General features: G+C 39.7%; 1 gene segment (V, D, J or C); it reads right to left on the bottom strand.

Annotated features, from left to right (window-relative positions):
* Positions 1 to 14,491: 14,491 nt before the first annotated feature.
* On the bottom strand, positions 14,492 to 68,132 carry LOC122904686. The segment is given in 7 exon segments: positions 14,492 to 14,870; positions 16,563 to 16,607; positions 21,674 to 21,799; positions 28,928 to 29,257; positions 36,004 to 36,054; positions 67,693 to 68,001; positions 68,090 to 68,132. Coding segments are annotated over 7 exon segments (1,047 nt in total).
* Positions 68,133 to 72,089: the final 3,957 nt, after the last annotated feature.

Genomic DNA, 72,089 nt, shown 5'->3' with positions numbered 1-72,089 from the left:
AGGACACAATGAACACGTATGTGCGTGCGCGTGCACACACACACACACACTGTTCCTAACAGTACCCAGGCCTCTCCCCAAAACCATAGCTCATGAGGGACAAGAGGAGGCAAAAAGGCAAACAGCCTCTCCCTCCGCATCCAGGTCAATAAGCTACCTCCCACTGGTGGCCAGTGTAATGTATGGATAGCACAGGGATTCCCAGAAAGTCCTTTGGCCTTCCTCTAAGCCTAGAAATCAGTGAGCCCTAACTAAGAGCTCTGGGACCATGAGTTAAAGAGGAAGAGAATGGCAGGTATCTCAGTTGGCATGAACATCCTCGGTCACTGCAGAAGAGCAACAAGCTAAGTCCAGAAGTCTTTTACATAAGCTACTGTGGTCAGGTGGCCCCCAAGTTCGATTCTCTTTGCACAACTAAATAAAGATAAAAGACCCATCAGTACAGTTCGCAACTCAGAGGCAGAATTCTCAGCTATAAAGGAGGAGCAATCACAGGCTCAAGGTGATATCCACGGGGGATTCTGGGAAAGCCAGTTTTGCCTGGCTTGCAGAGTGAACCAATGGTTCACTCTGATCCTATTTTACCTCCCAACTGGTCCCCTGCACATGTGGGCCTATCAATGACTGCAGCCCAGCGTTCAGTCTGACATGGACTCAGAACCAGGCCTAGCGACGTCGAGCACTCAAAGAGATGTCAAGGAACCTCACTTCTAATTTCGGCTCTCCACGAATGGCTGACAGCCAGTCAGCTGGTCAGAGCATCTCGATGTACCAACCTGGGCTCTGGGCCTAGGAAACAACAGTGCACTTAACGGAGTCTCTGCTTCAGGGAGCTCACATCCTGATGAGGGAGACAGAGAATAGATGAACAAATACATAAGTAATATGATTCCAATAGAGACCAGTCCTAGGCAGAGCTGTACTGGGTAATGTGATAGCATGAGGAGGGAGTGCAGCTGCCCGTTTGGCTGAGGTAGAGCGGAAGCCTCCGAGCAGATGATACCTGAAAGATAAAGAGCGCAACAAGGGTGCTGGGCAGGGGTGGGGTGGTGAGCCCTGTGAGTCCACATCACTCTTCCCAGTGTATACAGAGCCTGATATCCTGGATATTGCATGCAAACTGGAGTCTAGTGTGTCAGACTTCACTCCTAGGGCCTAAACAGTTTTTAAAATATTTTACCTAAATTTTTAGCCATGCTAAAATTCCTCATTCATAAAAACATACATAAGTAATTAGGGATCTAAAAGTTCTTTTCCCTTAGACTGTGATCTTTTAAAAGCAGCTACTTTGGCTTTGTTCACAATAGCAAAAAGAAACTTAACAGAGATGGATGATACTGCCCCTCAAAGTGGTAAAAACTGGGGTGAGGCTGTGGAATCCCTTTCTCTCTTTACACACAAAGCCCAGGTATGTATGTATGTATACAGCCCAGAACCTCCCAGTACATCTGTAGTATGAAACTTTCATGGGTTGGGGGTCAGATACAATAGTTTCTGGGCATGGGTTAGGGGACAGATAGGAAACGACGTATATAATAGTCCCTGGGGAGGGGCTTAATGAAAAAGGGTTGAGAAACACTAATTTCCATAAGTATCTCATCTAAAACATAATAGAGACTAAACCCCCTCACTGTCATTCTGTATCCCCTCATATTTTTTTTCATATTTTTTTTTAAGATTTTATTTATCTATTTGACAGAAAGACAAAGGCGGCACAAGTAGGCAGAGTGGCAGGCAGAGGGAGAGGGAGAAGTAAGCTCCCTGCTGAGCAGAGACCACAGCAGGGCTCAATCCCAGGACCCTGGGATCATGACCTGATCAGAAGGCAGATGCCTAACCAACTGAGCCACCCAGATGTCCCACTATGCCCTCATTCTGCTTTACTGCCCTTTCCAGCACTTACCACTACCTAACATGACATGTTCTGTTGCTGCTGCTTATCTGGGCCTCCATCTAGAATGTAGGTTTCTGGAGAGTCAAGGCTTTGTTCCCCACTCTGTCTGCAGCACTCTGAACAATGCAGGCACAGGGCAGTGCGGGTGCATTTGTTGGGTGAAAGTAGGCTGTTGGTTTATATGTCCTCAAAGGCTCCTCCTGCTGTCAAGTTCTGCGATTCTAAGATGCCCTTAATAGTATCATTTTTTATCCTACCTCTCTGCCTACTTGTGATCCCTGTTTGTCAAATAAATAAATAAAATATTTTTAAAAAATAATTCTCATTTATTAGATTAGCAACCCCTTTTGTTAAAACAGGTCATCGGTAATATCCTGGCCATTCACAGGCTATAGGATTACAGAGGCTTAGACATTTAAGATGAAAAGGAAAGTCCCCATTCCAGAAGCCTCATCAGTCCTCATCGTTAAAGATGAGCTTCTTAGTTCCCATGACTCATTCAACATGACAGGGCCTTGAGCAGCTGAGGCGGGATTAGAACCCCACGCCTTCCTCTCTACTCTGTGCACCTCTCACTGAGTGGACCTGGCATTTCAAATTCAGTCACTACATGCAGAGCACCACCACGTCTTGGCACAGGGCCAGGCGCCTTTCCAAACATAAACTTCATTTGTGTAATCCTTGAAAATGGTACTCTCAGTCAACAGATGATGACAGGCTCCTTGAAAATTCTTCACATCGGAATTTCCAAACAGTTTAACAAATCTGATAATCCCTGAATAGGGTTTATTAGAAGAAATGAACATCAATTATGTTGGTATACATTGGATTCTCCTCAAAGGATATATGGAAATGTGTGTGAGGGAGTGTGTGTGAATGTATTTGTGTATGTGCATATAAAATTAATTTGCTAGATAATTTCTTTTATTCCTCAAGGGAAAAGGCAGGCTCACATAGGGTTGTCAGATTTAATGGGGAAAAAAGTTGCAAAGTGCTATGCGATATTTGGACACAAACTGCAAAAGTATTTGTTTTTTATTCGAAATTCAGGGAAATGTATCAAATCCACAATGAGATGTCATCTCACTCACACCTGTTATAATGGCTATTATCAAAAAGCATACAAATGACAGGTTTCATCACAGAAGAAGGGAAGGAGGAAGAAAAGAGACTCTGGCTGACCGTCCTTTCCTCAGGGACCCCATGTGTCAGGGACAGGAGGCTGCCCCAGGAGCAGCTCTGAGAGCAGACTCATCCAGGCAAGCTCAATGTCTTATAGCCCTGGAAGTCCTTCCAACTTGTGGTTTCAAAATTAGGAAAATATAAAATTGTCATCACACTAAAGCAGAGAGAGTATTCTTAAAACAAAATGGTTGTAAGAGGAATAGACTTCAGAACCTCAGCCAAAGCTTTCCGTCTGCCTGCTTTTCCCTCAGGATCTGAGGCTGCCAGTGCTCGAGGTTCGCAGGGAACAGCAGGTTCAGACTGACTCCATGTGCCTGGCAACCTTCCAGACCTGCTGACCTCGGAAATGTCCAGCCATGGCGCTCAGCCTGGGAGCCCGGCTCCCTCCACAGCCAACGAAGTCATCTGATCAATGACATCAATCATTGACATTGATCTGATGACATTGATCTGATGTCATCTGATCAATGATGTGCTGAGGGGGGATGTCCATCATAGTTCAGAGCTATCAAATGAATGATACCTCGTAACTGTGGGAGGATTTATAGCACTGACAAGGATAGAATGACAGCTCCAGTCCAAGCCCTGCCACCTGAGGATGTGTGTCCCTGGTCAAATCCCTGTAAATGGGAGTAATAATGCTCACTCTCCAGACACCATCCACCATGGGCCATAGATTGGGCCAAGTTAATTGCTTTGTAAATCAATATTATCAGCCAGTCTGAAGTACAATGTGATTCTTATAACCACTTGCTTCTTATAATAACATGCCAACATAGTTATAACAACCATATTTGGCAGAGCAGCACATTGAAATCTTAAAATACTTCATCTGTGCAGTCACATAAGTAATGGAGCCTTGATTTAAACACAAGACTAACAAATGCAAACCTGTCACAGCATCCATTCTATACATGTAGAATTCTCTCTCTATATATATATACTCATACACAGAGACAGAGAGAGTTATGTTTAAGCTCTAAAGATTAAGAGTAAGTAAGGTTATGAGAAAGATTTCAGAGAGGTTGCAGAACTTAGCAATATCTCTCACATGTCAAGGGAGCAAAGAGCAGAAGCTGTTCTTGAAGAGCAGTCATTCCGGTAACAGTGCAGGACCACATAACACAATAGAAATTCTTCTAGCCCTGGTGAATTAATAGTTGCTTGTCTTTTAGAGAGACTAATTTTTTTTTTACGTTCATAACAGTAATCATTGATCCATTAAATAATGTCAAATACAATTTATTGAATGCCATACATGGCACATATGGATTCCTTTTTTGCAAGTGTAAAGTAGGTGTAATTCATCCCATTCTGAAGATGACAGAGTCTTCAGGAGGTTGAATAGCCCCACTAAGAAGAGCTCACCAAGAACTTCAAGTCAGCCAGGTTAATAGGTTAATGAAGCATGTGCGCTGTGTAATCTCCTTGGATGTTTTTCACTAAGATATTAATTTATGTTCTCTCTGAGTTGTTGCTTTGAATGTGAATTGTGATATAACCTAATAGGTTAGATAGGTTTCTTATTTGTTTTAAATAATGTGCTTCCCTCTTAAGAACTGCATTGTTTTACTTATTACTTACACTGACTTCTACCACCCCCTCCTGGCCATTGCAGGTACGTCCTGCACCTGATCATCTTCTTTATTGCTCACCCGGTCAGTGAAGTCTCTTACAGCAAACAGTCACTTAGTGAGTTGAAGGGCCCAGAAATCCAAAGCAGAAAACCTGTTTTTTCCAACTCTGTACTTAGTGTGAGTGGTAGTTTTCGGTGAGTGGCTCGTCCTTGCAATGCCCCCATTTCCCCAGCCTCAAATGAGAAAATAGACTGATAGGCTTGGTGTCATACATACCTGTAAAAACTACAGATATTTGCTTGTGAATATGCATATTTACATTCACATACATGGAAGAGCTTTCCTATAATCCATGTCTGTCCATCTGTCTGTCCCCCCAGTTCATTGCTCCTCGGTGCTGCTCTTGGTACCCCTGGTTGCAGCCACTGCATTAATTCATCCACTGACAGTGATAGACACTCGTGCTGCTGCCTAGACTGGCTGTCAGCAGCAAGGCTGTCCCTGACAGCTCAGGGACTCTGTACACATACAAGATTTGCTCTTCTTTTCTTAAATTGATTCCTGACCCCCATGCTGTTAGTCAGTCTACTGTTGACATGACTCTGGCCAGGTGTCATGTTATTGGGAATCTTAGCTAGGGGATGGAGGGTCAAAGTCCTGTGGGATGATTTCTGGGCTCCCCAACAAATAGGGGAGCCTGACCTCTGCATTTCAGTGGTCCCTTCTGTGGGGAGACTGCCTTTCCAAGCTGGACCTTGTGGGGGACAAAGTTAGCTTGCCAACATACTAACCTGCTGGACCCTGGGAGGAGGGAGAGCACCAGCAGCCAGGTAGGGATGGGGCACCACGGAGAAGCCCACATTGGCCTGGTGCATGTTCAAGGGCTGGAGACAGAGTGATATGGGCAGGATCTGGTCCTGGCAGAGCTTTTCCAGGCATTAGGAACTTCTGGCTCAGACAGGTGTCTTTTGGGAGCAGCTGCCTTCCGAAAGTCAAGTGTCTAATTTGAATTGTTTGTCAGCTAGATTATGGGTCTGTCAGCTGATGACAGCAGTGACCAGTGCCTTACTCCCAAAATGATCCTGTCACAGGTCCAGCCTCACATATGTTCTGTACCATCACCGTCTATAATGGAGCCTTGTTTTCCAGTGTGAGCTCCTGGAGACTGCAGTTCTCTCTCCTGGTCACGACTGTCCTTCCAGCTTTTTCCTCAGGGGCTTTCGGCTGGTAGTTCCGTACCAACCCATTCCCTTCTTGCCTGGATGCTGATGTGGTTACTTGATTTCCAAATGTCACCTCAACAGGCAGAAGAACCAGTTAGTGTCTCCCCAGGTTAGGCTCCTGAGAGCAGCTGGGACTGAGCTAGAAGGAAGACCCTGGAAGGGCTGATTTGAAAGGAATTTCATTCAAGGGGGGGTAGGGGTGTAGGGGTGTGTGTGCAGTGGGTCTCGGGTCTCCATTCTTCAGTGAGCCCAGAAGAAATCCAGAGCAGCTGGAGGACAAGGTGGGGAAATAACGTGGCTCCTCTCTCCAGCTGTCAGGCCAGGCTTCCCTAGAAGACAGTGTGAGCCCTGGGGGAAAGGACATTCCAACACCTGAAACAGCCAGTGTCTCTTTGTTCCTGGTGATCCCAGTCCTAGTACGCTAAGCACTGTGCGCATCTGAACGGCCCTGTCCCTCAGGGAAAGAGAGATGGGAAAGCAGTCAGGCTGAGCTGAGACAGCAGCTCTAAGAGTCCGCGACCCTCCAGAGTCTCCTGTGGCTTTATAGGTGCTGTAAGCCTGTGCTTAAAAGGCCCGCCTGCAGCCCCTCAGACTTGTTGTGCCAGGGACAAAGCTTTCCACACCCTCTGTGTGTGCAGCATCATCAGTTGCATCTTCCAAACCTAATTTTGGGTGAGCCCCATCCCCCCACTGCTTCTAAAGGTTGAACATTATCATTCCTTTAACTTTCTTCTCCTTCAAGGTGTTTTGGGTATTAATGTTAATTTTAGTGTATGCTTGATAACTTGATAACTTGATAACCCCAAAAGCCTGCTTCACTGAATCTTTAATGAATTTGGTAAGAACTACCATCATGACAATATTGAGTCTCCTAATCCATAACATGGATCCTCTCTGGACTTATTTAGATATTCTTTTATTTTTTTCTCTGCAGCATTTGTACTTTTCCACATACAAGATTTGCTCTTCTTTTCTTAAATTGATTCCTAAATATTTTATTTCTTTTGGTTCTAGTGTAAATGGAATTGTTTCCTAAATTTCATTTTCAAGTGGTCAAGCCAGTATGTAGAAATCCAACTGATATTTTGTACGTTGAATGTGTACCTTGTGACGATGCTGACCTTGTTCACGAGTTCTACTTTTGGCTTTTTGTGTGCGTGTAGATTCTATGGAATTACCTACAAACAAGACCATGTCATCTGTGGTTGAAGACATTTTGGCATTTCCTTTTCCATCTGCTAGAGATCTTCGTATTTTTTCTAGTTGCACTGTCTAGAATCTGTATTACCATGTTGAATAGAAGTGTCAAGAGCAAACATCCCAGTCTGATTCCTGTTCTTTGGGGAAAAGCATTCAGTCCTTCAGCGTTAAGTATGATGTCAGCTGTGGTTTTCATAGATGTCCTTTATCAGGTTGAAGGTGTTCCTCTGTGTTGAGATTGTTTCTTCTGCCAATGGAACTATTCTCTTAAGCTCACTAGCGAATATTTCATTTCGGGTTACAAGTTTTCTATTCTAGATTTTATTTCTAGAATACATGTTTGTGTTGTAACTTTGGTATACTTGTAATAATATGCATTTTTGGCTTTTTATATTTATTTCATATTTTTATTTATTTTTGGCTCCCGTCCACCACGAGCAGGTCCAGGAAGTCGCAGTCACCACGTTCCAGGTAGAGCAGCAGCGTGCACGTGGGGCTGTTGCCCAGTCTGAAGCTGAGCTCGCCCCTGCTCGCCGTGTACGCCCAGCGCGCATAGGGAGCCCAGGACCCAGTGCCGCTGCCCAGCTGCAGGCTGCCAGCACCCGCCTCCAACACCAATGCCCGCAGCAGTAATGGCGGCAAAGGGAACTAATGTCCTTATAGGCTCCCCGCCCTGAGGCTGCTCAGGCTTCATAGCTAAGGGCACACGGGGTGGGGGGGGGCAGGCATCCCCCGCACCAAGCGAGGCTCCCTAGCCGACTCACAGTGCCATGGGCCCGGCTGCGGGGCGGGCGCAGAGGCCCAGGTACTGGCTTCCCAGGGCAGCGAAAGAGGTGACGAAGGCGCCCCTCCCCCCACTGCAGACTCCAATGAAGGATGCAGGAGGGATGCCTTAGCAGCCACCAAGAACAAAGCTGTGATCAACTTGAGTATTTAAACATGTTTTTGAACATGAACTTGTTATAGGTACTTCGCAGTATTTGTCTGCTAAAGAGAGTAACTACACACCTCAAAGAGTTTGTATTGAGTGGTAGGGATTATTACCCCCTAACAACTGTCACACTTTTGTGATTCTTTGACGGTCTTATTATTTTTTATTTAAAAATATTTTGTTGAAAATATATTGTGGCAACTTGAGATTGTGACTTTTCTCCAGAAGGTTGCTTTTGTTGGTGTTTGCATGCTGAGAAAGCTGCTTGGAGTTCATCTGTGATAGTCTATCTCCCATCGTATGTGACTGCTCACGCCTCTCCTGTTTACTTTCTTAGTTATTTTAGTTTTCAGCTTAGCTTCCTGCCAATCACCCTGGGTCTACACAGCTTCATGGTTGTCAAGATTTCTTAGGGATGTGTCCCAGCAACTTGATTAAGACTTCGCTTCTGCCAAATGGTTTTGTTGTAGGTCTTGGGTAGCACATTCCTATTTTTCACAATTAGCACATAGATTGTATGTCCTAAAGTGTACGTCTTCTCAGCTATACTTTTTCTGAGTCTTTTCATGGGTCCTCTGCATAAGACAGTCACCTCACTGCCAACCAGCCGTGTGTGGCTGGGTTGGGCTTTTTTGAGTCTCTGCTAAGCACGCACACAGCTTCAGCCGAGCACATGCTTGCTGCAGTCATGACCCCAACCGCAGACCAGCAGAGCCCCTGGCCTTCCTGCTTGCACACCACACAGCTTGTCAGCTCACCTTCACATTGCTGCCATCCCACATTAACCCAGCTCCTTACACTGTGTGACTTTGGATCCCATTCACAAGGCCTCTCCTAATTGGGAGGAAACTTCCAACTCACTATGCTCGCTGTGGGAGCTGGGGGAAGAACAGGATCAACGCAGATGAGTGCACTTCTGTCATTCCTGAATTCTGTAGGTTTTCAGATATAAACCATTCTCAGACAATATGCAAATCAGACATTTCCCAACCACCGAAATAATCACTTTTGCTGCTCTAGTCTGGTTTTATTTCTAGCATTCACGGGAAGATTTGTTGACCATAAAGAGGACCTTGCTACCGTTCACTTTTAAATTATGTAAACTATATGCATTACTATGTTTTAATCCAATCTTTGGCTTTATTTAGAACTCCCAAATAATCCCAAGACATGTCAGCCCCATGAGGCTCAAACACCATTATCTTGACAGGTGGGCAGTGAGCCTAGAAACAGGAAGATGTGGTGTGACCATCTCCTCAGACTTGTTTCCAGGTGAGAAGGCATGTAATCTGCCCCAGTGTCTCTACAGCAGTTTAATAGGCTGGAAAGTGAAGCCTCCCAACAGCGATGCCTTGTCTGTGTATTTTACCACAAACTTCTCCTAATAAATTTGTGACATTATGAGTTTAAGATGTGGAACACAATTTTCTTAAGTTTCTCTGGTACTTACTCGCCTATACCAGACAAGTTTTTGGCTATAATGCAGCAGACATTCTCAGGAAAAGAAAATATCCTCTTTGAGGTATATTATCTGAGAAGATTAAAGCAACTGTGAGGCAGGCTGTTTCCTTCGTGTGAGTCGGATCTATCCCTCACCTACTACCCTGTTCTTCCCGTGGCTACTTTTTTTAGGTCCCTTCCCTGATTGTGACAGTAACACAGGCTTTTTGAAAAAAATATTTGCAGAGAAGAAGAATCATAGAACCTGTGAACTCTGTGACACATCACTGTGGACAGTTTGTCTCTCATTTTGTGTTTGCACGTTCATATAATTCTGGTCATATCGCTGATATTATTCATATCTTGTTTTAAATTCTAATGTGAAAGTAATACAGTCATTTTGTTGTAGAGATTTTGGAAGATCCAGAAATGATTGAAATCACCTGGTTATTTTCTTTTTCTGACTTGCAAACACACACATATATATGTATCGGTTTTTATTTTTATAAATATGGTCTTATGGAATATACAGGTTTTTCTTTACATTTTTGCTTTTGCTTGATAGCATGAATATTTACAGAATAATTGCCTATTACATAAATATAAATTTTAGTGCAAAATATTTCATGGAAATATAATAATTATTTAACTTTTCTTCTATTCTTAGAATTTTTTACTTTTTCTGGTTTTAGAGAAAAATATGCCTGATGGAAAATGAGTATTATTTTGTCAGAGCTATTTCATGAATAAAAAATTGCTGGATGTAATGACAAAAATGTGTGCATTTGTGCAGGTCAGGTAAGCTCCATCTGTGCTGTTCTGAGAACAGACCAAATGACAGAAGTGCCACCAGGAGGGGTGTGGGAGTCTGAGGATTAACCAGAAAGAGTTTTGTAAGGTGGAGAAGGGGGCGAGAAAGGTATGTACATTCTGGCATTGGGACCTAAGTCTGCAGAATTCGGTGGTGTGGTCACATAATATCCTGTGTCAGGTGGAGAGCCACATATACACCAGGTCCACTGATGATGTCTAAGCAAGAGATGAATTTACAATGTACCCTGAGAAAGAGCTCTCTCCCACACATGCTGGGCTGAAGGAGTAACATGGGCCCATGCTCATGGAAGCCAAAGTTCACACAGATGTTGGTTCTCTGTAGAGAACAAGAGGAGTGAATCTTTGGTGAGAATATGCTTTGTGAAGTCAGACTGTAAAATCCAAAGCAGTGATGTCTGCAGTAGAGTTTTGTTTCCCCAAGGTCTGAACAGAATGGATCCCGGGATTGGGCACAATCTCTGTTCCATGTTTGGGTGGGGTGTGGGTGTGGACACTTACTTTTTATGCTCACATCACTGAACATCCCTCCTCTGCTCCACACCCCCCCCTCAAACACACTTATCTGTTGTGCAAGTCTTCTACTGAGCATTGCTCAGCCTGGCTCTGAAGTCACTTGTCCCTGTAGGAACTGGCATGACTCAGTCTGTGAAATTCAGTGACACAGTTGAACTCAGAGCCTCCATATGTCCATGTGTTCTTGTGAGGAAAGAAGCACCTGCTGTTGTGTCGTCTACAGTCACCCTGTGCTAGTAACCTCGTGGGCATGGGTCTCATGTCACTCTGCCTACACGGACAAAATGAGACCAAAGTCTGAGCCTCAGTAAATCACATGCCACGGAAAAGCACAGACCCCAGTGGAATGTCGGGGATCACCTAGTGCTACAAGAAATCTCTGCTGTTTCCTTCAGAACAGTGTCATCGGAGTGGACTGAGTGTGCAGCAACTCAACAGCCCTGGGCATACAATCCTAACTCACACAGCAGCTACAAGAATGAACTTGGTATAAAAAGAGGGACCCTCAGCCACAGCCAAAGAGTATATTTGAGAGCATGTGTGCAGATGGATATGTTCTTTACATTAGCTGTGGCCTTTTGGAAAGGAGCAAAGTTGGCTGTGGTTTAACTGTTCTTATTTCATCTTTCAGCACCAGAGTTAGTGGTTGTAGAGCCCCAACCAGCAGGGGCCAGTCTGACTTCAAGCACTTCCAGGAATCAACCACATTTGAAGGAGTACATAGCACCCTCCTTCCACCCACACTGCTTCCAGGACCACCACCCTCCCCCTTTTTGCACCTCCCTGTCCAGGGCAGCCCAGGTCCAGTTGGGGAAGGAACGTGCTAGAGAGCTGAGCCACAGGACACAGCGCCTAGGTCCCCCAGCAGTTATATTAGCCCACATGGCTTAAGTAATTTGCTAGTTTCCTCTCTGTGCCACCATGCTTTCCACATGCAGAAATAGTTCTACAGGTCTGAGTAAGGGCCCAGACATTTGTCTTAAGGGGTCTGAAGAAATTTTTGAAAAGGAGGAAATCAAAATTAAATTTCCTCTTTTTTGTATCTTATGGATTTTATGTTGTTTCAATATGGTAACCTCAGCTGGGAAAATTGGATAGCCACATGCAGAAAAATGAAATTGGACCATTTCCTTACACCACACACAAAAATAGATTCAAAATGGATTAAGGACCTCAATGTGAGAAAGGAATCCATCAAAATCCTTGAGGAGAACACAGGCAGCAACCTCTTCGACCTCAGCCACAGCAACATCTTCCTAGGAACATCGCCAAAGGCAAGGGAAGCAAAGGCAAAAATGAACTTTTGGGATTTCATCAAAATCAAAAGCTTTTGCACAGCAAAGGAAACAGTTAACAAAACCAAAAGACAACTGACAGAATGGGAGAAGATATTTGCAAACGACATATCAGATAAAGGACTAGTGTCCAAAATCTATAAAGAACTTAACAAACTCAACACCCAAAGAACAAATAATCCAATCAAGAAATGGGCAGAGGACATGAACAGACGTTTCTGCAAAGAAGACATCCAGATGGCCAACAGACACATGAAAAAGTGCTCCATATCACTCAACATCAGGGAAATACAAATCAAAACCACAATGAGATATCACCTCACACCAGTCAGAATGGCTAAAATCAACAAGTCAGGAAATGACAGATGCTGGCGAGGATGCAGAGAAAGGGGAACCCTCCTACACTGTTGGTGGGAATGCAAGCTGGTGCAACCACTCTGGAAAACAGCATGGAGGTTCCTCAAAATGTTGAAAATAGAACTTCCCTATGACCCAGCAATTGCACTACTGGGAATTTACCCTAAAGGTACAAACGTAGTGATCCAAAGGGGCACGTGCACCCGAATGTTTATAGCAGCAATGTCCACAATAGCCAAACTATGGAAAGAACCTAGATGTCCATCAACAGATGAATGGATCAAGAAGATGTGGTATATATACACAATGGAATACTATGCAGCCATCAAAAGAAACGAAATCTTGCCATTTGCGACAACATGGATGGAACTAGAGCGTATCATGCTTAGCGAAATAAGTCAAGCGGAGAAAGACAATTATCATATGATCTCCCTGATATGAGGAAGTGGTGATGCAACATGGGGGCTTAAGTGGGTAGGAGAAGAATCCATGAAACAAGATGGGATAGGGAGGGAGACAAACCATAAGTGACTCTTAATCTCACGAAACAAACTGTGGGTTGCTGGGGGGAGGGGGGTTGGGAGAAGGGGGGTAGGGTTATGGACATTGGGGAGGGTATGTGCTTTTGGGTAAATTGGAAGGGGAGATGAACCATGAGAGACTATGGACTCTGAGGGGTTTGAAGTGGTGGGGGGTGGGAGGTTGGGGTACCAGGTGGTGGGTATTATAGAGGGCACAGCTTGCATGGAGCACTGGGTGTGGTGAAAAAAATAATGAATACTGTTTTTCTGAAAATAAATAAATTGGAAAAAAAAAAAGAAACCTAACTTAATTTCAAGATCAGTCTTTCCCCCCAACAAAAAAATAAATAAATAAAATAAAAAAGTAATAATAAAAAGATCAGTCCTCTAAAAAAAAAAAAAAATATGGGAACCTCAAATTTGTTTCCAAAAGCACCTGTTTCACAAGAACCGAACCTGATTGTAAATAAAGAAAAACAGTTCCCAATTTTAAATGAGATATTGTTTAAATTCTAATATATTAAAGTTACTACATTAAATGGATTTGTAAAAAAATAGAAAAATAAACAATCACTACCTTTTTCGCAATTACCACACACTGAATATTTTATTTTACATCCATGTGTGTAGAAATATACACACACATATTAGTTAGTGCCCTAATTGTTAGTGTGTGTGCATGTGTACATGTGTGTTTGTCTTATTTCTAATGTAGAGCTGCCAACAGTAGAGGCTAATGTTGTTGAGCACTCACAGGTACCCAGGAAAGTTAACTCATTTTATCCACACAACTCCAAGAGATGGGTCACTTAAAGTGCACTTGACAAATAAAAAACTATGTCACAGAGAGTTCAAGTAGGCAAAGAACCAAGATTTAAGCCCAAGCATATGGAGTTCAGATATCCAGCACTTAACATCTCTGCCATTTTACCTTTTCAGTGTTAGTGCAGCTCTCTTGGGTTTCTTGTGACATCAGGAAACATGGTGCCTGTGACACACTGGAACAGGTCTGAGCACAGCCACCAGTATTGCGACATGTTATAGTGTCACCACTAGAGTGTATTTAACCAAATGAGTCTGAATCTGCTAAACTTTGCAGGAGAAATAACCTGGAAAACCTCACTGTCTGTGGCTCACCTAGGATCAGTGCCCCAAAGAAAGCATTATAAGGACTATCTCAGAGAAAGAATTAGAAATGTGGAATTGACCATTATTATAAGTGATGCTGAATTGGAAGACTCAGTTGTCATGCTGTCCTTTATTTTGGACTCTCAGCACTAAATAAATTACACAGAGGCCAGAGAAGGCTTTTGATTGCTTTTATTGTGCCTATTATGAAAAACACACAAATGTGAGGTAACAAGCATGGTGGCTCCTAGGTTTATAAAATAAAGTCTTCAAGGCAGTTATCTGGTTAAAGAGTTCAAGGAATGCAGTTGTAAGGTGTATGGTGGCTGTACCCAGAGGCATGGGGACTAGGTGACTGCCAGCTGGTGGACAACGAGGGGGTGGTGCAGAAGACTCTGTGGATGCCCCCTGACCCCAACCCGGAGTCATGGCGGAATCTGTTCTAGCTGCAGAGTGAAAGCTTCTGTTTGCCTAGGGGTTTGTAAGCCTGTTCTCAGATAATGACACAAGAAGAAGATACATGTGAACTGAAATAACCCAATCTCAGAAAGAAGGCTCACTAGATCCTCAGCAGATACTTTTAGGAACACTAGCCAATGGCAAGAAGTGACACCTTGTGCCACCATGTATTAGGAACTCTTCCCAATGCCACTGAGTGCTGGTCTCCCAAGCAGACAGATGACGATGAAGATGGAGTAGAACAGGCTCTTCAGGAGGAGGAGGAGGTAGGTATAGTAGGCAGATGTGTTCTCAAGTTGCAGCTGCAGGGTGTCTAAAAGAAGCATTTCATTAATTTCACGTGTTGTTTTGAAAGGCTAGGACTTGTTAATGGGCGAGGGGTGACTGTATACACTTCTGATGACTTAGGTTAAAGTGACACACTCATACCAGCCCAACTGGAGAATAAACACCTACATCACCATTTCCACCACCACCGTCCCCAAGACAACTCAGACAGAGTTTGCTGGTCAAGTCACTCAAACACCTGAAATTCACCTAGAACATTCCCAAGTAATAAAAAGTAAGGTTGTGTTTATAATGAATGACTCCAATGGGAAAAAGTCATTGGTGATAAATAGCTTTTAACATTCCTTCTTCCCTACCATGTTTCGAGGTGAGAATAAGAGGCAATATAAGTTCTGTAGAAATTTCAGGGATAGCAATTAGCTTAAAACAGTTACAACTTTGTTGGACTTTGTAACACTTCAGAATTGTGTTGGATCTTATAAATCTGACTCATGAAAAAAGAAAGAGTAAGAGGCAATATTCACTAAGTACAAACTAGCTGTTACTTATTTTGGCAACTTTGTATGCAAAGCTTAACCTTATTTAATTTTTCAATAAACTATGAGATTATTATTATTATTTTCACTTCCTTTTTTACAAATTAAGTGAGGACAGAGAGAGAAGGGCTGATTTCATGCAACTAGTAAGTACCAGAAGCCAGATTTCAATCCCAGCAACACATCATTTAAGAATACTTTCTCAGCTGCTCTATATAATTCTGCATATTCACATGCAAAAAATAACAAAGACATCAAAATGATTAAGCAAAACTATAAATTAAGATGATGATAATGAAGGTGGTGATGATGACGGTTACAGTCCATAAGTCCCTTGATACTGGACACGGAGGTTGGATCAGCAGGGCTAGAACCAAAGTTATTCATCATTACCTTTGTTCACATATGAGGAGAAAATGCCAGGAGCTAGTACTTACGGTTTAACAGCTAAGTGAGATACCTATGCTAGACATTTCACATATGTCACGTTATATCTTCTATGACTGAGTTAGTTGTTATTTGTATCATTTTTGGTGTGTTCAGAAAATGTAAATGAAGGGTCCATGGACAAAAGGATGAGACTGATACAAAGTGAAAGTTAAGCAGGGTTTTATTTGGTGCCAGCACTGAGAACCAAAACCCACCCGTGGGCGTCGCCTTTCACAAAGGGAAGGCAACCCCCTCCTAGGCCAGTTAATGAGTAAAAGCCATATAGTTGAGCCTGGCCAATGAGAATGTAGCGCACAGAGAACGTCATACAATCAAGCTAGGTTACACACGTCGGCCAATCGGATTACACCCAACCTTATGATAGTCGTTTAATTCAGCCTATCACCTTGGCTAGAATTGGCACCTTAGTTTGGCGCCTGAAAGGTGGGGCTCACATTCCTTAGCCTGTAGAGAGGTAATACGTGTGCTTTTACTGATTGGACGTCTCCACCTGGCCAAACACATCCTGGTATCTGGGCCCATTATCTCCACCAAGATTGACATGTCCTGGTATTTGCGCTCCATTATGGGGGGGGGCGCTATTCGGCCATATTTTACCAGCTGGCCATATTTCACCAGCTGACTGTATTTCACTGGTTCTGTTTCTAAGCGCCTTTCTCTTGGGGAAAGGGGCAGGGTCAATCTAAGTTCACTACCTATATATCAGGATGGCTATTCCATGGGGATGAGGCCAGTACTGATCAAGTAAGATTTTGTGGAGTTAATAGCAGCAAACTCTGAAAGAAATGAGTGCAAGTATTATTCAATTGTTCAAATCCATTATTTGATGTGTGTCTGTGTTATAGATAGATAGGTAGATGATAGATAACAATTAGTAGAGAGGAGAGCCTTTACTAATATGAGCCCCACAATTCCAGAATTGATTGTTCTGAGTCTGTGTAATTCAGTAAATCAATTTAAAATTGTATTTCTGTATATGAAGATGTTGAACTTCATGAATTATTCATTTCTTTCTTTTTTTCCCCCACAGCTGGAGGGTAAGTGCCTAAGACTATCTTGTTTTCCTTCTGTGCTCATAGCTCCTAGCACGCTGCCTGCTGCAAAGTAGGTGTTGTATACAAACTTGTTGAATGGAAAAATAACCAGAAACTGGCTGCTGTACAGTCCTCAGCACCCACTGTTGACTTGTAGTGCTGTTACCAAGATGAATCCATCCAACCTTAGAGTCACAGCAGAATCTTACATGTTGGAAGGGGTCTGGTTTAGGTCAATTTCCCATCTAAGCAAAAGAAAGCAGTCCTACCTTTCAAATCACACAAGTTTCAGTATCCCCAGATACCACACATGATTTTCTGGAGTGGTGGTATTTGCAGACATGACAACAGTATGAATGAAAGCTAATACCTATTAAATGATTATTACTGTGCCAGACACTGTGTTAAAAGTTCACATATATTATGTCATCTGATCCCCTAGTTACACTGATATAAGCTGAATTTGGAGGACTCCATCTTACCCGGAAGGAAATAAGATTTAAGGAGTCTATCTACCTTGTAAAATCATAGCAGTGATTGTTAGAGCCAGCCCTCAAAGGATGGTTGTGGGCACTTAGATAAGTGAGAGCATGTGAAAAGCACCTTGTAAGCTACCCCATAGTAATCTAACATAACTCCTCATCGTACACTGTCAAACGCCATCTATTCCAGATATCTTAGTCTTTCATCTTAGCAAATGACCTTTTCATTACAGATGCTCAATTTTAAATAAATTATTTATTTATTTGAAAGGAAGAGAGTATGAGAAGGGGAAAGAGATTGAGGTAGATGGAGAAGCAGACTCCCTACTAAACAGAGAGCCCAGGGGCACCTGGGTGGCTTAGTTGGTTAAGTGGCTTTCTTTGGCTCAGATCATGATCCTGGGTCCTGGGATCCAGCCACCCTTCAGATCCTTGCTCAGTGGGGATCCTGCTTCTCCCTCTCCCTCTGCTTGCCTGTAGCTCCCCCTACCTATTTCCTCTCTCTCTCTCTCTCTCTCTTTTCCTCATTCTCTCTCTCTCTCTCTGTGTGTCAAATAAATAAATAATTAAAAATATTAAAAAATAAACAGGGAGCCCAATGCAGAGCTCAAGCCCATGACCCTGGCTGGGATTAATACCTGAGCCAAAGGCCTGTGCTTAACCAACTGAGCCACCCATTCGCCCCTGAATGTGAACTTGTTTGCAGGGATAGAATGAAGACAAAGTCACATTTAGAGCCATCTGACCACACACAAAAAAAGAGTTGTATTTACCCATAGTGTAGAAGACAAATTAAAACACAAAAACACCCAACATACATACAAAGATAAAAATCAGTAAAATGATCATTGACCACAGGATACAGGAAGAGAGAGTCGCAAGGCTCTTTTGTTTTACCCTTTTTCGTTTCTATTTTCTTTTTTATTTTTATATACATATATACATGTTTTTATCAAAAACAAAAACAGGGATGCCTGGGTGGCTCAGTCAGTTGGGCATCTGCCTTTGGCTCAGGTCATGATATCTGGGTCCTGGGATCTAGCACCACATCAGGCTGCCTGCTGAGCAGTGAATCTGCTTCTCTCTCTTTCTCTCTCTCTCAAATAAATAAATAAAATCTTTAAAAAAAAAAAAGAAAATTCCATGAACCAGTATTAGAAATCTGCTATAAAATTGCATTAACAGAAATGGCTCATTATCTTTGTTGCTATGAGAAGAACATGGAGACATTCCTTTCAGAAATGCTAAGTAAAACACATCATATACGCAGGAACTTCTCCCTTACCATAATTCTCACCATGAAACTTACTATACTTTTTACTTTTCTCTGCACACTAGAGAAATCAAAACCTAACAGGATACTTCAGCCAAGGGGTTACATTAAATTTATGCCTTGCTCATTTGCTTCCTTTCTGTTAGCTGTAGAAATAAAAAACTTAGGGGTGACTTATAATCTAACTTGTTAGTATTAGGAAAATATATAAATAAATACAACAAATATAGGAATAAATTCATCCATGTTGTGTTTTCAACAAACATTTTCACTGGCATAATTTCATTTGATCTTCCTCATAGGTCAGATAAAATAAATGTTTAACACGAATTTGGTCATTGGACAAGCTAGGAATCTGGGAAATAGCAAAAATTCAAAACTGGATAATTTAAAAAATTTAACTGGCTATATTTATAAACCTATTCATGAGTCAGGCATCATCCTATCTAGGAAGTAGAGAGGAGCTTCAAAGGCCAATAAGAAAGAAGTTTTTCAAGATAGGGAGTGAAAAAGAAATTATCAGCAAGGAAACCATTGGCTGAGGCAAGGTCATCCTCCTATGGGGAATGGAGGTGGACAACCTGTAAACCTCCTAGTACGGACCAGGAAGATCCCATGTCCACTCAATAAGGTTGCACTTCTGGGTGTTGACTCTGCAGCTGGGTAGGTGTGAAGATTTTAATGACTTGTGGCCTTAAGCTAACTGAGTATATTTTGAGCCTGTGGTTTTCCTTTATAACAACTCTGCCTTTTGATCAGACTCTCAGCTGAACGGAGAGATGGGTTCTAAATTGAAGGCATTAACACCACTCTCAGCAACTGCTCTGACATTCTCACAGTAATTGTTGTTCCTCTGGGTGATATTAACAGGTCTTAACCTTTTTACTTAACCCTTGTGATAGTCACAGGTTTCAATTTCAACTTTAACAATTTTTGAGTTGGTCATTCTCTTTATTTGTTGAAATGTTCCAGTCTTAGCTCATTTGCTTGAGATTACTGGCTTTGAATTTGCATGTAAAGCTTTTGAGAGGACATAACACACCAGGCAGATTATTATGATGCCTTTAAACAGGATAATTCCTCATGTTTGTCATAGTCCCCAAGACTTCAAGCAATTAAAATCAAATAAGTAAGAAAGACCCTATTAAATGAGTAACTCTGTTAAGCCACATTGCTTGCACCAATATCTGATGTTATTGGGTTCAATTGTCCCAATAGTGTTCAACTTGGTATAGAACATGGTGTTGCCTACAGCAAAGATACATCTTGCTCAGCCAAGTCATAATCAAGGGCTGTTTTACTTTCAAGAACTGTTTTGGTCAGAGTCAAAGGGTTTTGTTTGTTTGTTTGTTTGTTTTTTGTTTTGGGGGGAGGCTATCCTTTGCTTTAGGAGGGTTTCTGCAGCAACTTCAAGAATGAAGGGAAAGGTCTTGACTGTACTTCTTTATAATTATCCCTCACCGAGGAAGTAGGGCCAGCCAAAAGAGTGAATCCCAGTGGCTTCTTCGTAATTCCTAATTAACTCGCAATAGAACTTTATGGTAATCAACCAATGAGATGTCTTATTGACCTTGAGAGAAATTAGGACCAGGGTTATATTTTTTGCTAGGTAGCTCTGATTTCAGAGATTAGGCCTCTTGGCATACAGGAGAAGATAAAGGCTATGACAGAGTAAAGGAAAAGAAAAGAGGGGAAAGAAAATATAAATATACTTTATGTTTAAAGTATAAAGCTTTGAACCCCTGTCTAGATGAAATCAGTCTGTTTGGATGTCAGCTACTTCTCTGTCCCTCAATTTGATTCAGAAACACCAGGGCCTGGGCAGGACTAGGGATCAGGTGGAGACTTCCATAGCTATGGAATGTGTACAAGGTTCAACTAGTAGTTTTATAGCAGGAACACTTGGCAATGTCCCTCTTCTACTAGAAATGTCCAGGGCTATCTTGCTCTGATGTTGTGTCTTACATACCTAATCACCAGGCTGCACCCTATGACTGAGAGGATCCTTTAATTGTGCTCTAAGAAGGTTTCTATAACCTGGTGATGACAGGCTTGAGCAACAGATACTGAGGACTCACATGCAAAGGATCAGCAGAAGTTTGTACACAGACAATTCCAGGAAGTTTGCAAGGTGTTCCTAAAGGCTCCTGTGATTTTCCCTGTGAATTATATGACAGTTCCCTGTGAATTATGTGCCCTAGTCACTGGAGATCACAGAAGGTGTCTCCCAAAGGGGAGAGCCATTTTTAACAATGTCTTTGCCACAATGAGGACATCAGCCTCTTGATAGGGAAAGGCTTAACCACACCCAGAAAATATACAAACAATGACAAGGGCATATTGACAACATGTACCAACTGGCAGTGGAATGAAGTCCAGTTGCAGGTGTTCAAGGAACCTAGAGGGAGCAGGCAGGAAGCCTCCAGAAAGTAAGCAGTTGTTCCAGAATTATGGACCTGACAGGTTAGACAATGGTAGTTGTTTTGTACTTTTGAGGTCTCCAACCTGGTGGTTACCAAGCCAATCCCTCAAAACACAAAAGGAGTTTTAGATTTGTAATTTGGACTCACCTAGGTGGCCCAGTCTGTTAAGCATCTGCATTCAGCTCATGTCCTGATCCTGGGGTTCTGGGATCAAGCTCCATTTGAAACTCCCTATTCAGTGGGAAGTCTGCTTTTCCCTCTCCCTCTGCCCCACAACTCATGGTCTACACCAAAGACTAAAAATTATGCATATATTAGTGTATGGCCTGTAAGAGATGTTACTGAGCTCTGGCCAAAGAAGACTCTTGTGCAACACCAATTCTCCCAGACACTTCCTGAGGGTTCCACCTGGGGAACTCGGTCTGAAAGTTTAGGGGCTTGGTTGTGTGCCAAGTCAGTTGGCTTCTGGGCAAATATACTAGCTCAACAGAGCTGAAAAAAAAACATGCTACCTCGACTTAACACAAGCATAACACTCTGCCAGCCCAAGCTGGCCTGCCCTGTAAAGCAAAATCAATTACAATAGGAGTTTGAACAAAAAGAGAGTGGAGCATATAGCCAAGAACTCACCCACAGCCATTGGATCAGGTGAGTAAAATCGTGAATTCAAAGGACTCACGGTCACCACCACTGTGTTTCGCTTTGTCTCTGAATGTCCCTGGGAGTCCATTTCAGATTCTGTCACAGCCATCAAACCTGTTAAAGAACAAAAATTGGAACCAAGTAAATGTTAAAAATCTAATAGTGTTATTAATCAGTCTATTAATGAATCACTCAGCATCCCATCTAGGAGTAGAGGGGGACTCAAAAGGATTAGAGGAAAGGAAACCTTTTTAACAATAGCGAGGGAGTAGCAAAAGAAAATTCTTAGCAAAGAATCCATTGTTTTAGGCAAGGTCACCTTCCCAAAGTGAAAGAGGGGATCCATCAGGAATCTTTCTGGGGCTGATCAGGAAATGCCCATGTTGACTTGGTAAATGTTACTCTTCTGGTGGGTTGAAATTGTACTTGGGTTAAGTATTAAGTCTTGGTTTAGTGACTTGGAGTCTTAAACTGAGTGTTACAATTTTAGGCATGTGAATTCTTTAGTTTTCCCCCAACGTTCCAAGAAGACAAAGATTTACTTCAGAAATTTAAACTTGTATATAGAAAGCTCTTTACAGTTCTTGTTATGTGTTTGTTTCTCACTGCTTAAAAATTGCTTGTGAATCACAGAGAAAAGTATAAACTGGCTACTTCTTAAGAGACTTCTGTAGCCTTGGTTTGTGATGTTTATTCTGGGACATTACTGAATATACTGAGTTACTGGATCACCGTGGGCTAAGGCACTTTCAGTTGGCTGCCCACAAGGTCTAAACTGGTGTCTGCATCAATGGGGTGCCATTGGGACACCACGCCTGAATCATACTTGAATCATAAGGAACCCCAAGTGATTAGGAAAAGACTATTTGCATTAGGGTAATGATCCTCATTGGGATAGTAGTTCATCTTGCATCCCTTCCAGCCTGGCATTCACTAGGACTGCAATAAAGTTTGCTGAACAGCTTTACTAATGGAAAGAAATGTATTCATTTTGTAGAATGAAAGAAACTTTATACATGTGAACCTCACCCAAGCTTTATTAATGACACTTCACCTTTTTCTGGTATATAAAATTCAAATCTGAAAACCTCAATATCATACTAAAACCTCAGTAGCCAAATTACTATTTCAGGTTGAGCTGTGATTCGGCTCCATCAAATGAACACCATTTTGTGCCCTGTAACTCATTGCTGGTGGGTTATACTTTGAGTTGAGCAAGATTAAAGTGAGAAGGACTGTGCTGCTGAGAAGAATATTCTTGAAAGATATATAATTGTTTTTCTTTCCTGATCAAGTAAAATCATGAAAAGTGGACCCTCTGAACATTTCATTTTAAAAATGAGCAGGGCACTCTGGGAAAGATGGCAGAGAAGTAAGAGACCCTGTTTCACCTAGTCCCCTAAAGTGATTTAAATATCTACTAGAACACTCTGAACACCCATGAAATCAGCCTGAGATAGAAGATTATACACTTCTGGATCTCTACAGGGGCAGAAGATCATCAGTGGAGGGGTAAAGCAGAGTGGGAGTGTTCAGAGTGGTATCGGAGGATAAACAGAAGGGGAGGGAGCCACCAGAAGCAACACATTGGGAAATAATACAACAATATTAAAGTGTCCTGTGCTTGCAGACCATCATTAACTTGGAGTCTGGTTAAAAGTACACAAAAAGAACAAAGGGTCTTGAGGAGCAATTGGTAGAATTGGGCAGCCACAGGCACAAACCTAAGTCCACGGTTCAAGGGTGGTCACAGCTTGCACCTGCCCAACCCTGAGAGAGACTGACAGGGGCTCTGCCATTGGTCCCTGAGACTGCAGCTTTCCACTTCTTGTACCACCACTGGGACTGGGCACACCCCTACCCACAACTGAGAGATCGTTGTAAAAGCTCCTACCTGAGGTCCCTGGGCCCACAGCCTTCCATGACCTGCACTACCACTGGGTCTGAGTGTACCCAGGATGGGCGTGGACTCCAGACAGTCAGCAACAACAGTCACCAGAATCAGGCTCAGCTGGACCAATATTGCTCACTGTTTTAGGGCACTGGGGTACAGAGATAAGTGTGGGCCTCAGGATGACTACCAAGGTGGTGGGTGGGAGCAGGCAATGCGTGGCAGTTTGCAGTGTTCAATGGAGTTTGCAAAGGGGAAGTCTGTGTATTCTGAATAATCCAGAGAGGAGTAGACTGAGACTTCTCTCTGAGGCAGAGGTCTGGGTGTGGACAGCTTACTTTGCACTAACCCTCCAAAAAGCCACAAAAAGCCATGTAAGAACAAAAGCCTCCAGACAAAAGCTTGAAAAGCTGGTTTCACAGAGCCCAGCCCCTTGATGGTGGCAGGGCAACTCAGCCCAGGCAAGACTGACTGAAAAACAATGCACAGAACCTGCACCCAGAAGACAAGCTGAAAGAACAAGAGGACAATAACCACAGGATCTCCATAAAACTGTAAAACCCCAACAATAGGGGGAAAACAATATATTAAGACCCCAGTATTACCCCCAAACCTGTACATTTCATAAACACAATTTTTAAAAATTTGTTCTCATTCTTATTTTGTTATTTTTTAAAATAACTCACCACTACAACTCGATGTTTAATACAGCACATTACATAATAACTTTTTACCTTGAACTTTTTTCTTACATATACGTTTCTTTTTTAAAAAATATGTATATATAGATAGATATAGATATAGATGATAGATAGATGATAGATAGATAGATAGATAGATAGATATAAGCTTCAATGTAGTCTTTCCCCACCCCATTCAATACTATCATTATATATAAACCAGATTTAATTTCCCTGTATCTCTGGAAAGTTGAGTCCTTTAACAAAAATAAGAAGATACACTAAGGATGAACTAAAATAACCTTCCTCACCCATATCAAGAGTTTATAAACACCTTCCCATCTTATTTTGTCAGTGTTTATGTATAGTTGTCTATGTTTATGTACTGTATAAATCTTATTTTGGAGCCCATTTTGGCTGCTTTTTTTTTTTTTTTTTTCTTTTCTTGGTCTTCTTTTATGTAAGTCTTACTTATGTGAATCTTACTTACTTACTTACTTACTTACTTACATTTACTTATGTAAATCTTACTTTTAGGCTCATTGTGGCTGGGTTTTTTTCCCCCCTTTTTTCTCCCTTTCTCTCTCTGTTTTTCTTTCTTCTTTTTTTTTGGTGGGGATTTCCAATTGCTCCAAAACTGTCCAAGGTGCACCTTGACTAGATCATGCTTGATATATCCAGTGTACATCCCCTCAACCATCTCTCACCAAGATGACTAAGAGGAAGAGCACCCAAGAGAGGAGAAATTCAGAGACTGTGACTTCTGCCACAGAACTATTGGATATGGACATAAACAATATGTTGGAAATAGAATTCAGGGTAGCAATTATCCAGACAATGGCTAGGTTGGAGAAGACCATTAGTGGCAAAAAAAGAATCTCTAAGGACAGAAGTAAGAGTTGATCCAGCAGAACTTAAAAATTCTATCAATGAGTTCCAATCTAATCTCAATACTCTAACAGCTAGGGTAAATGTGGCAGATATTTGAAGTAATGATCTAGAAGACAAGCTGAATAGAAAAGAAGTATCAGGAGGAGACCTAGAACAAATAGCTTAAAAGCCATGAAAACAGAATTAGGGAAATAAATCACACCATGAAACATCCAATGTCAGAATAATTGGGATCCCTGAGGGGGTGGACAGAGAGAGTGAGGACTAGAAGATATTGTTGAATATGGATGTCAATTCTCAAAAATATTCTAGCAAATAGGATCCAACAATACATTAAAGAGATTATGCACCATGACCAGGTGGGATTTATCCCTGGGATGCAAGGTTGGTTCAACATTTGCAAATCAATACACATGATAGAACAAATCAATAAGAGAAGAGAGAGGAAACATATGGTCCTCTCAATTGATGCAGAAAAAGCATTTGACAAAATGCAGCATCTTCTGTGATTAAAACTCTTCAGAGTGTAGGAATAGAGGGAACATTTCTCAACTTCATAAAATCTGTCTATGAAAAACCCACAGTGAATATCATTCTTCTATGCATAACCTGACAGCCTTCTCACTGAGATCAGAAAGATGACAAGGATGCCCACTCTTGCCACTGTTGTTCAGTAGAAATCCTAGTAGAAATCCTAGCAACAGCAATCAGACAATAAAAAGAAATCAAATGTATTCAAATTGGCAAAGAAGTCAAACTCTCTCTCTTCACAGATGGCATGATACTTTATATGGGAAACCCAAGAGACTCCACACCCAAAATACTAGAACTCATACAGCAATTCAGTAATGTGGCAGGATACAACATCAAGGAACAGAAATCAGTTGCTTTCTTATACACTAACAATGAAAATATAGAAAGGGAAATTAGGGAATCGATTCCATTTACTAGAGCATCAAGAACCACAAGATACCCGGGAACAAACCTAACCAAAAGAGCTGAAGGATCTGTACTGGAGGAACTAGAAAACACTCATGAAAGAAATTGAAGAAGTCACAAAGAGATGGGAAAACCTTCCATGTTCCTGTATTGGAAGAATAAACATTGTTAAAATCTCTCTACTGCCCAGAGCAATCTGTACTTTCAATGCCATCCCGATCAAAATTCCACAGGCATTTTTCAAAGTGCTGGCACAAACAGTCTTAAAATTTGTTTGGAATGTGAAAAGACCCCACATTGCCAAGGAAATGTTGAAAAGGAAAAACCAGTCTTGGGGCATCATGTTGCCTGATTCCAAGCTATATTACAAAGCTATGATCACTAAGACACCATGGTACTGGCACAAAAACAGACATATAGATCAATGGAACAGAACAGACAGTCCTGATATGGATTCTCAACTCATGGTCAACTAATCTTCGATAAAGCAGGAAAAAAAAAAAATCCAGGGGAAAAAAGTCTCTTCAATAAATGGTCGTGGGGAAATAGGACAGCTACATATAGAAGAATGAAACTCGACCATTCTTTTATACCAAGCAAAAAGATAAACTCGAAATGGATGAAAGACCTCAATGTGAACCAGGAATCCATTGAAATCCTGGAGGGCATAGGCAATAACCTCTTCAACATCCACCACAGCAACTTCTTTCAAGACATGTGTCCAAAGGCAAAGGAAACAAAAGCGAAAATGAACTTTTGAACTACATCATGGTAAAAATCTACTGCACAACAAAGGAAACAGTCAACAAAACTATGAGGAAACCCACGGAATGGGAGAGGATATTGCAAATGACGCTAAGACAAAGGGCTGATATCTAAAATCTATAAATAACTCCTCAAACTCAGCACCCAAAAAACAGATAATCAGGTCAAAAAATGTCTAGAAGACATGAACAGACAGTACTCGAAAGAGGACATGCAAATGGCTAACAGACACAGGAAAAAATGCTCATCATCATTAGCCATCAGGGAAACTCAAATCAAAACCACATTGAGATACTGTCTTATGCCAGTTAGGATGGTCAAAATTATCAGGACAGGAAACAACAAGTGTTGGAGAGGATATAGAGAAAGGGGAACACTCAGTGTTGTTGGGAATGCAAGTTAGTGCAGCCACTTTGGAAAGTGTGGAGATTCCACAAGAAATTAAAAATAGAGCTACCATATCACCCTGAAATTGTACTACTGGGTATTTACCCTGAAGATACAGATGTAACAGTAATATGTAGCCCAATGTTCATAGCAGCAATGGCCACTATCGCCAAACTGTGGAAAGAGCCAATAGGCCCTTCATAGATGAATGGATAAAAAAGATACGGTCCATATACTGAACAGTAATATTACCCCATCATCAAAAGGGATGAACACCCAACTTTTGTATCAACATGGACCGGACTTGAGCAGATTATGCTGAGTGAAATAAACCAAGAAGAGAATGTCAATTATCATATGGTTTCACTTATTTGTGGAGCATAAGGAATAATAGGGAGAATATTCGGAGAAGGAAAGGAAATGTGAATTGGAGTAAATTGGAGGGGGAGATGAATCATGAAAGACTGTGGACTCTTTGAAAGAAACTGAGGGTTTTGGAAGGGAGTGGGTGATGGGTCAGCTGGGTGATGGGTATTAAGGAGGACACATATTGCATGGAGCAGTGAATGTGGTTCATAAACAATGAATCTTGGAACACTGAAAAAATAAAATTATATTAAAAATAAGGTGAGGATATTGCTCTGAAAAAATTTTTAAATTTTTTAAAAATTTATTTAAAAGAGAGTGAGAGAGTAAGAGAAAATTGAAAGGGGATAGGGTCAGAGGAAGATGGTGACTCCCTGCTGAGTAGGGACCCTCATGTGGGACTTGATCCTGGGACTTCAGGATCATTACCTGAACCAAAGGCGGTCATTCACCACATAACACTTCTTATGTGCAAGGTTGCTAGGTGCTTTCACATGTATTGTTTCATTTAATCCATACAATAAGTAGAAACTATATCACGGTGACAATAATATTTTGGATGATGAAACTGATGTGAGAATGGCTAAGTGAGTTTGTCTTTCTTTTTTTCTCTGTATGTTCCATAGGCCATACTATTTTTTTTAAAGATTCATTATTTATTTTGAGAAAGAGAGAACATGGGGAGAAGATGAAGACAGAAAAAAACTCCAGCAGAGTCTGGGTTGAGCATGGAGACCGACAGAGCCCGACGGCGATCTTGATCTCAAGAGCCTGAGATCATGACCTGAGCTGAATAAATGAGGAGTCAGATGCTCAACTGACTAAGGTATCCGGGTACCTTCAAAGCCCATACTATTCAAATTCTATTGGAAATAGCGGGATATGCCATCATTAAAGAAAACAACATTAGAGAAAATATTCTATGTACTTGTTGTCAGTAATACTTGACAGAAAAGGGGCACCTAGGTGGCTCAGTGGGTTAAAGCCTTTGCCATAGTCTCAGGTCATTATCCCAGAGTCCTAGGATTGAGCCACGCATCAGGCTTTCTGCTAAGCAGGGAGCCTGCTTCCCTTCCTCTCTCTCTCTCTGCCTGCCTCTCTGCCTACTTGTGATCTCTGTCTGTCAAATCAATAAATAAATTCTTTAAAAAATATATTTGACAGAAAAGGTAGGGTTTTCCCTTTGAAACAAAGTGGTTTGTCTCCCTCCCTATCCCATCTTGTTTCATGGATTCTTCTCCTACCCACTTAAGCCCCCATGTTGCATCACCACTCCCTCATATCAGGGAGATCATAGTTGTATTCATTTTTATGTGCACATACCTTTGTTTATTGAAGGAAAAAGAATCTCTTGAACAACTTTTCTTCTGTTATTTTTGTGGTTGACAATACATCTGTGTTCTTTATCCATTGATGCTCCAGTCACGGTCAGCCAGCTGAATTTCATGTATGTGTCCTTAGTCTTCATGGTGTCTCCCTGCTGGGATTTCAGAATTGTTTTGTCATCCTTTTCTTGCCAATCTACCTTGATAACATCAGGGAAAAAATCCTCAAGAAGACAAAGATATGTTCCAGCCTTATGGACTTCTACTTCAGCAACTGAAGGAAGAAAAACTGTGGGCTTGGGAGAAATATCTTCGTCAGGACTTTTATCTGTTGAAGAAAATGGAATAAAAAAAAAACAAAACAAAAACAATTAAAACATAACTAGAGAAACACAAACATTGTGTGGTTTGGAAACAACCAGCACATAGTAAAGGGGAGGAAAGTTGCTACAGAATTAATGCTTATTGTAGGTTTTCATCTTCAGAGGTTTGTGAGGTGCTTATTTTCTTAGTTTCCACAGGAAAAGAGGTTCTAGAGGTTATGTAACTTGAAGAAGTCAAAGACATTAAGTGAAAGAGCCTAGATCAAAACGCAGAATATTTTTAAACAATACACAATCACTTGATTGAATGGAAATCTATCGAGTTACCCTTTTAGTTACAAATATGGGTTCCAAGCCCATTTCTGAATATTAGAATTCTTCTCCTTGATTTCTGATTTTATAGAACATCTTGTTCTAATATTTAAACCACTGCAGGATTTTGAGTAGGACAATGTTGAATGCTGCACCTCCAAATAATTTACAATGCCTGAAATTTAGAAACCAAATGGCCATATATCCAAAACTTCTATTTAAAAAAAATGTATTGATTATTTTCAGAAATGTACTTAGAGTAATCCAATCAATTAATGTAATGGTCAGAATTTTGTTTTGCTTCAGGAAATGTTCACTTAAAGCTAATTTTATATTGGAATTTCCTTTGAGGTTGAAGCATTACTGAGAAGACACATTTTGACTCTTCGCATTTCCCTCCAAATCTGAATCTGCCCTCTAAGACTACTGAACTTGTTGTAGTACCCCTCAATTTTCTTTCATTTCACCTGCTGAATAAAGTCACATATAATGATATAATGTTAACAGCTCTGGTCAGAGTTTCTTGTAAATATAATGTCAAATTATATAATGAAACTTCGTGATTCTCAAGGGCATATCATTTGAACACTGGGATATTCTTTGGTTATACATTTATTATTAATTAATGATTCAAATTATAAATAGTAATACTCTTCCCAATTTGAGTTCAAACTGAAATACAAATGCTTTATTGATTTTCTCTTTCCAGTCGTTTGGAGTTAGAATAATAATTTCATGGCTGTTCCTAAGAAATGACTAGGATTTCTCCTTTGAGAAGAAAGGGGCAAAAGATTCCTCAGAATTTTTGCCTGTGCACCAGAGTTCCCAATTTTTATACTAAATAGTAAACAAACAATGATGAGTATTTTAATTCATGCTCTAAGTAGGTATTGGGTCATAATATACTTCTTTTAATTTTGTACATCTTCCTTATAGTATAAATAGTATTTTGCTGATTATAATAAAAGACACTGTATTTTTCCTCAACTGTATATTTTGGGTTTTAATTTTAAAATCATATTATATAAAGCAAGACTTATTTTTCAAAGCACATGGTATTCCCATAATTCTTGCCCCTACTCAATATATTAAAGAAACTAATTTTCATCTTACAAAGTTTGGTTTCTGTTAGGAATACTTCTGATTCATCATAGTAAAGAACTTGATAATCCAATCATAATCTTGGGAAAATCTGGATGGTAAAACATTATGCCTACCTCCCGTCACTTTTCTTTATCTAGGGTCCTGGAGTCTCATTCTTTTCAGGATAAAAGGTATCTTGAACTTCCATAACTTTTTCGATGTGATAGTTAACTGAACATTAAGTAATATTCTACATTTTTTATGGTATGTGCCTATATTTTATGGAATTTGTATTACGTATTTTTTTCAGCATTCCTCTTTTTAGGATTTTATTTATTTATTTTAGAGAGAGAGAGTGGTGGGGGAGAGAGCGGGATTCCTGAGCAAGCTCCACACTCAGCCTGGAGTCCAACACAGAGCTCAAGGCTCAATTCAACTACCATGAGATCATGACCAGTTGCTTTATAGAAGAGCCACCCAGGTGCCCCTCACTATTCTTTATTAAACTTATTGAGAGTGTTTTTTATGGCCCCAATCATTTCATTGATTTATAAAATAGAAACCAGTTTACAAAGTAAATAATTTTTTCTAATACATTTATATTATTCATAATCACAAAAATTTTCAGGTAAATTGCCCGAGTTAATATATTTGATGAATATAAAGCTGTATGAATTATATATAAATTAACCAAATGCAATGACATTTTCAATTAAGTATGGTACTTTGAATCTGCATATTAATATTAATTCAAAATACCTCTATTTTATTCTTCTCATTTTTATTAAAAAATACTTAAGGCTATTTCTTATGTAAATATGACATTCAAATTGATGACATTTCTAAGTATATTTAAAAGTAGTAAAAAAAAGTAGTAACTGTATTTCTAAATATATTCCTAAGTATTTTCTAAATAAAATTTAAACTTTTAGTTGTTTTTCTGCTAAATACCAGTATGAAGCGCATGTTTGTGTTTGACATGATATCATAAGATAAAGGATTAAAATTTATGTAGATACAACAACTTAAAAATTAAAAAAAAAACAAATTTGAATTTCATTTTTATGCCAAGTGAGGGAAAAGTCCATTAAGCAAACTCCTCTAAATTCAGGTTTTTTGTATATCAGTGGACAGTAAGGATACTTTCCTCTAGAGTGGTTAGAAGTAGAGCCAAATGCTCTGGAGAATTTCTGCTCTGTCAGTATGATTGGTTACAAACCATTCTCCATACTGGATACAATTCTCCATACTGGATGCAATTCTCCCTCTAGGTTTGAAATGAGGCAACATCTATGCAACACCTGTTATGTGTTATGTGCCAAGTACCTTATTTACAGTCTCTCATTTAATTTTCATATGCCCCCTGCTCATACATCCTGTTATCCCATCTTTTGGATTAGAAAGCTAAGACTGAATGAATACTGTTTTTCTGAAAATAAATAAATTGGAAAAATATATATATATATATATATAAAAAAAAAAAAAAAGAAAGCTAAGACCGGATAATAATCACCCAAGTTCACGAAAGCAACAAGTAGAGGAGCTGGAGCACAGGTCAGTCTGAGTCCAAAGTACAAATCTCTGACAACACACTCTCACCATCAGAAGAGACAATGTGACAACTCACACAAGTTATCTGATCAACTTTGTTCTTGAGTCAAATTCTTTCAAGACAATTACGCATGTTCTGCATGAGCACTTCATGCAAATCCACTTGGACACAAGATCAGATGCTTTAACAGTGTTTGCACAAAGTAGTCTATGCCGACCTTTACCAGAAGGTTTGATAGAAAAGTCTCTTCTAATATTTCCATATCTATACATACTGCAAAAATGAGACATTATAATTATAATTAACATTACCATAATTATTAGCAATTTGTTTGTGATTATTGTTACTCCAACATGACATTTTATTCTCATGGGACCAAACTTTCCCTTACTAATGGGAATGCAGTATTGGGGGATAACAATTGGACCTATGTCATTTTAGATCGCTAGACTGGCACCTGCCTGACCAGGTCTGCTGAAGGTCACCATCTGTGAATGACATTAAATGTCATGATGCCCACAGTAAAGATGCAGTGGGAGCATGAGATGCGTTTGCTAAAGATCATTTCTTCCATTTCGTAAAATGTATGTGGAAGGAAATGCCCAGTCTTTCACTTTGCATTCCTCCTAAAAGACTCATGCACTGAAGTCTTTTTTTTTTTTTTTTGTGGTGGGGAAAGCAACATGTTGGAAAATTGGGTGTGTTTCATTTTTTTCAGTTAATAAAAAGTATGTGCTCTAATACATGTTTCTCCTACCTTTGAACATAAAATTGTACCCTGCACTTTGTACTAGATAATCACAGGCCTTTTTTCTTCTACTTCCCTTAATGCTTTTGATCTATTTTTATTCCATTGCCTAATTGAACTTGTATATTTTATTTTAGACCTTCTCAAACAGATTTTGTAAATAGGCAGTATAAATAAATGAGACAGAGTTTGTATATTAGAACTTGTTTCTGTTTCTGCCCAGAGCTTGATAGTTTAGTGAGGTCTACCTTGAAGTTGACATGAAAAATGGGAGACACTACATCAAAAACTAATCATGTACAGTATGGTGACTAACACAATAATAAAAAAAAAGAAGAAGAAGAAGAATGGGAGAAGATGTTTGCAAATCCCACTCTGATATAAATATAAAACATTCAGAATTAAAACACACTGAAATGCCAGAGCATAAGAGGAAGCTTTCATCCCCCAAATTATGCCTCATAAAACAGAGGTTGCCTTATGTTTCAGTTTTTGCAACTTCTCATTTTAAACAATGGTCTTCTAATACTCTACTTTGATTAAACAATGCACTTGGACAAGATATCAACCTGAAATAAACTCAATTAAAACTAGTTTAGAGGTAGTACCAGTAAAAAAAATTAAGAAGTTTCATATGGATTTGGTAAATATTACTGGGACTAAAGTCTCTATACTATATGCTTACATTGTACATATACATGACAGAATAAATGAAAAAATGCTTTTATTTTTTAGGGGGATTAATGTCTCTTACAATTAAATATCCAATGCTCTCATCAGAATGGCATCCCCAAACTTAATTCCGACTCTAAGATGACTCAGAAATTTGTTCTAATGTATACATTCTAGAAGCATGTGAAGAATCTGAACACAATTTTTATTGAAATTTGAGGCCGAGAGAGCAGTATTTCTCAGGTGATATTTGTAATAATACAATTTTTATAGGCATAATCCAATGAAGATATAAACTATTAAAATGAAATACTTGAGGTATGCCTGGGTGGCTCTGTCTGTTAAGTGTCTTCCTTTGACCAAGGTCATGACCCCAGTGTCCTGGGATAGAACACCTTTCCTTGGGATCCCTGATCATTGGGAGTCTGCTTCTCCTTTTCTGTCTGCTCTTTCCCCAGCTCCTGTGTGCTCTCTCTTTCTCTGTGTCTCTCTCTCATGTGTGTATGCTCTGTCTCTCAAATAAATTAAAAAAATACATTTTATGAAAAAAGTAAATATTTGATTTTATATATATTAATATAATTTTATATATACAATTATAAAACCTCTCCCTTCTTTACATCCAGATAAGATAGATAAGATAAAGGATTAAAATTTATGTAGATACAACAACTTAAAAATTAAAAAAAGAAACAAATTTGAATTTTATTTTTATGCCAAGTGAGGGAAAAGTCCATTAAGCAAACTCCTTTAAATTCAGGTTTAGAAATCTGAATTGCTATTCAGATTTCTGGAAAGGGAGAAATCAGCTTAGGTTGAGACTAACAATATATGAGGTATTGCTTACTACATTCTGCTTATTTGTAGAAACATGTAACAATGAGTCTTAGAAATTGAAAGTATTCTGCAAATATTGTCCAATTGTTCTAAAGAGTCCTGTGGACTAGATCAAAATTAATACATTTCTCTATACTCTTGATTTAAGAAGAACTCCACTGGGTGATAATTGTAATCTGTAGAACTGCTTTTTTATTTTTATTTTTTTTTAATATTTATTTATTTATTTATTTGAGAGATAGACAGTGAGAGAGAGCATGAGCAAGGAGAAGGTCAGAGAGCGAAGCAGACTCCCCATGGAGCTGGGAGCCTGATGTGGGACTCGATCCCGGGACTCTGGGATCATGACCTGAGCCGAAGGCAGTCGTCCAACCAACTGAGCCACCCAGGCGTCCCAGAACTGCTTTTTTAAATGATTATTCAGGTCCCAATTTATGTAAGAGATACTTTCATATTTAATTTCATTTAGTTCGACAACATCTATTTGAAATGGGGGCTACATTGCCAGACTGAATGGATAGAAATATAGCAAATGTTAACAGAATATGTGTCATTATAAATATTTAACACTTAATTTTTTCTCTTTTCCAATTTTTCCCTAATGGGCATATATTATTTTAAAAATTTTAAGAAAGTAATAACCAATGAATCTAAATTTATATGCTGAAGAATGATTATATAGAAAGTGATAGATCCTGACTCACAGTTCACATTTTTCTCTGTACCACAATCTTCCAAAAAAAAAGTTTTTAGGATTTCTGAATTACATCTGTGTCACCATTATTTAATTAGATTGCTAAAGTTTATATTGCAGTCAATTGGGAAAAAAACAGGACTAGAAATTTGCTTTTCAATTTGTGAATCCATGTGTGCCTATGATGACAACAAGAAAAATACCAGAATATATCATTCCTTTCATTTTTCCAAAGTTTCACTAGCCCTATGAAAATTCTTTGAAAACACTTATTCAACTAGATCCTGTAGGGTAGAAACATCCGTGTGAGATGTTCTCCTTCATTCAGGCAAAATTTTATCTCTAAATCTAATGAAGAATGAAAAAATTTACTAGGCCAAATTTGGAAAAACCAAACCTAGTTTTGACATTCTTGGATGTTTGTGCAGTTAAATATGTCGATATCTGATATGAATTATCTTCAAACAAAAATGCAAGTTTATCAATTTTTGTTTACTCCTTTCCTTTGTTTTTTTTTTTAGAATCTAAAAAATAAGATACACAAATTTCTTTACAAATCTGTCAACACAGAAATCCCTAAGGGATTAAAGGCTCTACCCCTTAGGAATTCCAGATGTTCTAGCTAGTTAGCTCTTTGTTAATGTCCTCCAAGCTAGATCAGGCAGCAACTACCCCCAAGACTGGGACAGAGTCAACAACCTCTCCTAGTAACCCACTGCTATTTATGATCAAACTCGGACCAATCCTAGAACTCTGAGCCAGCACCAGCTCCTAGCCTGCTGCTCCCTACCCTCCACCTACATCACCTATGTCCTCTCCCTACCTTATAGGGAAGAATTTAAAAATATCTTACCTGTAACCCTGAGCAATGTGCCAGGACCAAACAGTTTTTTGTACCACCAGCTACCTCGGCTACACTGTCTGAAAAGCTTTTACAGAAAACCTCCTATGTGCCTCCTTTAAAATGTGCCTGTATTCTTTCAATATTTCTCTCTATATATAAACAGACACTGCTAACATTAAATAAAGATGAATCTCAAGCAAAATCACATTAGATATGAACTTAGTCAAGAATGGATGACCTGACCCCTTTCTGCCTGGACAGCTTGGGTCTGTCTTTTCCATCTCAATCACACACATTGGAGAGTTTGATTTTACCTTTAGTCACCATGTTCCTGAAACTTCTAAATATTTTTTCTTAAAAGGTTTTCATGTATCATATCAGTTCTTTTCCTAGAGTGTAATTTATAGTTATTATTTCTGTGATTTTAACAAGAATAAAGATAGAAATAATATTAAGAAATAAATATTTTAAAATTAAATACTTTTAAAGTTAATATTTAAAAATTTGATATATGAATGTTCAATATTCTATAGGTATATATATACTTTTTATCTCTACACACTGAGGAGTGGTTATCTGGCTTTATTATAAATTAAATTCTTTCCAGAATTCAGCCCTCACTGATTCAAGAACAGATGAGTTATTAAAGAGTGAGAACTATTAACCCATTTATTGCTGAAAGACTATTCCTAAGAAATTCAAATTACCCCAACAAGTTCCAGGATATTGAATTAAAACCCTAAGCTGCTCATCAGAAGATCTTAATTCGGTTTGGTCTTTTTGCCTTTGTCCCAGCAGGAGGGCAAAGGCAGCTCTGAGTTCTGCAGCTGAGTCCTGAATACAGTACAACTGCTCCTGTTCTTCTGCCAGTTTTCATAGTCCCAGCAGATTTGATGCTCCTGCAGAAAGATTGAAAGGAATGGTGTCAAAAGGACTTGTTCCTTTATAAAAATACCCTAAGCATCACATTGTGAGAATTTAATAAATGCATATTCAACATGACCTACTTGATGTCTTGGGAGGAATTTTAGTGCCATGATTAGAAACAGAAGCATTGTTTTCTGCATGAGGAGTCATACAAATTTTGAGCTATCACTATTACACATTCAACTGCATAGTCTATTTAAAAGGTCAGACTACAAAAGACTATATATTCGGAATACATTTATGGCTTGGGGCGCCTGGGTGGCTCAGTGGGTTAATCCTCTGCCTTCGGCTCAGGTCATGATCTCAGGGTCTTGGGATCAAGCCCCGCATTGGGCTCTCTGCTCAGCAGGGAGCCTGCTTCCCCCCTCTCTCTGCCTGCTTCTCTGTCTACTTGTGATCCTCTCTCTCTGTCAAATAAGTAAATTAAAAAAAAAAAGAATACATTTATGGCTTAATGTTTCTCATAGCATATAATGGTTAGACCATGCAGTAAGAAACAAACAAGTATCTATTGGTTCCCAAACTTTGCCATAGTAATTAGCAATGTGAACGTAGGCAAATAACTGAACTCTCAGCAGTGAAATTGGAATAAGAAGATCCCATGTATAATGCTCTTAAAGATTGAGACAAGGCACAGAAACAAGGCAGTATGGCATCTGACTCCCAGTAAATATTAGTTAATAGTATTATTGTCTTTAATTGAATGGTTTGGGGTTCCTTAACCAAATTTTCCACTAAAAAATGTAGATTTTATAAACAATAAGTATCTATTACATAAATTAAGAAAGCAAAGGAGTTGCTGAATCAACATTTTATGTGTCTGGGAATCACAGGCCAAAATACATGCGGCTCCATCAAGTTGCAATCTATAACACTTATCCACTAGGCTACAAGTTTTTTGAGTGTTGTGCACACTTTTACCTCTAGTGTCAAGCATAGAAACTGTTTTCAAAAAATGAACAAACAAGGATGTAAAACCATGCTAACAGCTTCTTTCCATGGAAAGATGAAATGGTTTTCTGAGCTCACAAATTCCATTAAACTGGACCTTCTCTAGGCAATATTACAAAAGCCATGAGAGCACAGATTTTGACTAAACTCAGCCTACTCACTAAGAAAATAAAGTAATAGCATTATGTTGATTTATTGATGTTCTATGATTGTCCACCGGAAGAGTTAAATTTTTGCACTGCTCTTAAAGATGAGATCAAAACAATAACATAGGCTTTGCAGATTATTAGAGAAAGGAACACTATTCATTAAGAAAGGAGCACTATTAAGACTATAGGTACTTCATCAAAGAGTGTTTCACTTAAAAGGCCACCTACATGAAAAACATCTTGAATAAATAACTTACACAAATATGTCACAGGCGAGGTCTCAGAAATATTTTAATTTCAAGCCTGCATCTATAGTTTTGTGTGTATATTTTCTACAAGAAGAATTTCAATATGCTTGAAACCAAGGAAGTAAATAAACCATTCACAAAGTAGTTTTATTTCCATATATATATAGTGACAAACTTTGTCACTATATATGGACAGATTTTGCAGCTAAAATATTTTGTCACTATATATGGAAACATATTTTAGCTGCAAAATTCCTGTCTAAGTGCTAAGTTGATTCTACCCATTTTTTCTAAAAAGCATCTATTCATTTTTCATTCATAGTACCTAAAAATAACAAAGCTACTTACCAGGAAAATGTATTATAAGCTTAGTTCCTTCTACAAATATCTTGATCCAGCCTGGTTAACAGTTACCACACTGGTTAGAGCTTCTACAGAAATGTAAGCCTTCTCCTGAGGTTCATGTCAGGGCCAGCAGGTAGAAACCTTGTACTGGCAGTGTGGTCTTTCAAGGTCATATAAAGTTCTTGAATATAGGCTTAATGGCATGTGATATTTTATAAATTTTCCTCAGATTAATTGATCAAAATGTCTGTTTGATGGAGGCAGCAATCATGGAAAATGCTGATAGAAAATAGAGATGAAGAAAGTAAAAAGAAAGAGAAAGGGAGGGAAAGAGGGAGAAGGAAGAAAGGAAGGGAGTAAGACAGAGAGAGGGAGGGAGGGAGAGAAGGGGAGGGAGGGAGGGAAAGAGAAGGAAAGTGAAATAAGAGAAAAAGAAAGAAGAAAGAAAGAGAGAGAGAGAGAAAGAAAGAAAGAAAGAAAGAAAGAAAGGAAGAAAGAAAGAAAGAAAGAAAGAAAGAAAGAAAGAAAGAAAGAAAGAAAGAAAGAAAGAGAGGGAAAGAGAAAAGAAAGAAGAAAAGAAAGATCAGGACAAAGAGTCAAGCAATGACTTTTCTAAATTACCAGAAACAGTGTTTCAGAAAATTAAGAGGTTTTGATTTCCAGGTGTTCAAGTGTGTGAAACTGCTAAAAGATGCATCAAAGGAAACCTCTTCTGTTCTCACAAACACCGGCCTACTGTGTCAGCAGTTAAGGGTTATATCTCTGAAGGGAATAGGCTTCACTAACTGAAAAAGCTAACATGTCAACAGAAATATACTTGAGAAATGTGGATGATGGGCTCCATTTTTTAGTAAGCCACTTTTACCATTCAGCAACACAAAGCTTTCACCAGGGAAAGCAAAAGGAGAAAATACTTTCTGCGATGACACTATTTTCCTGGAATAAAAGGAAAAAAATTGTAGAATTCTGTCTCCCACAGAAAAATAGATTCCTTATTAAAACTCAAATTGGTTTAAACAAACCCTCTGCTTTGCTGAAAGAAGAAGCCTCTTAGAAGCTATTCTGTGATCTTTGGAAATATATCTGTGGCCTTGCCTCTGTGGATAACTAGCTTTGTCAAGGCATTTGCCCTCCCTGTTTTCCCACATCCCATCTGCTGTGTGAGCATTAAGCTACATATGTGCAAAAGGCCCTTCCCGTTCCAACAGCTTATGAAGCTGTGATTAAGAGCTGGAAAGGGTCTGCTGTGGCTGCTCAAGTGAGAAAGCAGTTGAGGGTTGGTAATGGAGAAGGTTTCCTTACAGATCCCTTCTGACTCTGTGACATTGCAAGATCCCAGCATGCACAATAGCAGGGAGCTTCCTGCGATGCAATGACCTTAATGGTTATCAAGGAAAAGACTCTTATCTGAACCCAAGCTGGAACTGGGCTTGAGTTGTTCATCATCCTGGATGAGTTATCCAGGATTCATTTCAGCAGTTCTCTTTTTTATTGTTACCACTGCCAAATGGGCTCTCCAAGGACCCTAGAGAGCCCAAATCATATGTGCATGCTTCTGCCTGCAGTTCTGGCAAAGGAGACTTGATCCTGAGAAATTCTCGTTTTGCAATCTTCATTGGAAAAGCAAAGGAGAGAAATCAGAGGCAGTTGCATAAATTGACAGTGGACATGAAAACAGTGAACCAAAGAGACAGGAGTGTAGTCAACCTGCAAATCAAGCTGGAGACACATGTCCATTCATGGGGTTGGCGTTGCCCTGGAGTAGTCAGAATTTTCTCCAAGATGGGCATCGATCAGGACTGGGGAGATGGTAGCAAAATGGTTCTTCAGATTGGGGAGCAAGTTTTGATTTAAAACCAATGAAAGACCTTCACAGTAAGATATCTCTCAGTGGCATTTTACTATGACTGCACCAAAACACTCCTGTTACAATAACTCAATGTTATCTTCCTTTTGGGGCCAACACTTTCATTTTTTTCCTTTAGGTTTGGCTTCAAACCCACCTATCCTTGAAATCTCTTTCTCTCTGAGTTATGGGTTTCTCACTATATTTGGTAAGAGTGTGTGGGAGGTATAAGGCTATCAGGATAACTGGAAGAAAAGACTTATTACTGTATAAAATAACAATGAGATAATAATCCAACAACTTTATGCAGAACTTTATGCATTTTATATACTTTATAAAATGAAATTTATACACAACTTTATACATTTTATAGATCAGTAGTCTGAAGAAAATTCATAAATTTGGAAGAATTTGAACAATTACTGTAGTTATTACCTTAGGTGTTATGATGTTACAACACTCTGCTGTGAGTAAGAAAAAACTTGGAGGAAAAATAATCTTTTGTTTTCCTATCCTGGACTCTCTTCCTATTCACAATTCTTAGCTTTTCAAAAGAAAGCAAACTTTTACTGTTGTTTGGAGGACAATGTAATATGTGACATTTAAAGAGTCCCTGAGTTCCTGTGGTGGCTGAGCTAGGTGAGTGAAGCAGTTCCATTGTAAGGGGAAAGGACCCTGTGATGTGTTGACCCTGTGCTAGACCCGTCCTATAAGCAACCTTCTTCAGTCCCCAACAACCCCATGATAGATACTGAGTAACTTCACTGGATTGTGGCAGTTAAGTGGCTGAGCAAGAATTCAAACAAGTTCTCTACCACTCCAAAGGCTTTGTAATTTCCATCATTCATTCATTCATTCATTCATTTTATGACATTGTACACACTGGGATGGATTCCATCCCAGGAAACTTCTTACAGATGGAGAAACAGAAAAAATTCACATATCCAAAAGCCAACCTAGTCCCCACAGAGGTAAGGATAAAAATAAAGTGACTTTGGGTCACTTAGGTTTAAATAGTCAGGAGTAGGCTAGATTTGAAGTTTGTTGTTGTTATGTTATGAGGGTTTGAATTTGTTCTTATCAGAGTCCAGACACCTAAAAGTTCTCTAGTGTATTTTGTCTTTGTCTCTTCACCTGTCTTTGAGTCCTCTCCTGTTCTGCTCCCCAGAAAGAGTCTGTTTCTCGAAGCTCTCTGAGCTCTGTCCCACTGTGCCTTTTGCCCAAGGTTTGCTAATGTGGTGGTAAAAGGTCAGGGAAGCAGATATTCTCTGGTATTTTTACTAAGTCCCAATTTTAAGCAGATACAGTGAAACTGGGTCTTAAAAATATGGCCTTCCCAAGTATTCCTGCCTCTTTTCCAGAGGTGGAACATTTTCAAACCTTGTCTCCCTCCCCCATCTGCAGGAGGTTCCCACCAACTTCAAGCTGAGGTTGGATGCCCATCCTTGAGCAGATGAAAATGTGTTACTTTTGGACAGAGGGGAGATCTTCTGGGCAAAGTTTCAGTGATTGCCTCCTTTGCCTTCCTTCAACTGCCGTGGGATTCCACCAGGGCCTTCCTCTGCAATGAAGTCACTTTTTTCTATGGTGGGTAGATTAGGTCTGGATGGACCATCTCTTGTTCCCCTCCTGCAGCACCAAGGGAAGCTTTCTCTGCATTGTCCCTGATCTTCCATGTAAGAATTTCGTTTGGTTCTAGAGAAGACACAAAAATACCCCTTATATATTCCCAAGGTTCACACACTTCCTCCAGTCTATGGAGCTTTTATTATTGCATTAACAAGTTCTACTTGAATCACCTGATCAGGAGAATGTGTTTGACAACATCTGTCCAAGGTGAGCAAAAGCTCACATCCTGTTTTTCCCTGCAAGTGCCTGTCTGTCTCCAGTTTTTCTAAAATCCATATACCCTGCAACCTCAATTCCCTGAATGACTCAAACAAATTATTAAGTTTCATTCCTACTTTTTAAAATAGTATTGTAAAATTTTAGCAGTGCCATTTTTGCCTCTCTACATCTCTAAGCTCATGTGGCTCCTCTGCCTTATTTATGTTTTTTTTTTTTTTTTTAATTTTCCTTCCATTAAAAGTTCAAAAAGCCTAGGCACCTGTGTGTTTCAGTCAATTAAGCCTTCAGCTCAGGACATGATCCCAGGGTCCTGGGGTTAAGTCCAGCATTGCCTCCCTCTGCTTCTGCCTCTGTCTCTCTCTCTCTCTTTTTTATTCTGCTTGCATTTTGCTTGTTTGTTTTTAATGACATCGATTATTTTTCTTGAAGGACATTGACCTATCATTTTGTAGAATGTCTTATATTCTGAACTTAAAAAAGATTTTCCTCAAAGAAATTTTCTTAAAGAATAATAATAAATAATAAAATAAAATAAAATTCAGAGAAGTAAATTTCAGATGATTGTAGCCTAATTCTACTATTTGTCTTTTTCATTGTTAAGATGGGTTTATTTCCTTACTGAGTTGTGACATTTCTCTTAGTACTCTGGCTCCGAACACCAGTCTTATCCCTGATTTGTCTTTTGAAAATATTTTCTTCTAGTACATGGCTTTACCTTCCATTTTCCTGACATTTCCTATTTTCCTTTTTTAGTCTTACAATATGAGAAATGTTAAATTTGAGGAAGTGCAGTTTCTCAAACTGTTCTTTTATGAACTTGTTTTTGGTGTCCTAATCGAGCAAACTTTGTCAAATCTAAGGTCAAAAAAATTTCTTCTGTATTTTTTAAGTTATACATTTGTGACCTATAAAGCATTTTTAATTAGTTTGTATATATGGTGGTTAGTATTGATTTTTACTTGTTTTTTATTTGTTGTTGTTGTTGTTTTCTTCACATAGATAACAATGGTTCCAATATCATTTGTTGAAAAATCTGTTTTCTGTTCATTGGATTACCTTGGTATCATGTTTGAAATTAGTTAAGCACTTATGTGTCACATTAGCTGTGAATTAAATAATTCACCTCTTAGCTATGTATCTATGAATTCACTAATACTCCACTGTCTTCTCATTAAAGTTTCATAGTAGTGTTAAAACTCTTTTTCAAACTGGTCTGGTGATGGTATGCCCTTTGCCTTCCTATATGAATTTTTTAAGCAGTTTATTGATTTCTATGAAAACTCCTCCTGGATTTTCATTGGGATTACACTGAATCTACTTATCTTTTGGAGAACTTTTTGTTGTTGTTGTTTATTTTTTTTAATTTTTTATAAACATATAATATATTTTTATCCCCAGGGGTACAGGTCTGTGAATCGCAGGTTTACACACTTCACAGCACTCACCATAACACATACCCTCCTCAATGTCCATAACCCCATCCCCCTTCTCTCAAACCCCCTCCCTCCAGCAACCCTCACTTTGTTTTGTGAGATTAAGAGTCATTCATGGTTTGTGTCTCTCCCAATCCCATCTTATTTTATTTATTCTTCTCCTACCCCCTTAACCCCCCATGTTGCATCTCCACTTCCTCATATCAGGGAGATCATATGATAGTTGTCTTTCTCTGATTGACTTATTTCTCAAAGCATGATACCCTTTAATCCATCCACGTCATCACAAATGACAAGATCTCATTTCTTTGATGGCTGCATAGTATTCCATTGTGTATATATTCCACATATTCTTGATCCATTCATCTGTTGATGGACATCTAGGTTCTTTCCATCATTTGGCTATTGTAGACATTGCTGCTATACACATTCAGGTGCACATGCCCCTTCAGATCACTATGTATCTTTAGGGTAAATACCCAGTAGTGCAATTGCTGGGTCATAGGGTAGTTCTATTTTCAACATTTTGAGGAACCTCTGTGCTTTTTTCCAGAGTGATTGCACCAGCTTGCATTCTCACCCACAGTGGAGGAGGGTTCCCCTTTCTCTGCATCCTCGCCAGCATCTGTCATTACAGGACTTGTTAATTTTAGCCATTCTGACTGGTGTGAGGTAATATCTCATTGTGGTTTTGATTTGTATTTCCCTGATGCCGAGGGATATAGGGCACGTTTTCCTGTGTCTGTTGGCCATCTGGATGTCTTTGCAGAAATGTCTGTTCATGTCTTCTGCCCATTTCTTGACTGGATTATTTGTTCTTTGGATGTTGAGTTTGCTAAATTCTTTATAGATTTTGGACACTAGCCCTTAATCTGATATGTCGCTTGCAAATATCTTCTCCCATTCTGTAAGTTGCCTTTCGGTTTTGTTAACTGTTTCCTTTGCTGTGCAAAACCTTTTGTTCTTGATGAAATCCCAATACTTTATTTTTGCCCTTGCTTCCCTTGCCTTTGGCGATGTTCCTAGGAAGACGTTGCTGCGGCTGAGGTCGAAGAGGTTGCTGCCTGTGTTCTCCTCAAGGATTTTGATGGATTCCTTTCTCACATTGAGGTCCTTCATCCATTTTGAGTCAATTTTTGTGTGTGGTATAAGGAAATGATCCAATTTCATTTTTCTGCATGTGGTCGTACAGTTTTCCCAACACCATTTATTGAAAAAGCTGTCTTTTTTCCATTGGACATTCCTTCCTGCTTTGTCAAAGATTATTTGACCATAGAGTTGAGGGTCTATTTCTGGGCTCTCTATTCTGTTCCATTGATCTAAGTGTCTGTTTTTGTGCCAGTACCATGCTGTCTTGATGATGACAGCTTTGTAATATAGCTTGAAGTCCGGAATTGTGATGCCACCAACTTTGACTTTCTTTTTTAATATTCCTTTGGCTATTCAAGGTCTTTTCTGGTTCCATATAAATTTAGGATTATTTGTTCCATTTCTTTGAAAAATGTGGATGGAATTTTGATAGGAATTGCATTAAATGTGTAGATTGCTTTAGGTAGCATAGACATTTTCACAATATTTATTCTTCCAATCCAGGAGCATGGAACATTTTTCCTTTTCTTTCTGTCTTCCTCATTTTCTTTTATGAGTATTTTATAGTTTTCTGAGTATAGATTCTTTGCCTCTTTGGTTAGGTTTATTCCTAGGTATCTTATAGTTTTGGGTGTAACTGTAAATGGGATTGACTCCTTAATTTCTCTTTCTTCTGTCTTGTTGGTCTAGAGAAATGCAACTGATTTCTGTGCATTGATTTTATATCCTGACTCTTTACTGAATTCCTGTACAAGTTCTAGAAGTTTTGGAGTGGAGTCTTTTGGGTTTTCCACATATAGTATCATATCATCTGCAAAGAGTGAGAGTTTGACTTCTTCTTTGCTGATTTGGATGTCTTTAATTTCCTTTTGTTGTCTGATTGCTGAGGCTAGGACTTCTAGTACTATGTTGAATAGCAGTGGTGATAATGGACATCCCTGCCGTGTTCCTGACCTTAGCCAAAAAGCTTCAGTTTTTCTCCATGAGAATGATATTTGCGGTGGGTTTTTCATAGATGGCTTTGATAATATTGAGGTATGTGCCCTCTATTACTACGCTTTGAAGAATTTTAATCAGGAAAGGATGCTACACTTTGTCAATGCTTTTTCAGCATCTATTGAAAATAGGATATGGTTCTTGTTCTTTCTTTTATTAATGTGTTGTATCACATTGATTGCTTTGTGGATGTTGAACCAACCTTGCAGCCCTGGAATAAATCCCACTTGGTCGTGGTGAATAATCCTTTTAATGTACTGTTGAATTCTATTGGCTAGTATTTTGGTGAGAATTTTTGCATCTGTGTTCATCAAGGATACTGGTCTGTAATTCTCTTTTTTGATGGGATCCTTGTCTGGTTTTGGGATCAAGGTGATGCTGGCCTCATAAAAGGATTTAGGAAGTTTTCCTTCCATTTTTATTTTTTGGAACAGTTTCAGGAGAATAGGAATTAGTTCTTCTTTAAATGTTTGGTAGAATTCCCCTGGGAAGCCGTCTGGCCCTGGGCATTTGTTTGTTTGGAGATTTTTGATGACTGTTTCAATCTCCTTACTGGTTATGGGTCTGTTCAGGCTATCTATTTCTTCCTGGTTCAGTTGTGGTAGTTTATAGGTCTCTAGGAATGCATCCATTTCTTCCAGACTGTCAAATTTGTTGGCACAGAGTTGCTCATAGTATGTTCTTATAATTGTCTGTATTTCTTTGGTATTAGTTGTGATCTCTCCTCTTTCATTCATGATTTTATTTATTTGGGTCATTTCTCTTTTCTTTTTGATAAGTCTGGCCAGGGGCTTATCAATTTTATTAGTTCTGTCAAAGAACCAGCTCCTAGTTTCATTGATTTGTTCTATTGTTTTTTTTTGTTTGTTTTTTTTTTTTTTTTTTTTTGGTTTCTATTTCATTGATTTCTGTTCTGATCTTTATGATTTCTCTTCTCCTGCTGGGTTTAGGATTTCTTTCTTGTTTTTTTTTTTTTTTTTTTCCACTTTGGAGAACTTTTGACATCTTATATATATTAAGTCTTCCAATCTATTATATGGTATACCTCCCCATGTATTTTGTTCTTCTTCAACTCTCTCGTTAGTGTTTTATTTTTTTCAGCATACAAATCCTTCATATTTTGAGAATAATTTTCACTGTGTATCCTAAAGTTTTTTTTTTAATATTGTAGTTGTGGGTATAATACATGATACCTTTTTAATATTTCAATATCCAATTGTGAATTGCTAGTATATAAACACAAATGATTTTGCCCCTCTACATCAATTTTACAGTGTATAGTCCTCCACTGTGAGCATGTGTCATCATTTACTTAAGCAGTCTACGATGTCTGGATATTTATGGATATATAATTTCTTGATTTATAATATATCTGGATATATATATATATATATATATATATATATATATATAATTTCACATTTTGCAGTTACCCAATGAATACCTTTGGCATAATTTTTTCAAATGTTGAGATTGTGCCTTTAAAGTAAATTTCTGAAAGTACTTTTGCTAGGTTGAAAAGCAAAGACCTATGAACTTTTGTTCGATATTTCCAAATTCCCCAATAAATGGTTGTATTTTACATCTTACCAGAAATGTATGATTGCCTGCTTTCTTTCAGAGCTTTGTCAACAGAGAAATTATAAACTTTTATTCTTTTATTAACTTTGTATAAATTTAAGAGCTATCTGTATATTTCTTTTCATAAATAACCTTTTCATGTCTTTTGCCATTTTTTGTAGGGTATATTAAATGTCTTACCTCCATTTTTAAAATGTATTTTTAATTTGAGGATAGTTGAACATTACGTGCTATATAGGTTGTAAATATTTCCTCATGGTTTGTCATTTGTCCTTTAACTTATGGGGCTTTTTGCCATGAAAACTTTGTTTTCATTTTCATGGGGTAAACTTGTCAATATTTTCTCTTATTTCATCTTGGATTTTAGTTATAGTCACAAACTCATTTTGTCACTCTTTCTTGCACAGAGAGGGTTGTCAAATGTTCTCTGCAGGGTCAGATAACAAGTATTTTATTTAGTTTTTTGGCCTAAGGTCTCTGTTTTGAGTCCTCACATCTGCCATTGTAACACAAAAGCAGTCATAGACAATTAGGAAATGAATAGGCATGGAAGCAGTCCATAAATGTCAGCAGGTGTTCTATTTGTATTACTAAAAATAAAAAAGAGAAGAGTAGGTTATAGGTTTTGTTTCATATTTTGCTATATTACATTCAAATATGCCAGAATAACCCACATAAGCAATGTAAACTCTGAATATAGTGAGCATTAGATATGCTCCAAGCACTTGGAAGAATTTTGTGTGTATAATTTAAGTTACCCCCCTAAACAGTTTCTTCAGTTAAATATGATTATATTTTCTATTTTCAAGTGAGGAAAATGAATCAAGGATATTTTAAGCAATTTATCTAGAGTAGGACAGTATGGGCAGGATGGATATGTCACAAACGGTCATTGAGGAAACACTGAGTAATAGGGAAACAAAATAAAAACAAATGTCACTCACAGTATGTTATTCTAGGGCAATGACTGATAAATATATTCAATAGACAGCCAAATGCTCAACATTTTAGGCTTTCATGGTTGTCCTGTGCAGAAAAGTCACAGTAGCTCCATCTCCCCATGTGGGCAATTCAATACATTCATGTACTGCTCTTCTGGGGATTAAATACAATAATCTTTGTAAAATATTCAAACAGATACTCTGAGAAGCTTAATCTTTCTTTTCATTCACTTCTTTCTTGAAAGAGTTCATTGTTCTCTGACTCCATATTTCATTCAGGGAGTCTTCTTAACTTTCTTCTGTAGATGTGTTAGGAGTCAGGAGAGGCCTCGGCACTCAGATTCGTTCTCCTGGAACCCACCCCAGTCAAGAATCATCATGGGCAGGGTATGGAGCATGAAGATTCTCAGTTTGTCCTTGAAAAGGTTCTGACATTGCTGGGTCAGGAATTCATGCTGCTTCCATAACATCTCTGCCCTTGATAACACCACCTGATTCTTAGAAGGAGAAACAGAGAATGAAGCTGTTGTCATGATCAGGGAACGAGAGGTAAACTCTATGCATGGTGACTATGTGGTCAGATATCCAATTATCAAAAGTATCAAGTTTTTTTGAAGTAAAGAACTTTTCTCTGCATTTGAAAGTGGACTCTAAGGAGATGGGGGAGGAGATTTTGTAATTTCACACATTACTTGTGTGTATCACTGTTGATGGAGACCATCCAGCTACTAACTACAGAATTTTATTCTTAACCATGATTTTTAATCTTTGTAATTTGTGAAAAACCTTCACCATCTTTTCTTTACAGATAAAAGGAGTATGTGTTATCCTTTTTAATCATCTGATTTGTATTCAGGATTTTTATTTTCCTTACAGAATCCTGGAGAAAAATTTCTTACAGGTGTTTCTACCATGTTGGAGGTGCCTGATGCACTCAGGACATGTTCCAATGGAGTAGTGCTCCTTTTATCCTAGTATTGACCCTGAATGTCGAGTGAGGTGTTGCTTCTACCTCTGTGGTACAGGATTTATACCTCGGTGTCTTCTGTAACTAAGATACCGGCCATTTACTTAGAGATATAACAATCAGTGAATTCCTCAATTTGGCCATAGGATGGTAATAAAAGCATGGAATTTTTATGCTTCACACATTGTTCTACCTCCAAAAACTGTAATGCCCATGAATAAAACTGGAAAGTAGTAATAAGAAATACTTATGTAGACTTTATACACCTTTACTGTCTTCATTTTGAACCATTTGGGGACTAGAAATCTCTCTCCACCCAGCATTTTATCAGACAAATGGGTTTTTCTTGGTACCATTTGCTATGTATTTTCTGGGTTCCCTGACAGCCTAATTTAGTGGGATATCAGTTCAAACTGCTTTAATTTGTACCATAATTATCAACCTCATACGGGCTCACCCTGTGAACAGAATCTAAGATGTTTTCCTGCCAACCTCAGGAAATACAACAGAGAGAGAGACTCAGGTTGGGCCCCCAGCTGTGCAGCCTCTGTGGTTGCCCATATTGAGAAGGATGTGGGTAGGTCCGACCTGAAGATGGTTTTTGTGCAACTTCTCTTGGCACCTCTGATGCTGTGGGTCCTAATCCAGCTGCCACAGAAGTACATGGCCCCATCTTGTTTCCTTAAGCATTTATTTTCAAGGTTGAAGTGGAAGTTTGTTGTTCTTCCTACTTAAGTGGCCCTAGGTAAGATGTGTTGAGACAAATGTGAGATATCCTATCCCTGATCTTGCTTCAGTCAGTACCAATAGATGACTTCTTTGTTAATGTCCTCAATGGTAACCTTGCAAGATATACGGGCACACTCATCTCTTGCTCTGGAGATTGATATTGTGGGTTGCTCCAACTTTGCCTGACCAAAGCCAACTGCAAGCAAAGAGAAATTCCAAAGAAAAAATTATATGGAAAAAAAGTAACAACAAATAATTTCCTGAGTTTCTTCTGTAGACAGAAGTTCCTGGGGGACAAATGCTAAGCCCAGGAGATGAGAAAATGAATGCTTTCAGCTGTGGCATCTCATTGGCTGGGCTGGCTCCCCTGTGACAAGGTAAGAAGTGAGGTTCCTGTTACAGAACTCCTCAGGTCAGGGGCTAAAGGGTGGGGCTGCTTCAAGTTTCTCAGAAGAAGGGGTGGCTTAGATATTTCTGTGGGTTGTTCCTGATCTGTTCCAGATATGAGCAGGTCTGGGGCTTTCTGTGCCCTGTGTAAGTGGGCTCCCAATCCAGAAAGTAATTCCTGATAAATGGATTTTTTGGGGTGTGGCAGGATTATTCTCAAACCCACTCAACCATTCCCCTGCAATCTCATACTGCAGAACCTTGCTCAGAAACATGAGGACAGGCATTTTATATTAAACATTCAATTGATAGTTTATTGGCATTTTACTTATTCTCTGAAGACAGCTAATCCCTCAGGTCCTACATTTGTTGTAAATACATTGGAATGATTTGTGTCACTCAACGTTCAATATTAATCTGCTCCTGGTGTCGGGGACAATGTAGTGTTCCTTGTATTGTCCTGCAGTGAAGAAGTGGTTTAGTTCAATAATTAGGAGAAGCCAGTTGATCTGGGTCACTGCCTTTCTCTGCCACCTCACTCTGTACCAGCTGTGTGACCTGGACAAGTCACTAACCCTGTAGTACTTCAGTTACCTCAGGAGTCAGACGTTCTTGCTAATACTGCAAGAGAATATTTAGGTGATCTGGGTTACAGGGGCTAACATGTGCTGAATGTGAGAACACAGAGCGAGAACTCGGACACACCCACCAATACCCAGCCCCCCTACACCCTTCCTCCACACACATGCAGGTAGGCTTTTCTGCTCTTGACAGATTCCCTCTCATCTTTCACAGGGAGAATTAATAGTGGCCCTATATGGTGGCCCCTCTAACAACCTCAATGAATTCTGAGCTCTGTTGTGATGACATCATGCAGGCACCAATCTCCCCACACCTCCCAGCAAAAGGGCCTTGTTTCAATTCTAATTTGTTGAACCTCTAGCGTTCATCTAAAGAATTGCAGTCCTTAAACCTTTTAGTGAATTCCAGTTCATAAGGCATGAACTTAATACCTTTGGCTCAACATTAAGCCTAAATTCAGTAAGCTCTAATTTTTTTAGTTTTAAAATGACCAATAATAATTAAGTTACAGAAGAATTTTTTTTTACACGCACTAAAAATGGCACACAGTGATTCCCTGTCTCAGCGTGAACTTTACCCACATACAGAGTCTCTGGATGCTGTGATGATGGACAATGGTACAGCCTGTGTGCTGTCAGCCCCCACAAAAGACTTTCACTCCAAGAACACTTTGAAAGCACAGCTCCTGAAGTCATCTGGAAATATGTGCAAATATAATCCAAGATGGCTTCCTGGAAAGCCCCAGAAGTGGTTCAGACCAAGAAAGACTGAGGCTGGGACCCTAGCAGGGGGCTGATTGTGGTTGGCACTGTAGGGAAGGATGTGAATGGTACAGACCCAAGAAGATCTTCTGTTGCTTGTCTCCACAGTTCTAGAGTGGTGAGTACCATCAGCACAGTAGTAAATGACAACATCCTCTTTTTCTATGAAATTTATGGCACAGATTGAAGTAAAAATTTGAGAAACCTTTCTCCTCAGCTTTGCTCTTCCCACATACAAGACTTTGAGTTGGGATTTTTATTGACCTTTCAAAAATCTGATGCTCCAAAGCCTGATTGTGTTTTTGCCCCTACCAGTGAATGACTACCTTTTCAATAATTGTTCTGGATTTCTTGCAATATATGTCAATATTTTCTTTCCTTAAAAAAATTTTTTTTTCTTTACTTTTGTGGAATGGACATGTGGATGTGTTCCATCCTTGATGGAACTCTAAATAAAAGAAGAGCATTTCCAATGAACTCCCTTTGAAAAGATTTTATTTATTTATTTGAGAGAGAGACACAGACAGAGAGAGAGTATGAGAAGGGGTGAAAGGGAGAAGCATATTCCCTGCTGAGTAGGGAACCCACCACAGAGCTCAATCCTAGGACCCTGGGATCATGACCTGAGACAAAGGATGACACTTAACCATCTAAGCCACCCAGGCTCCCCATACTTCTAATAATTATAAGAAACAATACAGAATTTCTTTGCCCTCTCATCTAGACTGAAATGGTCCAGGAGTGTGATTCAGGAGCACAGAGGAAGAAGAAAGTGAATACTTAGATCCAAGATACCCCATCTGCCAGGCTGTGTACTACAGAAGCAGGCAGGATAGTGGGGAACTGGTGGCTGGATGCCTCCTGCCTTAGTGTCAAGAGGGCATAGCCTGAAAAGGGGGGGTTAAAAAAGTGGTTGATGAGGTCGATTGCTGGGCCTTTAGTACTGGCTGCAGACTTATAGGGAATGAGGGTGTTTTGTAGGTTTCTTGCTGCTGTGTCCTTCTCAAAATAAGACTAGTGGTATCTGGAGAACTGTTGGCATAAATGTGAAGGGACTATGAAAGAATCTTGATTTCTGTGGAAATGAAAATTGTTTCTACTTTCCAGGAGCTATTTTATGAACATGATTTCTCTATATAATATTTTTCAATATGGCATGTTTAAAATATTAACTTTCAGAAGAGAAAATATTTGGGGCTCTTGGCTGGCTGAGTTGGTAAGTGTCTGACTCTTGATTTTGGCCCAGATCTCAGAGTATTAAGATTAAGCTGCACATTGGGCTTGTGCTGAGTGTGGAGCATACTTAAGATTCTCTCTCCCTCTGCCTCTCCCCACCTCTCTAAAAAATGAACTAATACTAAGCGAGTATATTTTATGCTTGAAGTTTTATTCTAGATGTCCTTAACCTTGTCCATCCTCACAGAAATTACATTATATCGATGCTTGTAAGTTTTCATTCCATAGAACAGGACAGCGAGGGTCAGAGGAGTGACAACTGAATCAAGAAAATTTACAAAGCTGCTAAGTAGGACATGTGTTTAAATATCATCCTTGAAGAAACAGAGAAAAAAGAGAACAATGAAGATGAAAAATTCCCTTGAGCATCTCACCAGGAACAAAAACTCTCTCCATTACAGTCTCTGGATTTCTCGATTTCTTCTTTGCAGATACATGGACATAAATATTATTTTGTGGGCTACAAATTCCTTGATGAGTCACAGGTGCAATATACACTGCGTTTTGCATTCTTCTTCTTTCAGTTCACTTCATATTCTGAGCAACTCACCTTGTCACTAAAGCATTTTTTTATGTCACTTAGGAGCTGCCTGAATCTCTGCAAATTTCTTAATCTCTTTCTGCCTCAAATCCTCATCTGAAAATAGATGTGATAACAATCCTATCACAGAAGTTAGTGTACATTAAATAACTGAGAGACTTTCAGTCTAATACATGCTAATCCAGGTTCTGAAAATAGTAAACTTTTGATAGTAATTACATATGTTTTCTATTACTATCTTTCTTTCTATTATTACTATCATTTCACAAATTCAATATCCTCATACTGTCAACCATTATTATTTACACCAAGTTTTCATGCGAAAAACCTATGGTGAAAACTTTGAAGTACTAACCTTGAAAATCAGTCTCATATTATTAGTATTTTATATTTATGCATTTTTTCCATATTCCTGTTTTCCTCCATCTGTTCTCTTTTGCCTTTTATGATTTCCATATGGTTTTCTCTAAATGTACACATGACTTAAAACTTGAAACAGTTCTGCCTAAAACTTGTGTGTGTGGCTCTGTCACATACCATGTAGAGTTGATGGGAACTCTGGTTTGAGCCCTGCCTGAGGAGAAAAGAGAGAAAGAACCAGTATGGCTGAGTTTTCCTCCTGAGGAAGCTTTTCTATTTTCCCTCCTTTCCAATAAATACCATTTCTGAAGTGATTCATACTGGGTAATTGAATGTTGTGGAGGTGGAGGTCTGTAGACCAGAAGGCCAATGCCTACAACTAAGAGGACTGACTCTTACTATGCAAGAAGCTTCATCCTGGGAATGAAAAGGACTAAAAGACAGAAGGAAGGCACCCAAGGTCACTCTGGAGAAAGGTTCCCTGGTCCACCATGGCTGCTAGGAATTTCCTTATAGACCCTGTGTCTGTGTTTGTGTTTATGTCTGTGTGTACTTGTCTGTGTGTGTGCATGGATGAGTGTGCATATGCACTTGCATCACTTTCTGTCCTGCATGTTTGTGCATATGTGTGTCTCTCTGTGTGTGTTGTATGAAGAGGTAGCAGTTGTGTGAATGTCTCTAATTGGGGGAGCCCACACTTTCTACCTAACTGTAGCTTAAGGAAGGCTGAGAAACAGTATCTGAACTTTTTCCTTCCTATACTGTGAACAAACTCTTTCTTTCACTGAGATTCATAAGGTGTGATATTTCCAGGACATAGACAAGGATTTCAGATGCTAGGAGCCAAGAAGGGAGATAAATTATCATTTCAGACACATTCATGGAAAAATGTGTTTTCTCATCTTGAATTATTTCAAACATGGGAGTAAACAAAGGCAGAATTTATCTTTTGTTTATTATTTTAAACATTTTCAAAAATAGAGATTTTATTTTCTTTATTTTTTATAACTTTAAGAGCTTTCAATATTGAAGGCATTTTCTACATGATAGGTGAACACATTGGCTCCATTTCTCACTTAATCTTCACAAAGCCTACTAAGTGGGTGATTTTATTATTGGTTCCATATTTCATATGAAAAAATGGAGGCTTTGGACACACCAGTTATTTTATCAAAGGGCTGACATGAGTAAATGGCAGAGCAATAATCTGTGAGGATCTATGTCTAGAGCACACAATCTTAAATAAGATATTTTATTTCTTCCATACATACTTTTAATATATAATATATCATATACCACTATGTAATAAGAATATACATGTATATGTACATAAGTATATATATATTTACAGAGGGGTCTATATATTTCTCTCAATGTACCAGAATGTGTGCTTAGGATTCATTACAGGAAATTTTCTTCCTCAGTAATGCTTCCTGGGATTCATTGATTCACAGATTAATTCAGCAAGTGTGTATGGAGGTTGCACTAGAGACAAGGTTTGCCCAGACCCTGGGAAGGTCACCAAAACAGAGAAAAAGTTCCTACTTAGGAGCACTTGTCTTCATCTTCCTTCATGTGGCACCACACCTGGCCCTCATAGTCATGTCCATGACCTCAGTCAAGTACCCTCTCTCCATTTCAAGCCCCTTCTCATGCAGCCTGAACCATAGACACTCCCAGGAAATATCAGGAAAAGAACTGATATGTCCTGACTCTCAGGCAGAAGCTCTCCACAGGAGGCAATCAGGTCAATGAGAAGTTGCATCAGGAAGCCTGGCATCCTGAAGGCACAGCTGGTGGCTCTCTGCTTCTTTTCCCCTTGATTCTAGGATTGAGGTACGTGTCAGGAAGCACAGTGTGGGGGCTGAGGCTGAGGTTGGGACTGGGGTGGAGGTTGTTCTGTGGAAATGGTGAGAGTCCAGAACTGAAGAGAGGTTCCTGGGGCTGACTGTCAGCTCCTCTAATACTTTGTACATTTGTACCTGGCTTCGTCTACTGTGTTTTCTGGACTGTACACAAAGAATTTCAGTAGAGGGGACAGGATGTCTCAGTGCTGCCTATTTCTTGTTCTTATCATATTGCCTCTAAGCATGTATTTTAAGAGACCAAATACATCTGATACATCAGATACCCAAAGCCTAATTCTTTTTTTTTTTTTTGTACCAATAAATCACTTTTTTTGGTAGGTACAGCATTGAGTAATTATCCTTTTTTCTACTGTGGATATAGATATAGATATTTCTGGTTGTATCATTTTGACTACTAACTGGAAAGAGAGAGAGTGAGACAGAGATATAGACACAGATATGTAGATAGAGACAGATACGGAGACAGACACTGACAGATATGCAGAAACAGGTATGTCTAGCATAGATAGAAATATTGCAAACGGGTGTCAAGGAAGACTTTTCTAAATTAATTGTCCCAATTATTTCATGGTAAGGAGTAAAGACAGATGTGAAATTTAAAAGAAGTACTGGTGATAATTCTGAGTCCTCCTCTAGGCTGAATGCTTAGTTCTTGGATTTCTCATCTCTTAATCTCAAAGCAGTTACTGGGGAGGGAGCATCTCCTCCACAGAAGACAACTGGAGATGTTCCAGCTGATTTCCTCTGAATACATGGTCCGGGACCCATGGGGTCTATGCAAACCCTGACTTTTGTTGTTGTTGCTGTTTTACTGTATTGCTCACGATGGTCAGTTTTTCTCAAGGCTTTAAATTGTAAAATTTGGTACCTAGATTCAAACAATAGTATTTTCATTGGTTCTTTGACAATACTTTTTTGAAAATTAGTTTATTTTTAGAGTCATAAAGCTTCACAGATTAAGGTTTTTAAAACGCTGTTTCTTGTCTACATAACTCTGTAGTTTCTACCTTCTGAACAGTCTCTGTAGTACAGTTGTTTCCTTTTTTCAGTAAATAAAACAGACCACAGCCTTTGCAGAATTATTAGAAAAAGGCACTTTTGCTCCAGGTTGACACAACCCTGCTCGGGGTATAGAGGAGGGTGGCCATGGGATGGGTTTTGGCCCCCATCGTGCCCCCACACTTAGGCATATATGAGCAGGGCACACTGGTAACACCAAACAGAGGCTGCAATTCTGGGTTTGCTACAGGGAAAGGAAGTGTCATTATTGTTGATAACATATACATGTCATTTCTTCCTCATTCTGATTTTGGAGGGAGGTGCTAACCTTACCAATTGAAAATAGTTTCCTCTGGTTTGGAACAGCTTCTTTCAAGTTAGGACAATCTCCTTTTGCACATTGCTCATTGTTTCTGTTTCTCTGTCTATCTTCTGCTCATTCTCATGATGACATCACTATGCATGGGGAGAGAGTTCCTTCTTCCAGTCTTCCTCCCACCCTCTTCCAGCCCTTTGCCCTGCTTGTCTTTAGGATTGGTCTCTTAATCAGAACCTTCTTGTGCAATAACCAGGCCTGAACCCACCACCACTGACTCACACCATGCCATGGGATGTAGAGTTTCCACCCTGCAGCTTCTGTTCTTGTCAAAGCATCAATTCTTTCTGCCATGAAATATGGACATTTGCAGGATTCTCATGGTGATCATGAGATTTCCTCCAGAGACTGAACATCAAGCATATTATCTGGCAGCTAAATGGATGGAATTGCATTTTGTTCATTGCCAGCACCTTCAGAATGAGCTTTTCACAACTATTGAAAATCTCTGAACAGCTTTCTTCTCTCTGAGATAATCATACCATTTCAACATAATAGTCTATAACTAGGAATGCAAGTCAGTGGGAAATTATGTCAAACCAAACATTTAGGACAGGGTTAGTGACATCTGTGGGGGGTACACTGATATCCATCAGATTCCTTTTCCTCTTTCCTCTGATACTGAGGCATTATATAACAAGAAGTCTATAAACTGCTTAATACAATGCCTACCTAGTACATAAGGAGTTTTTGGTTAAAAAAATAGCTATTATTAACATCTTATCTGGAATATTTTGTTTCTTAAGTTTCCTAAAGAGCTTAACTATTTTTCTTTGAATGAACAAAGGAAAGAATCAAAGAAATCTATTGACCTATGGATTACAAATACTGACTCAACCACTTCCAGAATAAAACTAGATTTTTGGTAACTATTTGGTAACTTCAATATAAAAGTTTAAAAAAATCAAAGGGACAGAACTCACAGTAGATAGGGATGATAGGTTTGTGATCAAACATTTTCATACATGACAGAAAGGTAGATGAAGAAAGGACAGATGTCGCGGCCGGCGCGACAAGAGGGAACAGGTTTGAAGGATAGGAGAAGGAAGAAAGGGAATGTGGGGAACACGAGGGACACAGGTCAACATATCAAGCAAGTATCAAAGTTTATTTTGCAGAGTTCTGATTTATACCACACAGTAAGAGAATCGCCTTCTGTACGTCTAGTTTCTATTTTGGCCTGAGAATAGCTGGCCATGCAGAGATATCAGACAGCCTTGACTTTCGTGGTTTGGACTCTTGGGCCATAACTCAATATTCTCAAAACACAGGAGCCTTATTAACTTAGTCTTGAGACAGCAGCTGCAATGGCAACAAGCCAAACTTTACAATATTCCCATAACAATCCAGAGAAACACGGTGGTACTCTAGCTCGCCACCCATGAAAGTCCTCGGTTAAGAGGTTCCCAAGAACTGTTGCTCTATTGGGTTAACCCCTTCTAGGCACGAGGCTCCCAACGTTTCCCTCTTTTTGTTTTAAATGCAGAAAATAGATTTGTGCCTGTGTCAAAGCAGCTGACCTGCTCCACCTATTACACATACAACACCATATGATTGCAATTAGTACAATTAAAGTGAGCAATACACCGAATAGCCAAAAGGAATGTTGCAAAATGTTGCCAGGGTTAAACCCCCTGAGAGTTTTCAGGAATTGTTCAGCAATATTAGAAGGGTCTATAATGTCCAAATGTGATTGTCCGATGGCGTTGATTTGTGACTGTAGCTCAGCCAGGTCCAGGCTCAAATTGGTATGATGCCAGATGCCACACAAATGTCTCTGAACATTTTCCCAGGAGTGGTTATCTGCGGGTAGGGGCGTAACACATATGTGTTGATATCCTCCATGACATATTAATAACATTTGAGTCTGGAGCAAAGATCATTGATTTCCCAAATATTCTACTGCTTCTTCAAGGCCATCTAGTCTACTCAATATCTTTCTATCGATGGTCTCCTGAGTGGATAAGATATATTTCAAGACAGAGTATTAACATGTTCTGCAGTGTAAAGCCTCTGAGATAATGCCAAAGAAGAGAGAGTGGCTGTGGCTATTAGGGAAACTAAAGCTGCAATACCTGTTATAAGTAACCCAACAAATCGATGTGTTCGCTTTAACTGTTTTTCTAATTCCAAAGCAAACTGATATCCATAGTTAGCATACCAAGGTCTTGTAACTTCTACAGGCAATAACATATATGGAGGTTTCATAGTTACAAACACTATCATGGGACCTGTGCCTGATGAAGGCAGGGACACAGGTAGACAATTAGTTAACACACAATGGTCACAATGGGTATTATACAATAGATGTTCTTATTGAAAAGAGGTGAGAATTATTAATCCTGATCCCACTACCAGTAAAAAAGGTCTAGGAACATAGGCCCGCAAAGTCAGATTGAAGTCTTTTGTGGCAGTATAACCATTTCTGGCTATTTGCACTTTGATTGGTCCCAGAGCAGCAACCAGTTTCCAGAGTTCTGCATGAAACATCCCTCCGACTGTAAGCGGGGGGGGAGACGTCTTTTTCTTTTCCACTGATTTCTCCAACTCAGTGTCAGTGTTGCAATTTGTTGCCACAGGGGCAAGGAGTTGGCACCATCTCTCTGGCATCCAGTGTGGGGTGTCCTCATCCTGCAGGAAAACATAAACAAAACTGTATCCCCTGTGGAGGACAGGGTTAGGACCCTTCCAAGTGCCCATCAGGGGGTCTTTCCATCTAGTATAAGGAAGAGGAGAAAAGTCTGGATGCCAAAAGTGTTCAGCTGCTGTGCGACCTATATCGTTGACATTCAAAAATTTTAAACATAAGGAATTAAAATTAAATCCATATGAGGAGAGTATTTCACTGTTCTTTGTAGTATTTCTCCCTCTCTTAAGTTTTTTGAGATATGATTTAAGGGTACCATTAGCTCTTTTGACAATGGCTTGTCCTTGTGAATTATAGGGGATGTTTATTGAATGTTTTGATTTGCTTGTAAATAAATATTTTTACATTTTTGTAAGTCACAGATATCTTAAGAAGAAAAATATGTTTAGTCTGGAAGAGCAAACATTAGAGAACCAGTAATGTTTAAAATAAGACAAAACGTTAAAAGATATAACATTATAATTTTTTAGTTCATTTAGTTCCATGTTACTAAATCTGGTGAATGCAGTTTTAGTTAGTTCTGGAAATTTTTATCCATTTTAGTTTTAGGATTTTCAAGTATATCAAATATCTGTATTTGTTCTGAAAGTCTCCCATATGAATTTTTCTCTAATACAAAATTTGTCTTACAAGGGAATTACAAATACAATACAACAATTACAAATAACAAAACTCAGAATAGATATGGTTAAATTACCAGGTGATGACCTTATTAAAATATTAAAACTCTAGGAAATGTATAGAACTCTTAGAGTAGTGACAGCATTTATCCAAATGTAACCCAAGGTTTATTATTATTTTTTTTTCCAATTTATTTATTTTCAGAAAAACAGTTTCATTATTTTTTCACCACACCCAGTGCTCCATGCAAGCCGTGCCCTCTATAATACCCACCACCTGGTACACCAACCTCCCACCCCCCCACCACTTCAAACCCCTCAGACTGTTTTTCAGAGTCCATAGTCTCTCATGGTTCACCTCCCCTTCCAATTTACCCAAATTCCCTACTCCTCTCTAACGCCCCTTGTCCTCCATGCTATTGGTTATGCTCCACAAATAAGTGAAACCATATGATAATTGACTCTCTCTGCTTGACTTATTTCACTCAGCATAATCTCTTCCAGTCCCGTCCATGTTGCTACAAAAGTTGGGTATTCATCCTTTCTGATGGAGGCATAATACTCCATAGTGTATATGGACCACATCTTCCTTATCCATTCATCCGTTGAAAGGCATCTTGGTTCTTTCCATAGTTTGGCGACTGTGGCCATTGCTGCTATAAACATTGGGGTACAGATGGCCCTTCTTTTCACGACATCTGTGTCTTTGGGGTAAATACCCAGGAGTGCAATTGCAGGGTCATAGGGAAGCTCTATTTTTAATTTCTTGAGGAATCTCCACACTGTTCTCCAAAGAGGCTACACCAACTTGCATTCCCACCAACAGTGTAAGAGGGTTCCCCTTTCTCCACATCCTCTCCAACACATGTTGTTTCCTGTTTTGTTAATTAATTTAGTAGTACTTATTGAGTATTTTAGTATACCAAGGAAAGGCCTTATGAGTTAAAGAGATCTCATTTATAATTTAAATTTTGTCGGCAATTGCTAAAACCTTAGAAAGTTTTAAAATACATATCTAAATATAATTAGGGATGTTAAACATCTGATAAAACAAAACATAGAAACTGGGTTTTCTGGGCAGGCAAAGAGAAAACCATAACAGATCAATTAACCTAAGAAAATTTTGCCATTTTAAACAGAGAGAAAAACAGCTTTCTTATATCAGTGTCTCTTCTTTTTTATTATTATTAGGCATGCAATCTTAAGATAGTGGGTTTATTGGGTTTCCTTCCCATCGTGAATGATGTTGCAGACAAAGGGAGGGGGATCTTTCAGATGCTGTCCTGCTCGCATCCCTCGCGGGAACTTAGGAGCGTCTTAGCTAAGGTCTGTCCGTATAAACCCCGGACCAGGCTACTCCATGGAGTAGATGCCCGTTATGCCATATGATGCCACACGAGACTCAGGGTGTAGCCCACTCAGACTCCATAGCCGAAGCAGTGGAGCCTTACAGACACATTCACATAGTCCGGCACTCTTCAGATTCAGACAGGTTGGACACCCTGCCCTTTGGGTATCCCTGGCTAATGGGAGGTGATTAGTCTTACAGTTAATAAAGTTTTGTATTCTTAGAAACATCTTAATCTCTAGTGAAGACTAAGTGTTAACCAATTGTCAACTGTTACAAAAGAATTTTTCAGATGGCAAATTTATCAATCAGTTAAGTATAAAACATGTTTACCAACAGATTTAAATATTTTTATTTTCTTTGCTGTAATTAGTTAAAAGCACGAACCTATATTCGATACTCAATGCTTTAGCACTTTATCCTATCTGGAAAAGACCTAGATGTCCAACAAATTTGATTTCATTTGTCATCCAAGCAAAACTTTTGCTTTTTAGGTTACCAAAGACTTTGAAAGCTACTTTAATAATCACCCATTAAAACTTTGAGACAGACAATTAATCATCAATTTAGTCATCTCTTTGCTAACAGATTTTAACAAATAACATGAGCTTATTTGACCTGTAGTAAAAATTCTGAAGTTTTATATTTACTACTGTTAACTCAAAGTACATGTTTATCCTAATTAACCTGACAAACTTAGTTCAAATACTGATTTTCATTCCACCTGGGCCCACTCCACTTTGAATGTTTACCTGAGACATGGGTGGGAAGATCTGGAGTGGGGGGCATTAGGTCCAGGGGGTGCTCTTTTTGTTTCCCGACAGTGAAGAATTAACACAGGAAATGAGTGAGGGAGAAGCCCCCACTGTTCCTATTAGGAGGAGGACACTGTTCCTGTCCCCACTTTGTTCCTATTAGGAGGAACAGAGAAGGATAAAGTCAGAGTCCCCTTTGCTAGGGATGGCCCAGCAACCTGGGTATACTAGAAGTCTTATTTACGTAATTATCTGCAAGGCCCTTTTAGAGACCTTGGACCCTTTTTGCTTCATAAGGGCCTGCAATGTAGTGACAAAAAGAAAGTTTGTTTCACTGATTGACCTTGCCCCATGTTATTTTACTCCTGCTGTCACCCATCATCCTGGGCTCCTCTTACCTGACTGTCAGCAATTACGTGCCTGTATGTGTGCTCCCTTGAAAAGTTCTCAGGTCCCTATTCGGGTACCACTTGTCTTCAGGTCCCTGTTCGGGCGCCACCTATTGCAGCCAGTGCGACAAGAGGGAACAGGGTTGAAGGATAGGAGAAGGAAGAAAGGGAATGTGGGGAACAGGAGGGACACAGGCGAACATATCAAGCAAGTGTCAAAGTTTATTTTGCAGAGTTCTGATTTATACCACACAGTAAGAGAATCGCCTTCTGTACGTCTAGTTTCTATTTTGGCCTGAGAATAGCTGGCCATGCAGAGATATCAGACAGCCTTGACTTTCGTGGTTTGGACTCTTGGGCCATAACTCAATATTCTCAAAACACAGGAGCCTTATTAGCTTAGTCTTGAGACAGCAGCTGCAATGGCAACAAGCCAAACTTTACAATATTCCCATAACAATCCAGGGAAACACGGTGGCACTCTAGCTCGCCACCCGTGAAAGTCCTCGGTTAAGAGGTTCCCAAGAACTGTTGCTCTATTGGGTTAATCCCTTCTAGGCACGAGGCTCCCAATAGACAGAAAAGATACATCAATTATAAACAATGTGAGAAGCCAGATTTTAGTTGATATTACGAAGTGGCAGACATTTCTCTACTTTCTTTTTGTAAGAGTTAGGATTGGTTCACTACTGTACACGTGTTTATTGTACTAATGAACATCCAGAACACTGAATTGAATTCATCATAATACTGGTTCATAAAGCCCTGTAATCATTTATTGACACAGAGATAGAGATCTCTTTATTTTTTGCTACTTAGGTGGTGATGACATATGTAATAACTCAAGAAATATGTCAGAATCCCTCATTTACCTGAAGAACAAAAGCATTAAAAATAATGTATACATTCCTCTCTATTAAGCTAGTCAACTAGAAAGCACAACATTTAATGATAATTTCTCAATACTTGTCCAGTTTCCTGTTTTCTTACTGAGGGAACAGGGCACAACCTGTTCTGTTAAAGATGGGACTTTGGTGGCTTTGTGGAAGGTGAAAGGAACTAGATAAAATCTCCCAACTCTGCAGTTTGTTTTACTTATTTGGGGGCAAATATAACCCACATATACTTGATTACTACTTGATTTTTATTCTTTTGCTCCTCCACATGGATGGTGGACTTCTCCTTACCTTGCCCTGGACATTACGAAGTGGACCTTCAGGGATTGCACAGATGGTTTTCCTTATTCTCTGGTTGCTGTCTGGGAGAAGCCAATGGAAGCATCAGCAAGAGACTGGGAAGTGGAAGAAAGTGAGGTCTGAAAGTGAGGCCTCCCTGAAGGGGGCCTGCATTCTCACAGCGGCCGACATATGTGCCAACTCCTGCCATACCCAGAGGTTCCTGCTCAGGAAAAAGAGGTGCATATGGGAGAACTCATTCCCTTTTATACCACTTAACCCACTGGAGGGATTTGTTTCTTTTTCCCAAGGCCCACTGGCTTGGAATTCTAGTGTCTAAGAAAAAATGTTTTTGTCAGGTGACATGGGGATGGTTTTTTGAGCTTCAGTTTCCACTGGCCAACTTTCCATTTGAAAACAGGGCAAAGATTCCCATGACTATTTCCTCAAAGGTCCATGGGCACAGAACAATGGGGTTGGAGGAGTGGAGCATTAATCCTGAAGAGAAAAGGAGAAATTTCACAGTATTCATCCTTTGTGCCCCTCAGCATCCATACTATTAATTTGCCTGGGGGAGAAATCCATGCCCCCACAGCAGGAGACACAGGGTCATACTTGAAAGCGTATTTTCCTCTCCATCTCCAGATGAACACATGAGGTTGATTTTCTAGCAAACTTCTATGAAAGGCTTTCAGGCAATAATAGTGGGAAACAACTTTGTTGAACAAACTATGGTTGTGTACAATTCTGCTTTAGAGGGTCTCATTCTCTCATCTGCAAGTAGACAAAAGGGATTTTAAAAAATGAGGAAATGAAAATACAGTGTTAATAGGAAAACTCAGTATTGGTGTCACTGTCTATACCTGGTATCTGTTCTGCAGATGGGGAAAGAAACACTCAGGCCATGAAGTTACACTGAGATCCACCAGCATGAACCTTGTCTCTAACGGCACATGGAGTCAGTAGGAATCAGCAGAGAAAAAAGATTTTGTTTTGTAAATGAAGCAAAGTTTGATGGAGAGGGGGAGATATAGTGGTTAAAACAGAGACTATTCCACATATTTCTAACCATCAGATGTCACATGGTACATCTAAGTGCTCAAAAACATACAAGAATTTTAATATTAATTAACATGTGAATTCTGTTTAACAGTAAATTTCTAAAAAAAAAAACAACAACAACAAAAAACAAACAAACAAACAAAAGCCATACAGGTTTTCTATGAGTCAATAAGGGTATGAGTGACATAGTAAAAACTCTCTTGTTCCCAACATTTGGAAGTGACCTCTCTAGGTTGTGCCCTTTTCTCTACCCAAAACAGTGTTCCTGAACCAATTCTGGGGAGTGGAACATAAAGAACATCCAACACAAAACAGTGAACATAGATATCCAGATATCCAGATGTGCCCAGGAATTTTCAGAATTATGATTCTTAGAAAATGACTCTAATGTAACAGACATGAATTTTTCACAGTATTAACGTGTGGTCAGTTAGTAATACATTATAGAACTATGGAAACTATCATTTTATGGGGTGCCTGGGTGGCTCAGTGGGTTAAAGCCTCTGCCTTCAGCTCAGGTCATGATTCCAGGGTCCTAGGATCAGGCCCCGCATCGGGTTCTCTGCTCAGAAGAGAGCCTGCTTCCCTTCCTCTCTACCTGCCTCTATGCCTCCTTGTGATTTCTGTCAAATAAATAAATAAATAAATAATCTTAAAAAAAAAAGAAACTATGATTTTATGAGATGTTCTTAGACATTATTCAGCATTAATTTCATAATATAATGTTGCTTCTATTAGTCAAAATCATTGTGTCTCACCACCTCAAAAATGAAATAAATGAGTTGAGCCCAAATCATCAGGATATTTCAAGCATCCATCTATGCAAAATCCTCCACCCGTGAGGTAATGTGAGCCCCTCTCTGATAGTCAAAATGTCAGTCTCAGTTCAGCAGACATCAATGGAGTCAACACCGTACTTGGTCCTGTACATTCTAATAAGATGCTTTCAGTGTTGTTAGAATCAGGCATTTAAATAACCATTTAATTAGCAACAATTTACTTAGGATAGGAGGTTTTGTTGGTCTCTGGATGGTTTGGCTTTACTGTTTGTGGCCAAAGTGTCCTTGGTGAAGCTTAACTTATCCACAAGGAGAAGGACAGCTAGAGGAAATGACTCCAAATATGACTGGTTTTTCCCTCCACATAGGGGTGGTTTGCTCCACACATAGGGCCACTCTCTTTTTAGGTTGTAACTCAAAGACACTACAGACCCATGTTGAAAACTGAGATTTACATTGACCTGGGATGACTTCTCTGACAGTGTCTTCAAATGTAGCTAATTTCTTTCTAACAAAACTCTAATACTCAAGTCTCAGGGTCACTCCCCTATGGAATCAGGCACTGAGAGGAAAGGGTTCAGGGGTATTAGTATATGGAAAGACAAATGCAGGAATATCCCCCAAACAGAGCAAAAGTAAGTTTCTGTCCCTCCCCCTCCACCACCTCCTGCACATGGTGGAGGTCTTCCTCTTGACCCAGGCGTCATAGAGGAAAGGGGTGTTGGTCTTTTTCACAATCAGGCACGTGTTAAATATAAATCTCCAAGCAAAAACTCAGGGAGACAGATAAGGAGTTAATGAATCTGAGGGATTCATTACCTATAAACTGGGCTTTCCTTTCAGCAATCATGTTTACCAGTGCTATTAAGTTGTACATAAACTTTGTTTCTTCAATTGAAAAGGCATTTAATTCAGCTGAGACTTCCTCAGAGAGCTTTTTCTTTCCCCCCACATATGGCAGCAGGTGTTTTCCTGTTTGAGACTGGAGGATCAGTAATATAGTATTTCTTTTCCTTTCTTTTCCCTCAAGTTGACAAATTTTATAAGAAGTTAGTAAACAAAGTGATATCTTATTGGTATCATTTTGTTTTATTACAGAGGATCAACCCCATTACTGTGGTAGTTAAACTACCTCCCTGCACAGATGAGAGAACAGAAGTCCAAGGAATACAGCCCCCAAATCCTATATGCAGTAACATTCAAAGAGAATTGGGAAGTGAGGGACCCAGGTCTCATCCAGGGCTGTTGCATCAACCTGCCTGAGGATCATGTCCCCCCACATGAGTTGAGCACCAGATATGCCAGTGCATGAGGGTGCTGAGACGTTAGTCCTACCAACTGTTTGCTGTGCTTTGCTCACTGAGTCTCTTCTGCAAAGTTATCAGCAGTGGGCAGGACAGCAGTTTGAAAACTGGAATCAATTGTCTACAACCCATTTCAATTTTCAATCATTTTATGGTAAATCTCTCTCTGAAATGACTTGCACAATATTTTATTCCCACATTCTTCTTTGGAGATGGCCAGAATCTTCAAGCGCCAGCCTGTCACAGCTCTGTTCAGTAGAAATAAAGAGAAGCCACAATATGAGACTCATTTTCTAATGTTGCATTTTAAAAAAGTTAAAGAAACAAATAAATTCTAAGATTATTATATTTGCTGTGAGATATCCAAACCAGGATTTCCCCATTTCTAATCTGAAGGTAGTAGTATTCCTCTCAGGGGCGACTTTTTTGCTCAGGGACCTGGTCAGAGCACAGGGCTGTGGGATGCCCAGGCAGCGCAGTAGTACACGCCCTCGTCGCTTTTATCCAGTTTCAGCACTGACAGAGTACAGCTGTTGCTATCCTTGCCCTTCTTGGCATTGACTTTGTCCACTTTCATAGGAAAATCCCATTGCACAGTGGAACTGTACATGTCTAGATAAAGGAGCCTCTTTGGTGCCGTACCATCCTGGTGGCGGTACCAATGGATATAGCTGACCGAGCTGTCTGCTTGGCAATCCAGAGAAGGTGAACTGCCCACGCGTGCCACCAACAAAGCAGTCTGACTTAGCTTGAGCCCTGCTCCACCGCCTGCCAGGGGAGAGGGGAACAGCGGTAAGTCAGTGATGGACAGGAACCTCAGGGTGTCCCCTGCAGCAGGGAACAAGTCAGGACTTACCTGGAAACAGGAGAGCACACAGGATGGCAAGGGGACCCAGCATGGTTCTGTCTCCCACCCAGTGGAAAGAAACCTGAATGACCTTCTGGCTGCACCTGCTGGGAAGAGACTGCATGGTTATGTTGCATAAGGGAAGTGAAGACCTGAGCCTCTGTTTCCCACAGGCACCTGCAGTTACTAGTGAGAAAGAGGCTGGGAGGAGAGAGGGAGGGGCCAGAAGGCTGGGACAGGTCTGACCACGAGGCAGGATGGAATATCAAGGGTTAAGCTGCTGAGAATCACTGAGGACTGTTGGTGCAAGGAGGACACCAGTGATATAACAGCAATCCTTGATTGGACCTGAGCACCACACTAACTGGTTACTGCTCATTTTTTGACCAAATCCTGAAAGTCGCCCTTGACGTGAATGCTACTACTCTCAATTTAGAAATGGGGAAATCCTGGTTGTTATTTAAGAAACTCTTCTGAGGCTGCATGCCTACAGGGATTTCGGTGGGGATGTAAGCCAGGTCTGGCTGGAGACAAATCTCAAGCCTCCAATAGCCACTCAGTACTGACAGAGCAATGGATGTGCAGGCTGCTCCGGAGGCAGGGATAAGCACAGTGCAGAGATCCTGCTGAAAAAGCAACAGGTCCCCTGAGCTAGCCCTGGAGCATTTCTCCCAGAGGTCTCCTCAGAAGATGGAAATGACCTAACGTGACATGACAGCTATGCAGTCTTTGGCTAGCTAGTCTTCTCCTTTTCCTCATTTGTCAAAAGGACCTTATTAGGTTGCATGCAGAGTGAGCAGAGAATGTGACCAAAGCTTGTTGCCTGTCCCAAATGCATAGAAAAAAGCTCAAGAAATGTTGGGGATTGGTGTTTCATCTTAAAACTGGATTGGTTGCAGTAGATGATTTCTGGGGTCCTCATAGTGTAGAATTTCAGGAAATATGATAGTCCTGTAAAACCAAAGGGGGGTGTGTGTGTGTGTGTGTGGTCAAAGGAAGAAACCTGCATTGAGCCAGAGGGCAGAGGAGACCAGGGGGCAAGACAGGTGAGATCCTTAGAAATGGTAAAGGTGGAGCCTCAAGAGGGTCAGCTGAGAAAGGCATCTGAAATGAAGTTTCCAGAGGTAAAGGTAGTAAAGTAAGTACAAGTTTTCCTGCCTGTTATCAAAAGTAGAGGAGGACCTCCTGGGTCTAGTTATGGTAATTAGTTTTGCTAATGAGAACCTGCTGGCCTGGTAGGAGAAGGCAGGAAGGGGACTTGGCTGGGTCAGGGAGGTGTGGGTCCATCACACCCACTACTAGACCCAGCTTCTGAGCTCCTCCTCTTGGTAAACACTGAGAGGCACACATGCTGAGCTCTAACCAAGATTCAAGGCTCAAGTGTCCCAAAATGCAAACTCTGAGGTTGCTGAGCTGGTGAGGTATTGACTAGAATATTCTGCTAAAAGAATAATCCAGGCCCGTCATTCAGACACTCAGCAGGTGTCTAGGGCAGCTCTCCTAAATGTTAAGTAGGGAAGACAGTGAGAATGATGGTGACAATGGGGACTGACATCTGCAGAGCATAACAACAGGTGGAAAGAGTTTGCATATGGAAGATGAGCAGTGTGGGGGGTGAGAAAGCCAGTGGATTCTTCTCTTCCTGCTTTCTCTCTTTTCTAGATTTTCACCAATAAGGAAATCTTCCTTTGGGGGAGAAAATCCATAACCTTCTATTCTCTCATGAAAATAAATTTTATGTCCGTTGTCAACATTCAGAACTCTGTTTCTCTCAATTACTGTTCCCATTTGTCTACAAACACTGCTGACATTAAGGGCTCAACACCTGACATTAAGGGCTCAACTAAGCAGTCTTAGTTCCTGCCAAACCTCCAGCCAAATGCTCTCCTGGGTGAGATAAATGACAAAAGTGAAACAATTCAGCCTGGAGGGTATGGTGCCCTTTCTTCAAAGGAGAACAGTCCATGGGTTGGGGGAGCTCAGAGTCTCACAAGCAGGGAAGCACTCTGCCCAGGGATTTTGGGCAAGAGGGAGTTTTATGGAGACTTCGAAGCAATAAAGGGGAAACAGGGAGGAATAGCAGGTCTGTCAGGGGATAAGGAGAGAGTGTTTGGCTTAGGTTGATTGGCTGGGGTTGCATACCTGATCTTACTTAGAACAGGGGAATCATTGCAGATTCTTGGTGTTTGGTGCCTGCTTAGTTGGGATATAGTGTGTTTTTGGTCAAGGGCAGCATTTACAGAAATTACCTACGTTTCGGTCTGCTGACTTGGCCTACCAAGGCAGGAATGGATCTATCCTGGGTCTGGAAACGCATTTCAACAGGTGATAATTGTGTTTCTCTACTTCTCTTCTTGCTGTGGTACATCTGTGCTCTTGTGTGGTGCTGAAAGGTCATATTTGTTAAAAGATGTGCATATTTAAAAAAATAATAATAAGGGAAACTTTTGAGCAAAACACAAAGGGCAGCCAAGGCATCACTCCACACTCATGTAGAGAGTTGGGGGACCTGAGCAAGATCCTATGGTCTCCAGGAAGAGAGAAATCAGGTGGCTCTTGAGGGATCAACAATTCCTGTCCCCTCAGGTCATCCCGCTGCTGCCATGAATGAAACCACTCTGATGCCTCCTGACCTCAGCTCCAGAGGAGAGTCAGGGGCTCAGAGCCGGTGTGGACTCAGGCAGACCCTGTGCAAAGAGCCAGGTGCCGAAGTTTGGACATTTCATTGAAACTCTGAGAGGCTGGTGTGCTTTCCCTGACCAGGGACAGCTCCCTTCTGCCCCTGGGAGAATGTGAGACCTCATCCAATTTAACTTCTTTACTAGGTCACAGGGAGTAAGTTGGATGTACATGCGATGTCAACTCTTAGTGAGCACAAAAAGCTTAAAAACCCAAAACAGGGAAGCCATTGATATGTTTGTTTGAGAGAACTCTAGATAATATATTCTTTTCATCTTTAATTTAGATGTTTTAATACTTCGTGTCGAATACACACATTTTATTAAAAATGTTTCTCATTTGTTAGATTAGCAACCCCATTTTTTAAAAGAGGTGATTGGTAGTATCCTGGCCTTTCACCAGCTATAGGATTATAGAGGCTTAGACATTTAAGTTGAAAAGGAAAGCCTCCATTCCAGAAGACTCATAGTCCTCATCTTTAAAGATGAGAAAACAGCTCCCAAGTCAGAGAAAGTATTTTAAAACAAAATGGTAGTAAGAGGAATAGACTTCAGAACCTCAGCCAAAGCTTCCCGTCTGCCTGCTTTTCCCTCAGGATCTCAGGCTGCCAGTGCTTGAGGTTCGCAGGGAACAGCAGGTTCAGACTGACTCTACGTGCCTGGCAGCCTTCCAGACCTGCTGACCTCGGGAATGCCCAGCCATGGGGCTCAGCCCGAGAGCCTGGTTCCCTCCACAGCCCACGATGTCATCTGATCAATGATGTGCTGAGGGGGGACGTCCATCGCAGTTCAGAGCTGTGAAATGGGACACTTGGGAGATTCTGAATGATACCTCCTAACTCTGGGAGGATTTATTGAACTGACAAGGATAGAATGACGGCTCCAGTACACGCCATGCCACCTAGAGGATGTGTGTCCCTGGTCAAATCCCAGTAAATGGGGATAATAATGCTCACTTTCCACACACCATCCACCATGGGCCAAGGATTGGGCTGAGTTATTTGTTTTGTTAATAAATATTATTTGTTAATAAATCTGTGTGTGCAGCATCATCAGTTTCATCTTCCAAACCTAATATTGGGTGAGCCCCTTCCCCACACTACTTCTACATGGTGAACATTATCATTCCTCTAACTTTCTTGTCCTTCAAGGTGTTTTGGGTGTTCATGTTAACTTTAGTGTATGCTTGATAACTTGTACCCCAAATGCCTGCTTCACTGAATCTTTAATGAATTTGCTAAGAACTACCATCATGACAATATTGAGTCTTCTAACCCATAACGTGGAACCTCTCTGGACTTATTTAGATATTCTTTTATTTTTTTCTCTGC

This window comes from Neovison vison, chromosome 4 (genome assembly GCF_020171115.1).
Source record: "Neovison vison isolate M4711 chromosome 4, ASM_NN_V1, whole genome shotgun sequence".
Taxonomy (NCBI): Eukaryota; Metazoa; Chordata; class Mammalia; order Carnivora; family Mustelidae; genus Neogale; species Neogale vison.
The sequence above is the reverse complement of the archived record's forward strand: the minus strand, read 5'-3'. Positions and strand labels throughout refer to the sequence as shown.